Source organism: Lathyrus oleraceus, chromosome 6 (genome assembly GCF_024323335.1).
Source record: "Lathyrus oleraceus cultivar Zhongwan6 chromosome 6, CAAS_Psat_ZW6_1.0, whole genome shotgun sequence".
NCBI lineage: Eukaryota > Viridiplantae > Streptophyta > Magnoliopsida > Fabales > Fabaceae > Lathyrus > Lathyrus oleraceus.
In genome coordinates, this window is record NC_066584.1 from 463,339,940 (window position 1) to 463,412,028 (window position 72,089).

At 38.3% G+C, this 72,089-nt stretch overlaps 1 protein-coding gene and 1 non-coding gene across 2 annotated transcripts; one reads left to right on the forward strand and one right to left on the reverse strand.

Annotated features, from left to right (window-relative positions):
- Positions 1 to 24,693: 24,693 nt before the first annotated feature.
- On the reverse strand, positions 24,694 to 25,567 carry LOC127096632 (uncharacterized). Its single transcript, XM_051035180.1, has one exon. It carries the CDS (start codon positions 25,343 to 25,345, stop codon positions 24,701 to 24,703), a length of 645 nt encoding a protein of 214 aa, XP_050891137.1. The 5' UTR covers positions 25,346 to 25,567; the 3' UTR covers positions 24,694 to 24,700.
- Positions 25,568 to 40,357: 14,790 nt separating this feature from the next.
- TRNAP-AGG (transfer RNA proline (anticodon AGG)) lies at positions 40,358 to 40,429 on the forward strand. Its single transcript has one exon. It is a non-coding gene; the product is annotated as a tRNA-Pro (tRNA).
- Positions 40,430 to 72,089: the final 31,660 nt, after the last annotated feature.

Genomic DNA, 72,089 nt, shown 5'->3' on the forward strand with positions numbered 1-72,089 from the left:
TCCTAAAGAGCGCTAGGATTGACTCGCTTAGGGAAGATGGACCAGCAAGAGGTCAACTTCTCTAGTTTCCCCAGCAGAGTCGCCAGCTGTCGCATTACGCGAAAAACCGGCGGGAAAAAGAAACAGAGCCGCCACCGTGCGTTATTTATCCCAAAGGAGGGAAAGGAAACGCTCGAAGTAAACCTGGAAAGGAATGGTCTCACGACCAGAGATTGCAAGGATCGGGAGTCGGTTATGCGAAGGGAAGGTATTAGCACCCCTACGCATCCGTCGTACTCGACGGGATCCACACTAAAAAAGAATAGAATAAAGGTTGCTAGATAACTGCTCAAAAACTGCACACACACTGGAAGGAAACACAGATGAAAGACGGAAGAAGGTGGACTCGGCAGGATATCGCATCCTGGGCCTACGTAGTTTGTCAGACACAAACATCAGAGTCAACGTAGTTCGGGGAAATGGGAAACGTGCTCGCTAGGATATCGCATCCTATGCATACGTATCTTCTCTAACCAGAGTAAGAATGAGAGCACTCGTAGCTCGGCTAACGCACGCCAAACAAGACGCAAACAGGAAACCGACTGCCAATCGCTGGACTTACGTCAGACTCCAACAAGCAAACACACACAGGAAACCGACTGCCAATCGCTGGACTTTTGTCAGACTCCAACAAGCCAATACACACAGGAAACCGACTGCCAATCGCTGGACTTACGTCAGACTCCAAACAAACAACCCCACACAGGAAACCGATTGCCAATCGTTGGACTTACGTCAGACTCCAGCAAACAACACAAACAAAAAGGTTGAAAAAGCAAAAGGTTGCCCGGAGAGATCAGCTCAATCTCCTGCCTACGTACCTCATCTGGTATGAGGATCAGGGCGACGTAGTTCCCCTTAACAGGGAAAGAACTTCTATCCTAACCAGAGACTGGGGAGATAACAGACTACTAGGGAGACTACGACTCGAGCCTAGAAGTTGTCATGCATACGATCCCTAAGTTGAGGTCTCTAGTCCTAACCTAACTTGCACAGGGAGCAAGCTTGCCTAAACATCAATCAAGCAAACACAAGCACAAGAGAGCAAGCACACACACTATATGCAAACAAGTGGCTCATACAAAGCTAGGCTTTAGTCAAGGGGTCAAATCAACCTCGACAAACAAGCCAACTGGAAAGGGGTGTTTGAGATCTTAACCCTAACATTGAGAGTTAGGGTGAAGTAGATGAAATGGGAGATGAGGGTAAGACCTCATAGCTCTTATCCCTGGCCTGGGAGAGCTTCAATCAATGAAAGTGTGGGAGTCCAGAATGTGGGACTCTATTCCACATGACTGACACAACAAGATTTTGGGCTTTTTATTCAAGTGCATCAACACATGGTGTGAGCAATATGAATGACTCAACTGAATAGCAGGGGGTGGATTGCACATCCCTTCTATCTACCAATTGCCTCTTAAGAGGACTTAACCTGCTTGGCACAAAATTAAACAAACAAAAACATGGCCTCTTAAGGAGGGCTTCAGACAGGTGCCTGCCAATAACAACAGGTCTTCCAGACTACATGAAGAATAGGAATTATACCTAAGTGGTATGCCAACCACAAGCAAAGCAAAGTTCAAATGAACTTAAAGCAACTTAGGTACCTGTGTAAACAACTAACCAAATCAGTACAACATTTAGACAAACAGACAACAGTCAACAACAAACAGACAATCCCAATGTACAACATATAATGCCATAAGGCAAACTCAAGTGAATTATCATCAACCTACAAAACAACCAAATGTTAGCAATCAATAGCAAATATCAACATTCAAATGGTGGAGCAACATCAACCATGGAGATTAGGTGTTTGGTCCTGAAATTCAAAGCTCACATGTAAGTCCAAACCACTAGGTCAAAGCCTAGGGTCAAAGGTGAAGAAAAAATTCAAAACAGGAGCTAATATTCAACACAATGCAACTTCAAACACATAGGGACATGTCCTAAAAAGGACCAAATCAACATCATCAAGCAAAGCCATGTAATAAGCAAGAGAAATCAAAGACAATTTCAAAGCATACATTTGGACATTGAGAATGAAAATTCCAAATCAAAACAGAAATGATTCAAATAATTCTGGAAAAATTTATGAACATTCAACACATCCAATACAATCTTCATACAAAAATCAAAATCAACAGAGGTCATTTGATATGGAAATGAAATTGCACAAGTTGATCATCCAATTGTGTGACACAAATTGTCACACCATGCAAACACATGCATAAAACAGAAATGGTAAATGAGAAAAGTTCACAATCAAGCCTCAAACATCCATTAACATGTTAGGAACAATCATGCAAAATTTCATGGCATTTGGATCAATATCAAGCATTTCACAATGGAAAGAGTGGAGCAATATCACAAATGTACACATGTTCACATATTCTAACACAATCCAAAATCCAGCCATGCACAACTTCAGAATTTATCATCATAAAATAAAGGACATTTCAATGATCAAGTAGCAAAAAACCAGGGATTATTTGGAGCATTTTTCAAATTGTTATGAATTTTTGAAGTTGGATAAAAAAAAATTGAAATGAAAATGCACATGTACATGAAATATGGAGGGAAATGTAAAATGAAGCATTAATTTGAAAATATGTTGCGCCAGGAATCGAAGCCGGTTGCAATTCAAAAGAGGCACGCCAAACACTGAAACACAGTCGTTTCATTAATGACTGGGCGTGCCAGTCATCAGTCAGCGCTTAGGTGGATGCAGTCAAACAGATGCTGGCCAATGGAAAGGCCAGCGAAGCGCTCGCGTGGACGAATAGGACAAAAGCCCTAGGCTAGCGTCAGCACGAACCAGGCGAACGCAAGATGGACACAAAAAGGACGCTACATCGTCTTCCTCGCGAAGACGATGATGAACAGTAACAAAGCTCAAGAAATTTTTCCAGAATTTCTAAAATCATACATCATTTTAAAGCTCTTGCAATGGAGATACAGATCGACTAATATCTAATCCTAATTCATCATGATCCAAGAGAATCGAGCAAAATAAAATTGATGCATCAAACTTTAATTAAGCATATCTCACTCAATAATGCACCAATTCAATTCTAAAAGTATCAGTAAACTCAGCATGGAAAGATCTACATGAACATGTGCATGGATTTGAGAATTATGAAGCTCGAAAAATTAACCTCTTGAAGAGTAGCTTCTTGAAATGCACGATTCAAGGCCTTGAATGAGCCAAATCAACTCCAGAATACTTGTGATGAAGTTTGGTGAAGGAATTGAAGCTTGAAACCGTGTAGATCTAGGTTAACAATCCATTTCCATTTTTGAGTTCTTGAGCTTGCTATGCACAATTTCCACACGAATTCAACAATCCAAAGCTTGATCTGCACTATATCAATACCAGAGAACAAGAATATGGAATAAAATTGCAAGGTTATGTGAAGATTTTCTGAATTATGATTAGGAGAAAATTTTGGAGGGAGAGAGAATTTGGATCTAGAAATGGTCAAAAATCCCCAAATTCTGTTATGATTATGGTATTTATATGCTGTACTAATCCTACTGAAAATGCAATTAGCAATTGGTTAATTAGAGATTAGCAAAATAAGGTGTTTTTACAAAATTTGAAAATTGCATGGTGCATGTAGTAAATGGACGTGAACAGTGCCATGTGCTTGATCAAAGTCACTCAAAATCATTTTTCAAACACATTGGCAATGGTGATTTGTTCCCATGATGCATCAATTTTAAATTTTCAAGTTTCCCTCCAAAATGGACATGAATATGCATATGATCATATGATGAATTTTCATGCAATGTGATGAATGATTTGGAAAGTTCATGTCATGAGAAGAAAAATGCAAAAAGAGCCACTCAAATTGGAGTTATGAGTCAAAAGTTATGCCCTTTTGAAGTTTCATGCACACTTGGCAATGATTTGATTATATCTCCTCAACCATTCATCAGATACTCATGATCTTGGACTTTTTGGAAATGGGAGAGAAAGATCTTCAACTTTCATGTTGGACAAAATTTCATTTGAATCTCCTTTGATGTTGGAAAGTCAAGTTGAAGTTGGTCCAAAAACTTGCCATTTTTGGAAACTTGAAATTACAGGTCACTTTCCATTTTGGGAAACTTTTGATCTGGCTTCAAAATCTTCAAGGTAGATGTTTGACATGTTGACTAAACCTCTTTGGGACGTGAATGAAGTGTCTCAAACCATTTCTCCACCTCCTAGCCCTCAGTTGACTTGCAGTTGACTTTCATGGGCCCCAGATGACCTGAAACTGCACTGATGACTTTTGAGCCTCTAGCACTTGGTCAAGATGCTTCAAAATGAACCTTGGCTCATATAAGCTCTCTAAAACAACCATAGGGCCTTTATCTCAAGAAAAACCTTGCTCCTTTACACTGAGGGATCAGCCTGATGCCAGTCTTGACTGATGAGATGCAATGTACTATGCAATGTTAATGTAATGTCAATGACCTAAAAATAAAATGAATGCCTGAAAGGGGGGGTGCAAATTTGAGGTGCTACATAAGGTAGCAAGTTAAAATTGAAAGAACAGTAGCAAACAAGTTCATTAATTAAATTCAAAGATAATTACCAAAGAGGAAGAACGTTCTTAAGAGTTAGTTATTACTCTTATTTGGATCATAGTTCAAAAAGGTAAATAAACTGAAATAAAAACTAAAATTCAAATAAATCTAAGTAACAACGATCTGTGGGTTGCCTCCGACGCAGAGCTTATTTAAGGTCCTTAACTTGACCATTTTCTTCTTTATTAGGGCGACATATATGACACAAAAAACACATTATCCTTCTTCTTCCTTTTGTTCACTAGGACTTCCATGAACTTGAAGTATTGATAAAGTTGCCTCCATATCTTATTCAATTTGATAGTAGTGAATAAGATATGAATGGAATCTAATGTTTTATCTATTTTTTATTTTCCATCTTCCTTGTTGCTAAAACAATTTTTTAGGACATTATTTTGTTGAAGATTTTGTTCTTGGACTTCTGCATCTAGACAAAAAATTTAATCCAAAACTAGATCATATTCACTTAGCACTCTTGCCCTTTTCCCATATCTAATTTTCACCTCAGGTTCTTAAATTATTAATTTAGTTTTTTCATCTGATGGCATGCATTTTTATTCTTCATGTTTATTTTCAACCCCTCCTTCATCGACTACTTCCTCTTTATCTTTGACTTCTCTATCAACTTCTTAATCCCTAATACTATCTAACGTATTCCCATTAAAGCCTCCATTTGATTGACTTGACAATTATTCAGATAACTGCTTAATGTGTTTTTCAATATTCTTCATGGATGATTCAATGTTCTTGTTGGATGTTTCAATGTCCTTGTTGGATGCTTCAATGTCCTTGTTAAACGCTTCAACTTTTGAGTGTGTTGATTCCAAGTTGCTTTGAGTCAACATGAATTGGTTCATAGTCTCTTATAAAAGAGATACTTACTTGGCAGTGGATCTTGAGAAACGTCTTGGTTGAAATTTTGAATTTGATTGTTACTCAAGTTAAAACTTGAGTGATCATCCTGCCATAAGTTACAGGTGTGGAAGTAAGGGTCTAGCTCTTGATATTTTCTTGTATAATGTGTTTCTTCAACTTATCGTACGCAATAGAAATTGGTATGGGTGCATCTTCCACTAAGTTTTGTTATGAGTATTTTGTATGATGTCAAAACTAGGATACTTTAGCGTATATGTATATTTGATAATATCCTCGTATTCTCTATGTGCATCTTAGCATCAGGGAGCATAAAAGCATTAGGAAACAATTTAAAAAAGGTTTCATGCATTAAAAATGATTTAGAAAGGGTTTCGTACATCAAAAATTGGTTTTTATGGGCAAAATAACCTATGTGCTGACTGCATAGGTCGGCACATGTATTGTGTTTTTAAAACTTGTTTTATGTGCTGACTGCATAGGCTGGCACATATGATTTTCAGGTCGGCACATGTACTGTGTTTTTAAAGCTTATTTTGTGTGTTGAATGCATAGGCTGGCACATACAATTTTCAGGTCGACACATACGTTTTTAAGGTCGGCACATGTGCTGCAGTATTAAAGCATGTTTTATATGCTGATTGCATAGGCTGGAACATGACATTTACAGGTCGGCACATACGTTTTTCACGTCGGCATATGTGTTGCAGCATTAAAGCTTGTAGCTTCTGTTTTATATGCTGACTCTACATGTCTACACATAAGAGGCGCATAACCTTGACAAGTCGATATATGACTTAAACAGGTCGACCTATACGAGTGATTTTTGCATATTTTCATATTTTTCTCAAAATTTCTTGTGTTCCTTATATTTTTTACTTACCCATGCATATATCATACATGCATCATTCTCTAGTAAGGTTTCTAGAGTGAGCAAAACCTACATGAATCCAAGATTTCAAAGCATCCCATCATCTTCAATTCAATACATGCATACACACAATCAAACTACACATAATCATTTTTTTATTAGGTGCTATCTAGATTAGGATTGATAACATCCAATTAGGTTTGTTGTACCGATAATATTGAGTTGCGGTCTTTAAGGGATTCAAATAAGAAAACTGAGGTGGGGTTTTCCTTCAAGATCTTTAGGGTTTGAAGGTTTTGGACAAGAATGTATAATTCGGATCTGATCGAGTGAAAGCCTTGAGACTAGGTGTGTCGGTAAAGGAGTAGCGTGAAACGATGGATCATGTTGACAAATCTTGGGTTCAACAAGTGTGCGCTTGGGATTAACTAAACCGGGTGAAAACCTTGAGACAAGGACGTCGTGCAAGGATGTAGCAATAACATGTGAGTTGAAGCGGCATTGTTGGTTACACGATCATACGTTTGGGATTAATTCAGCTGGGTGAAAGCCTTAGGACAAGGGGTACCTTTCAAGGAAGTAGCAACAACAGGTTAATTGAAGCGGCATGGTTAGTTATTTGATCAAGATTGATCAAGGTTTTTGGAGGTGCTAGAGTCAAGAACAAACCTAGGATTTGTGGGATTTGATTTCTCATCTCTTGTATTGATACATTTGCAAAGTAAGCTTAATTATATTAATATCTCAATTCAAATTCAAATTGAGGGTAGACGTACCCATAATGAGGTCGATTGGGGAATTGCCTAAACAAATTCTTGTGTACTCTCTCTCTCTCTCTCTCTCTCTCTCTCTCTCTCTCTCTCTCTCTCTATATATATATATATATATATATATATATATATATATATATATATATATATATATATATATATATATATATATATATATATATATATATATATATATATATATATATATGTGTGTGTGTGTGTGTGTGTGTGTGTGTTGGTCTTTCGGTTCACAAATTTTTAATTACTTTGATCTCTTGATCAATATTGTTTGGATAATAATTTTTGAAATCTTTGATAAATTATGTTGGTGTAGTAATTATTTACCATTTGGTAATGATTGGTTGTTAAAAACTACAAACACTATCCTAATATACAAACTTTGTTGATTACACGCAAAGTGTTTGATAAATTGTGTCAACTAGTCTTTAGTGTGTTGATGACATTGGAGATAGATAGTTATTATAGTGAAATATTCAGTTTAGTTCTTGAAGTATTGATAAATAAACTTATGAGTTATTATTATACCATTAGTACTCATACGCATATATGAGTTTTTCGATAGAAGGTTCAGTTAGACGATTTTGGATCTGGGAAATATTTTGCACTTGCTTCCGCATCATAAAATTTTCTAAATAAAGTTTTCAAATAAATTTTTAATTCTGGATCTATTCACTCCCCTTTAGATCTAGGCCTATCGTCTAACAAGTGGTATCACAAGCTCCGGTTGTTTCTGATCTTAAGATTTACTTATTGGATACTGGCTACCAAACCTAAAGGGACATATAATAGAGCACATATTTTCACCGGCAAAAATTATGGCTATTGGAAAGCCTGTATGTGTATCCATATCAACTATGTTGATAAGGGTGTATGGGACATCATTTCCAATGGTCCTAATCAAATTACAATGACCAACGGTGAAGACGTCATCGTACCAAAATCGGAAAATCAATGGAATAATAATGATAAGAAGTTGTGATCTCCTGATTGGAAAGCATAAAATATTCTCATATCCGCATTAGGTGTTTATGAGTATTATTGTGTCTCTCATTGTGAAATCGTCAAGGCTATATAGGACGCATTAGAAGTTTCACATGAGGGAACTAATGAAGTCAAACAGCTAGGATCAATACTTTGAACCAAGAGTTTGAACTCTTTCGTATGAAGCATGGTGAAACCATTGCCGATATGCAAAAGAGATTCACACATCTTATTAATAGATTGAATGCTCTAGGTAATCCTATATCAAATGCTATTTCTACTAACAAGGTTTTAAGATGTCTTAACAGGGAATGGCAACCCAAGGTCACCGTGATTAAAGGAGCGAATAATCTTAAAGCACTTGATCTTACTATTTTGTTTGGCAAATTGGAAGAACATGAGCAAGAACTCACTTTCTTGGAGAAACATGAAAAAAAGTATGAAAAGATGATAAAGAAAGAGAAAGGTAAAGACAATGAAGAGGTGAAGAAGTCTATTGCTCTAAAGATTTCTAGTTTCAAGTCCTCAAAGAATAAGCCTAGTGAGTGTGAAGAAAGGGATGACAAGAACTCTGATGATGATGATGTTGGGCTATTTGTCAATAAATACCAAAGGTATATTCGGAAGAACAAAGTCAAGCATTCTGAAGGAAACTTAGCTAAATTTAGAAGGGATTCCAAGTCTTCAAAAGATGATGAGAATAAGAAAGGTAAATTTAGAAGCTCTTGTTATAATTGTGGTTAAATTGGTCATTATGGACCAGAATGTCCCATGATTAAGAAAAACAAAGAAATAGGGCATCACAAGAATTCTAGTAAATCTAGAAGAGGTTATGTAGCTTGTGAGAGTGAAAGTGATTCCTCAGGCGATGAAATCTCCACTTCAAGTGTAGAATCGACATGAACTTGTCTTATGGCAAATGGAAGGAAAAATAAATAAGTAAGTCCTTCTAAACTTGATCTTACTAGTGATTTATCTTATTCTCAATTATAAAATTCCTTTGAAAATCTTCATAGAGAGGCATTAAATGCTTTTAACAAATTAGCTTCACATGAAAAAGTATTTTTACACTCAGAAGCTAAAGTGTTAGATTCTGAAGGAAAGTTGGAAGCTATTAAGAGATCTATGATAGATATTCAAAGTTACAAAAATAAGGATGAAAACCGTCTAGGTTTGGTTGTGAATCTTGTCATAAGTGTAAAAATGAGATAAATGCTCTTCAAGTCAGATTAGACAAAGCCTTACAACTAAAGATTGCTTATGCTATTGATCCGTCTAAGTATGAAAGGTCTTTGAACCATTCATATAAGAAACATAAATTTATTAAAAAGGAGCCTAATAGCAAAGACACGTCTCATCTTAACTTGTCTTGTCTCTTTTGTTGCAATAAAGGTCATATTATTGAAAAATGCAAATTTAGGAAACTTTTAGTTCCTAAAGGAGCCTTTTAACGGTTGCCTAAATGCAACCTTATTTACACTCACCCCCAAGGACCCAATAAAGATTGGGTACCTATCACTTGTTGTTAATTTTATAAGATAAATGTCTTGGATCTATGAAGAGAGTATGGGATCTTGTTTGTAGATACTCAAGACATGTGATGTGTTACATCTCACTATTTCGTTGACTTTGTGGCAAGGAAAAAAGGTTGTGTGACCAAAAGGAGTCAACTTCTAGTGTTCTTTAATTGGTAAAAGTGTATTGATTATTACTAATGTTTTATATCTGAGAAGTGTCGGAAAATGTATTATCTTTAATGATATAGGTTATCTTCGACAAGACATAGTCAAGTTCATCAAATTAGGGATTGATCAACCTAAGATGAGAAAACGTAAGGAGTAGCAAGATGATTATCATAATTAAAAAAAAATTGAAAGTCCAAGTATTAGGATGATCATCAAATCAATAATCTTCTTGGATACATTATTAATCATACTTTCAAGTACTCTGTCAAAGAGAAAAGTGGTAAGATCATTGTTGTCTAAAGGTTGTATGGTACGTTTTGCATTTATTCCAATTTTCGTTCGACAGTTTCTTGTGGAATACATGTGCATCCTCCATCATTTGTATGGTGAGGTAATATCTTTTCAACTTTCTCTTTATAAGGAAGTTCTTTCTTTTGCCTGTTTATTTTCAAAGGTATATGATCTACTTTGTGTATGATATATGTTATGATTGCTCACTTCTGAAATTTTCAAGTGATAACCAATGTGTGTTTCATTTAAAATGATCTAAATATATTCACATGTATGTTATACCGTCTCTAGGTTATACTTACTTGGAAGATTTCAAGTTTATGTCGATGATATTATTTTTGGATCCACTGACATGCAACTTATAGATGAGTTTTCTAAGCTTATGCAGGGTGAGTTTGAGATCAGCCTTATGAGGGAGTTGAATTACTTCCTTGGTATTCAAATCAAACAACTCAATAAAGGGTCATTTGTGTATTAAACTAAATATTTCAATGACTTGCTAAAGAGATTTGACATGGAATATGCAAATTTTATTGACACTTCTATGGCCACACATTGAAACTTGGAAAATAATGAAAATGATAAGGATGTAGATGCCAAGAAATATAGAGTGAATTCTTAATCATTTCAATATAAAGGTAATATCATTCTTTTTTGTCATTTTCCTTTTTTTTGTAAGTAAGCTTTTATCTTTACATGTTGCTTGTGTTTCAAATGGTTGATATTCTTGATGTTTGAGTTAGTTCATAAATATTCACTTCCAAAAATGTCTATTGGTGTATGTCAATTATATGCTTATAATGACTTTGTGCTTTTCTCTCTATATGTTTGAAATATGCTCTTGGTGCATTGGTTTGTTATCTATTTTCTCATGAATTGTGATTGAACATGTTACATCGTTAGCAATATTCTTGATTGTGTGTCATTGTTATGTTTTCATCCCTGTTTTTTGGTTTGTTTGGTGGTACATCACTTGTTGCCTTGCTAGAGAACATGTGTGTGCAGCATTCGGGAGCACCAAAGGCATATGTCACGTAATCATGTTGCTTTTGTAGCATATCAAGAGTTTTGTGTTCATTTTGTATCCTTCATTATTCATGTTTGTGTTTTTGTTTATTGCTTGGCATTTGATGTAGCAATTATGTTCTGTTGTTGCTTTCTATGCTTGTATTTATGTTTAGGCATTCTTATTCAATATGAAAAACATTCTATGTGAGTGTTATCATATTGATTCTCTTATCTTTTTAGTTCGCCTTTGTGTGTTTTATATGCGTTTATGCGTGATTTAAGATACTTCTCATGAATTGCTTCGTTTCTTTTTTATATTGTCAAAGGGGGAGAAGCAAGCAAGATGAAGTTTAGGGATGCATATATTCAAGGGGAGAAGTTATTCATTACTAACGTTTCATCTCAAGTTTTTCCATCATCAAAAAGGGGGAGTATGTGAGTGCATCTTCCGTTAAGTTCCGTTAGAAATGTTTTGTATGATGTCAAAACTATGATACTTTAGCATTTATATTTATTGGACGGTATCCTCATATTATCTATATGCATCTTAGCATTAAGGAGCATAGAAGTATTTGGAAATAATTTAGAAAAGGTTCCATGCATTAAAAATAATTTAGAAAGGGTTTCATACATCAAAAACTGGTTTTTATGGGAAAAACAACCTATGTACTAACTGCATAGTGTCGCAATGCGAAAAACAACCGGCGGAAAAAGACACAGAGCCGCCACCGTGCGTTATTTATCCCAAAGGAGGGAAAGGAAACGCTCGAAGTAAACCTAAGAAAGGGAAATGAATTGTCTTACGACCATAGATTGCTAGGTACGGGAGTCAGTTACGCAAGGGGAAGGTATTAGCACCCCTCACGTCCGCCGTACTCGACGGGATCCACGCTCAAAAGAATAGAAAAAGGTTGCTGAATAAATGCTCAAAGAATGCACACACACTGGAATAACAAAATAGGCGAAAAAAGATGGAGGAAGAGGGCTCGGCAGGATGTCGCATCCTGGGCCTACGTAGTTTGTCAGAAACAAACATCAGAGTCGACGTAGTTCGGGGAAATGGGAAACGTGCTCGCTAGGATATCGCATACTATGCCTACATATCTCATCTGGAATGAGAATCAGAGCTGTCCTAGTTCGGCTAACGCACGCCGAAACAAAACACAACACAAAGACGCTGAGACGTCAAAAGAAACTCAACAAGGAAACGAAATGCCAATAGCTGGGCTTACATCCGACTCCAAACAAAGGCAAACAAGGAAACCGAATGCCAATCGATGGGCTTACATCTGACTCCAAACAAGTAAACAATCGCTAACCAGCGAACACCAAAGGTAGAAAGCAGATTGACAAACTAAAAGGGAGTCTGGAACTCGAGCCTAGAAGTTGTCAAGCAAGACACACGCAAAAAGAAAAAGGGTGTCCGGAGAGATCTCGCACGATCTCTTGCCTACGTACCTCATCTGGTATGAGGATCAGGGCGACGTAGTTCCCCTTAACAGGGGAGAAACTCTCTCCTAACCAGAGACCAGGGAATAACAAACTAAAAGGGAGACTGACTCGAGCCTAATAGTTGTCATGCAATCCACAATAGTCCTAGGTTGAGGTATCTAAACAGAACCTAACTCGCACAGGCAGCAAGTCAAAATGAACCGCAAATCAACATGTATGAAAAGCAAACACACAAACAATCATCACACTCTATATACAAATAAGAGGCTCAGACAAATGGTTGGGCTTTAGTCAAGGGGTCATATCAACCTCGACAAACAAGCCAGAACTGTAGGAGTATGCTGAAGCTCTTAACCGCTAACATTGAGAGTTAGGGTGAGCAGATGAAAGGTAATGAGGATTAGACCTCATAGCTCTTAACCCTGGCTTGGGTGAGCTTAAATCAATGAAAGCGTGGGGGTCCAGAATGAGGGACCCTATTCCACTTGACCGACTCTATACAAGATCTTGGGTACATGTCCAAGAGCATCAGCACATAGTGCGAGCATAATGGACGACTCAACGAATAACAGGGGACTGGCTACTAGTCCCTTCTATCTGTCAATTGCCTCTTCACTTAGGAGGACTTAACAAGTAACATGCCTCGACAAGGAGGTCTTTAGCACAAACATAAACAAACACAGTCATTGCCTCTTAAGGAGGACTTCAGCCAAATGCCTGCCAAAAGAAACGACAGGGCTTCCAGACTACATGGAGCTAGAGAATGGTTACCTAGGTGGTATACCAACCACAACCAAAGCAAATCTCAAGCAACGAGCTAAAAGCGACTAATGTACCTGTACAAAAGTCAAACCAGTCAATATCTTATTCAGACAAATCAAACAGACAGTCAACAATGGTACTTCAATATCCACTATACAAGTCAACATGTGTAAACAACTCAAGTGAGTTCACCACCAAGGGACCTACAACACAATCAAATTTAGTTAACCAATGCAACTTGCATCTCAATTAATGAGATCACATCAACCACTAGAGCTAATTGCTTGAACCTGAAATACAAAGCTCAAAAGGTGAGTACAAACCACTAGTGCAAAGACTAGGGTCAAAGGCAAAGCAAAAAGTCAAAACAGAAGTTGATATTCAACATGACTCACATTCAATCAAATAAGAACATGTCATATCAAGGATCACACTCAAATCATAGGGCAAGGCCATCAATTAATCAAGATAAGGCAAAGGCACACAATGGTGTTCACAATTGGACATCAAAGATAGAAAATCCACATTAAAACAGAAATGAATCCAATGATCATGGAAATTTTTATGTAAGCTTAACACATTAAACACAAGCATCAGGCAAAAAATTGGAATCAGAAGAGATCAAATGACCTAGGAATGAAAATGAACACAAGCAACATCCAAATGTGTGACACAAATTGTCACACCTAAAGTTCATGTGTCCAAAACAGTGTGGGAAAATGCTAAAAATGCCAAACCAATTCTCAAAAATCAGGCAACATGCTAGGATCAAGCATGTTAAATTTCAAGCTAATTGGATCAAGTATGAGCATTTCACAAATCATTTAGCAACACATGTCACATTTGCATCATGTTCAAATAAACAAGCTCAATTAAAATTCCAGCAAGGAAAAAATCAGGAAATTAATATCACAAAATACTAGACATCAATATGAACATGTAGGAAAAAATTGCATTTAATTTGGACAAGTTTGCTATTTTTTATGAATTTTGGAAATTGATGAAATTTTTTGGATTAAATGGAAATAACATGGAAATAAAATGGCAAATGAAATGGAAACAGCATCAACAAGTGTTGAACCCAGGAAACCAATGTCAAAAGAGGCACTTCAAAATAAATTCCCAAACCTAAACCGTGCCAGAATCAAACCTAGGTTCTCAAGGATCCATGAGCGCTCAAAAAAAGAAAATTAGAAACACATGCTATCAGGAATCGAACTCAGGAAACTATGGTCACAAAATGCACTCCAAATAAATTCCAAAACGCATTGCCTGGATTCGAACACAGGACAGGGGCGTCCATGGTGCGCTGGAAGCAAAACGGCATCGTTTTGCAACTTAAAACCCTAGCCTTCTACAGGCGGTGGCGGACGGCTGAAACAACCGTCTTCTCCGGCCAGCCAGGCGGAGCGCCACCGTCACCAAATGCAGAATTTGATGAAACTTATATCGTTGGAAAGATCTCAACGAGTAGATCACGAATCCACAAACATCTAAGCCTAAATCATCATATATTTCACGAATCGAAGGCGAGAAGTTTCATGCACCAAACTTTAAATCCATGTAACTCATTCAATATTCATCCATTTTCAAAAACATTTACATCTGAATTATCAGCATCAAATGATCTATCTAATCATGGCAATGAATTGGAGAAATGTGAGATTCGAATTTTCACCAACCTGAACTTGTAGTGACCAAATCCTTGTGGTTAAGCCTTCTCCAGCTCCAGATCTCCTTCTCCACTCTTGTTATGAAGCTTTGGATATGAATTGACACTTGAATTGATCTGGATCTAGCTGAAATTCAAACTTCCATGTTCATGTTCATGTGTTGAAGGTGCACGAATCTTGATCAATTTCTTCAATCCAAGCCTTGATTCTTCATCAATCACACAAGATAAACCAGAATATGCAATAATATTGATGAGTTATGTGAAGAAAATTCAAGTTTCAATTGAGAGAATTTTTGGAGGGAAGTGAAATTTCTAGATCTAGAATGTGAAAACTGATCCAATTCTGTTATGATTAGCCTTATATACTCCTCCTTAATCATGTTGAAATCAAGTTTAAGCATAACTAATGAAAAATTAACAAAATATGGAGTGTGATGCAAAATTGGTAAGTGCACCTTATGCATGGCAAAATGGACGTGAACAGTGCCATGTGAGTGTGTAAAATCATTTAAAATCAGTTCATGAACACAATTGGATTGGAATTAAGCATGTATGATGCACCAAATTTGAATTAGGCATTTTCCCTCCAAAATACTCAGGCATGGACAAATGATCATGTGATATTATTTCATGCAATGAAATGATGGATTTGGAAAATATAGGTCACGAGAAGAAATTTGCAAAAAGAGTGACTCAAATTGGAGTTTTGTAGCTGAAGTTATGGCACTTTGAAATTCCATGTACACTTTGCAATCATTGGACCATAACTTCTCAACCATTCATCAGATGCTCATGATCTTGGACTTTTAGGAAATGGGAGAGAAAGATATTCAACTTTCATGTTCATCAAAAATTCATTTGAAGCTTCTTTGATGTTGCAAAGTCAAGTTGGATGTGGACCAAAAACTTGCCATTTTTGGAAACTTTCAATTACAGGTCACTTTCCATTTTTACAAACTTTTGATTTGACTTCAAAATCTTCAATGTAGATGTTTGAAATTACAAATGAACCTTATTTGAACATGAATGAGATGTTGAAACTCATTTCCCCACCTCATAGCCCTCAGGTCTTGCACAGTTGACTGTATAGGTCCATAGATGACCTTGACATGCTCTGACCAGCTTGAGCCTCTACCACTTGAGGAAATGACTCAGAAATTAAATCCTAGCTCTTGTAAGCTCCTTATAATGATCATATGATCTCCATCATCCAAAAATACCTCATCTCCTTGAAAAACCCTGGTTGGAAGAATGCAATTGATTAGGGTTGACCAGAGGTCAAAACCCTAATCTAGAGGAACCTGAGCATGAATCATGAAGCCCTTGATGATGACATAGCCATGATGATGGTGACATATCCTTGCACACAAGATAATGCTCAACCTCCTTGAAGAACCAAGAAAACCCTAACTGAATTGCAAACCCTCAGATGGTTGATCATCAATCCATGAAACCCTCAGGCTTGAATCTCTTAACCTCTCTATCTTCTGAAAAAGACTTTGGAGGATGACCTTCTTATTTTCAAATGATATGCAAAAATTCAAATGCCTAATGTCCTAAATATGAAATGCAATATGTCAAACTAGTCCCAAGAAGAGGAGGGCAAATTTTGAGGTGTTACACATAGGTCGACACATGTATTGTGTTTTTAAAACTTATTTTATGTGCTGACTGCATAGGCTGGCACATATGATTTTCAGGCCGGCACATGTACTGTGTTTTTAAAGCTTATTTTATGTGTTGACTGCATAGGCTGGCACATACGATTTTCAGGTCGGCACATGTGCTACAATATTAAAGCCTGTTTTACATGTGATGCAGTATTAAAGCATGTTTTATATAAAGCACCTCTTTGTTAATGTTTTACCTTTGTGTTTATATGTTCATTTCTTGACCACTAATCAAATAGCAAAATATGTTTTATTTAAGTTTATTGTGCAAGGTAGGGCTTGTCATCAAGAGCATCAAGCATTATTCCTTAGCTAGGTTTTCTTCGATTCCTCAGCTAGGTTTTCTTTGATTTCTCAGTAAGGTGTGGACAACCATTGATTATCAAGGGAGCTATATTTCAATTCATTATATCAAAGGCTTTAAAGCACCTCTCAATCTCATATTGAGCAAGAGTACATCAAAGTTTTGTTGCTTACTTCTCAAGGAAAGTCAAAGGTTCGTGTGTTTATTTTCATGCCTTCTTCAACAAGTAACTTCAAACTTTGAGCAAATTAATAAATAAAAATTCAATTACACCTTATTTTGAGTCCATATGATCACCCATGTGCTTTGAAATGCAAGGAAATTCCAAGTACATAAGCTTGCTCCAAGTGGTTTGACCAAAAAGTCAATATTTGAAGTCAAAGTTCCAAGGATCACGACTCCTTCAATTCTTAACATTTTGTATTGCTTCTTTTTTCATATTACTCTTATTAACATTCTTTAAAACTTCTCTTTACATGACAATATCTAATTATGCTTGGAGGATCATCAAAAGTTTGGAGACATTATAGGTCATTTGTGGACTTAGTGAAATTTGACCTATTTTCAAGTGACTTTTCTCTCAACTTTCAAGATTCATAACTTCTTCAACTTTTAACATTTGAGGCTGATTCTTTTTGCATAATGTAATTTGTGATACCCTCTACAAGTTTGCTTCAATGATAAAGGTCTAATTATGCTTGGAAGGCCATGGAATTCATTGAGACATTACATGTCATTTTCAGCCATTGAACACTTGAATTTTTCTAAGTTATATGACCAGTTTTTCTTGCCAACTTCAACATGCCATAACTTTGTGCTCAAGCATCCAAATACAACCTTTCTTGGCACATTGTAATCTTTGTTATGATGTCAACACATTGCAAACAGAATGGGATCAAAAATCTTCCTGAGTAGGATGCCCTATTGGGTTGAACATGGTGACTTAAAACTGAAGAAATTACCATTGCCCAGAATTTGAACTTTACTAATCTCAATTCTAAGCCAAATTAGCATGTTTTTTTGGACCTAAACATGTTTAACCAAGCCTCCAGAAGTTAATTTACCTTTGAAACACATGATTTGGTTGAGTTTTAATGAGTTACAAGTCACATTTTTCTCACATTCGGATCAAATTAGGTTTGCACAAATTCAACATCATTTCACACGTATTTAGATCCAAACACATTTCATATAAATAGAGGAAACTACTGCATTTATTTCCAAGCTTTTGAGAGCCAAGAAATCTTTGTTGCAACTTGAAATTTTCCAGAAAAACTCAACTATCGTGTTTTGAATTCCAGCATATTTCAACCAAATTTCTTGATTCCATTAGCATCTTCGGCATCCTCTAAAGCTTTTGCAACAATTCCCAAGCTCTAAGACCTTCTGAAATGCTCTAACCAGATCGAGATTCATCAACTTCTTATCACCATTTGGACAAGGTAGTTATGAGCATCATTTAAACTCAAACAAGTTACCACAATATAGTCATTCACTCTCTTATGCTTTCCCCTAACTTACCTGGTGTTGATTGATCGTGTTCATCATTTAATTTAATTTTTCGTGGCTTGCTTGCTTCTGAAACTTCTTTGAAATTCCCCTTGCTCAATTTAGATAAATGAATCTGGAGCATAAGGTTGAGTTCGGGATGAGAAGAGGATCACAATGGTGGTGGTCTCGTGTTCTGAATTTACCAAACGATGAAACTCTGGTAAAAGTCCACCGGAGAAGATGACCAGAGTGTTCCAGGTCGTCTGATTATGGCCAGACACGTTGGACAAATGAAATATTTTCATTGGTTCATTTTGAATTGGATCTTATATATTGGTTATGTTGCATTCCATCGTGTGTCCTAACTTGAGGAGTGTTGGATCTGCCACATCAATTAATGAAGTGTGATCCAACGCTCCGTGTTTTTTTTAATTCTTTTTCTTTTATTGTTTTTAATTGTTTTTTCTTTTAAAGTTCATAGTTATTTCATTTTTCATCCAAAAATCCCAAAATAATTTATAAAATTCTCTTTTATTTTTCTTCATCTGATTTTTATTTTTCCATATTTTATTTCATCGATTTTCTATTTTTCATGAATTTTCTTTTTTCTCCTTTGTTTTAATTGGTTAAAAAATATTTTCTGCATTTTTAAATTCTGAAAAATTTATTACAAGCTTCTTATTTTATTTCCAACCTTCCATAATTTTCTTGGCCATTTATTTGGTGTTTTAAAGGACTTTATGAATTTTTCATTTTATTTCTATTTTAAAACTCATTTAAAAATACTTTTTGTGCATTTTCATTTCATTTGACTGCATTTTATATTTGTGTGACCTTTGTGAACTTCTGTTGACCTTGGATCATGATAGTTTGGATCATGAGTCTCATCAAACTCAATGGATCTTGGGTGTTGATGGGGTGGAAACCCTAACCCACCAAAATGGATGGTTGGTTTTGGTGATGACTTGATCAAACCTTTGGTCCAATTTGGGTGTGGCTTCTCTTGTCCCTTTCTTCTTCATCTCTTTCTTTTCCCCTTTTATCAATTGGATAACTTGTGTTCATCTTGTTCATGATGTGTGGATTGGTGCTTGATGGACTTCTATCATTTCAAATCTACCTCCTAATTGATCATGGATCATTTAAGGTACTTTGGATTGATGCATAAGTTTGTCCTAAGTGTCATGAAGTATGGATTTAAGTAATGGACCATCCTCCTAGCCTTTGTGCTTGATCATTCATTCTTTTCTTTTGTGTGACATGAATTTAGGAGAATGATTTATATATCATTTCTCTAGCATGTATTAACACTAACGTTATTATTATCGGCCTCAGATTATGACTTCTACATAAGTCCAATTACGATTGCTTAACATAATACTAAAATTGTCGTGAAAGCAAAGGAATTTTTATAAGTGAGATTATAAGTCTCTTACTCCTCATGGTATTGTGTGAAAATATTGCTCCCTTTTCATTTGTGAGAGCTAGTGACATACTTGTTGATTTTTATCCAAGTTGGAGTCATTCTCATAATGATGTATGGGTTCATGTTTTCATGCTTATGGGTGAATAGTCGAGTGTTCTCCAAAGAATGACCAAGTTATCTTTCATTTTTGATTACTAACATCATTTACTAACATTCTATTGTATTAACATTTACTTCATTGTCATTTACTTTATGCTCTTTATTTTATGCCATTTACTTTATGTTTAGCATCCCATATCATATTATTTGAGATTATGTCATTTGTTCTTTGTCCATTTGGACTTTTCTTTCATTTTCTTGTAAAGAAAATATTAATAAAGAAAAACCCCTAAAAAAATTGATTCTCTTGGTTTATGGACTTGAGGTTACTATCCTTAGCATTGTTATGGAGTTATGGACTTAGAGCTACGACTTTGACCTTTGCTTTGGGAGGTTATGGTTTGAGATCTTGGGATTCATCTGATGCCTTTGACTTTGGACTTCTCTGTGAAGACTTGGTTTGGTTATTTTGGTTTCATCTAATACATGGATTATTATTTTCTTATTTGACTTGCTTGAGACTTAATCCAAAGGAGGAAATTCTTGTTTGACTTGTGTCATAAAGCTTGCTATCTCTTGGTTAAATCTTTCCTCCCTAGCTTTTACTTTATGTTCTAGGATAGTCTCTTCTTCTCCCCCCCCCCCTTTCTTTAATTTTCAAATATTCTCCCTCTTTTTAAAAATCTTATTGTTTTCTAACTTGCACAATTTTCTTAATAAACCTTTACTTTTTGTCAAGTGATTTTCAAAACCTTTTTCCTAATAAATGCTAATCCATCTTAAGCATATTCAGACCAATTTCAAAAGACCAAAAAATGCATAACTCATTTAAATCATTTTGTGTCCTTTGTGAACTTTTCCTTTTAAAACTTTTCTCAAAGTTTAGACATGAGTCATTTCCATAGTTGAGATATAATTCTCCTATTCCCATAGTACTGATGACAGTTTTTTTTCCATCTATGAGAGATAGTGGCATACTTGTTGATCCTTATCTAAGTTGGAGCCCTTCTCATGATGATGCAAAGATCTCATACTTGTGGATGATTAGTTAAATATTCTCCTTAAAATGACAAAATGTATTTCCATTAAAAATGAATCAAAACAAACATCTTTGTTATTTTTACCGCAAACTACGAGGTTTTGATCCTCCATTGCACTTTGTTGGTACGTAGGCATGAGATTTCAAAAGTCTTGGCAAACACAAAACTAAAACAAAATTATTTTCCCATCTCTTCAATCTTTTGCAAACAACACCCTTTTTCAAACTAAAATGTACATATTTTCAAAGAGGCTCTCATGGAGTACCATGGATGTTTAGGGTGTTAATATCTTCCCTTTGCATAACCAAACCCCAGACCCTTATCTCTTATATTAGTTTTGTTTTAAAATTTCTTCGGGTTTTGTTCGTACTTTTTCCCTTTTCCTTTGGAAATAATAAAAGCGAGGTGGCGACTCTTGCTTTATGAGTTAAGTTAATCAATAGATTAATCTCAAAAATTTACCGCTACAACTAGCACATACGATTTTCAGGTCGGCACATACGTTTTTCAGGTCAGCACATGTGCTGCAGTATTAAAGCATGTTTTATGTGATGACTGCATAGGCTGGCACGTGACCTTTACCAATCAGCACATACGTTTTTTCAGGTCGGCATATGTGTTGCAGTATTAAAGTCTGTAGCTTTTGTTTTATGTACTGATTCCACATGTCGACACATAGGAGGTGCATAACCTTGACAGGTCGACACATGACTTCAACAGGTCGGCCTATACGAGTGAATTTTGCATATTTTCAAATTTTTCTCAAAATTTCTTGTGTTCGTTATGTTTTCCACTTACCCATGCATATATATACTTCATACATGCATCATTCTCTTGCAAGGTTTCTAGAGTGAGTAAAACCTTCACGAATACGGGATTTCAAAGCATCTCATCATCTTCAATTCAATTTATGCATACACACAATCAAACTACACATAATCATTTTTTTACTAGGTTCCATCTAGATTAGGATTGATAACGTCCGATTAGGTTTATTGTACCGAGAATATTGGGTTATGATCTTTGAGGGATTCAAATAAGAAAACCGAGGTGGGGTTTTCCTTCAAGATCTTTAGGGTTTGAAGGTTTTGGATAAGATTGTAAAATCCATATCCGATCGAGTGAAAGCCTTGAGACTAGGTGTGTAGGCAAGGGAGTAGCATGGAACAATGGATCGTGTTGACAAATCTTGGGTTCAACAAGTGTGCGCTTGGGATTAATTCATCCGGATGAAAGCCTTGAGACAAGGAGGTCATGCAAGGAAGTAGCAACAACATGATAATTGAATCGACATTATTGGTTACATAATCATGGGCTTTGGATTAATTCATCCGGGTGAAAGCCTTGGGACAATGAGTGCCTTGCAAGGAAGTAGTAACAATAGGTGAATTAAAGTGACATGGTTAGTTAGTTGATCAAAATTAATCAAGGTTTTTGGAGGTGCTAGAGTCAAGAACAAACCTAGGATTTGTGGGATTTTATTTCTCATCTTTTGTATTGATACATTTGTAAAGTAAGTTTTATTATATTAATATCTCAATTCGAATTCGAATTGAGGGAAGACGTATCCATATCGAGACCGATTGGGGAACTACCTAAACAAATCCTTGCATACTCTCTCTATCTCTATCTCGTTTATTTTTCGGTTCACAAATTATTAATTACTTTGATCTCTTGATCAATATTGTTTGGATAATAACTTTTGAAATCTTTGATAAATTGTGTTAGTGTAGTAATCATTTACCATTTGGTAATGATTGGTTGTTAAAAACTACAAACACTACCCTAATATCCAAACTTTGTTGATTACACGCAAAGTGTTTGATAAATTGTGTCAACTAATCTTTAGTGTGTTATTGACATTGGAGATAAATATTTACTATAGTAGAGTATTCAATTTAGTGCTTGAAGTATTGATAAATCAACTTGTGAATTATTATCATACCATTGGTACTCATACGCATATCCGAGTTTTTCAATAGAAGGTTCAGTTAGACGATTTTGGATCCAACAAATATTTTACACTTGCTTCCGCGCCATAAACTTTTCTAAACAAAGTTTTAAAATAAATTTTTAATTTTGGATCTATTCATCCCCTCTAGATCTAGGCCTATCGTCTAATAATTGGCATGACCTCCACCATAGAAACCACATCGTATGGCCATGACCGGGTTAACATTTGCTTGAACTCGAGTTAAGGCAGTCAATTGCTTCAATAACGCTTCAAGTTATGCTAATAAAGCAAGTTCAAAGTCAGTTCCGTTATACATGTGCTCACTTACCACTTATACACAAGCAAAAAGAAAAATATCTTAGTAGCATTGAACTAGATAAAACTAAATAAGAATAGAATAGGAGTAAAGAATAAAACTAAAAATTAAACGCTATACAAAATTAAAAACCATGATTTTAATGGACCGTGATTTTATTGTGTTAAGTTAGGCTAAAGACTTAAAATCAAGTGCCACTGAGAAAGTCTATCCTATTTTATAACTCCATTGATATGTGAGTTTGAATCTCTCTCCTCTTTTTAGAACCCCATTGTATTTTAATGGTGGTCTATGAAAGTCTTTGGACTCCAATTTACGAGGACATGTGTGTCGAGCTTGAAAACATGCATCATTCTCTTAATTTTCTTTAGCGGTTATCATATATTTCAACATGATTATTTTTTACAATAAAAAATTAGGAGGCTCTCATATATATACAACACATATAAAAAGTTTTAATGAGTGTAATTTGGTTAATTTTAGAGCCAAAAGACCTAATTTTACTTCGATTAGAGAAAATTTTCTGAAAAGATTGGATAGAGCTATTAGTAACCCTTCCTAAAAATATTTGTTTCCTAATTGTACAAATACTGATATTTCTCTTTCCACTTCAGATCATTGTGATATTTGGATCAATTTGATGCTCACTAAAACAAATTGTACATTATATTTCAAATTATTAGCCCTTTGGTTAAACCACAAAGGTTTCCCAACCATCATTGCAAATTCTTGACGCCTCTTCCTACTATTTTTTAAAGCATAATATCAACGTGTCCTACTTATCTAGTATAATACTTTCATTTTGTAGGGGTCTAATTAAGTACTTTAAGGGAGCTTATGTTAGTGATTTTTCTTGTGGGTGATCAACCCCCACTTACCGAGCTCTAGGACCATGCCCATGGTTTGAGAATGACAAGGAATTTGTGTCTCTCTTTCTTACTTGTCAATATGAATTCCCTTGTTGTGGTTAATACGATAATCCCTATGGAGAATCACAATCTTCATCCACTCTCCTTTCTTATTCAAGTGTTACCTTTCATGGATCGAGTAAATTGGAGTGTTAGATCAAACATATTTATCGAGAAATTAATCGTTATGCATAATGCTTTGGAAATATTTGTTACAATGTCAAGTTTGGTTTGATAGACTTCCCAAATTTTAATTTTTATTTAATATTGTTATTGTTTGATGATAATTGTGTGTGTGTGTGTGTTTTAATTTTCTTTTCAATAAAAAAAGTTTATTTCATTTCATTTGATTTAGATTCAGATATTTTAGTAAACCGATTAAAATTTATTTATTCTAAGATATAAAATCAATTAATTTGATTTTTTTTAGATCTATAAGATAACTTTTTCTTATAAGCAAAGAGGATGTATTAAAATAGCAAAAACCTACACGATACATGAAACTGATATGGAAGCCCAAACACTAAAGTCAGCTATAACATTGAATTTACAAGTTTCCCCGAACCACTCCCAAACAAGAGACTTAACTAAAGAGAAAACATCCTTCGCCTCTTTAAGACCATCCTTAAAAATAATATGGTTTCTTCTTAACCAAGTTGCCCAAGAAACAGAAACCCAAAAAAGAAGGCACAAGTTCTTTTTTATACGACCTTTCAAGATGATGTTCCAAGCTAACAAATGGTCTAGGAGAGAATCACATTGAGGTACACCTCCCAAACCTAACCAAGCTCTAGTTAGATACCAAACACGCATAGAAATCGGGCATAAAAGGAAAAGGTGGGAATGTGATTCTTCTTGTCTAAGGCAGAAGGGGCATACCAAATCATGAGCACCTATAAAGACACCTCGATGAACTAGAGCATCCTTAGTTTGGAGCTTACTAAAATGCAGTCTCCAACCAAAGATTTGAATCTTACTTGGCACAAGCGATTTCCAAACAAACTTTAGAGCAAAATAACAATCCAACTCCAAGTGATAACCTTCATCCATAACTGGGATGGAAGACAACCTGAAATGTGCGGATTTAACAGAATGGTCCTCAACATCTCGCCTCCAAACAAAAGAATCCATTGAGTTTGGTTTAGGGGCAACCTCAAACAAGGTAAAATACAACTCTTCATAATCGTCACTAAGAGAACCTGCATAAAAAACTAACAAAACAACATCAGAGTTAAGGTTCTAAACCCAACTTCCATTGATCCAAGAACTTGACTCAGCTACAAAATTTATTTGTCCCTACACCGAAGCAAATAGAGACAAAGGACTAGCTTCAGCGGAACCGAACCAATCCAATTATGAATAAAATAATAATAAATAATGTAAAAAAAATTATTCATGATATAATAAATATTACATGGGATTGACAAAAATTTAATGACCGGCCCGATCGAAACGTCCCCCCGTTCCACATCCAGGTGCGTTAGTTTATCTTCAAGGTCTCCCACGATTTTACTAAGGTGTTTGGGGTCTTTGTGTGCTGACCTGATCGAATGATGGCTGGTGTGAAGGTCCGGAGGAAGTTCCAGCGGTATTTGACAGATGTGTCATCATTTGTTCCTAATATCCGGAGGGGCTCTGACCAACGACGCTTCTGTAATGGAGTTCGGTGCTCATGTCATCGTAGTTAGATCGATGGGATTGGGTGGATTATGGACGGTATAATTGCCCAAATTGGGACATTGACTCCTTTTGGAAACAAAGCAATGGTTCCTGGGGCATACTACAGTTAAACAATGGTTGTGTGTTTTAGTGATGTGATGTTTGAGTGGTCATTGGTGGGGGGCTACGATGAAGTAACCCATATGAATCATCTGGGCTATAAATGATTGTGGTTGAAGCGTATAGTTGGTGGTGGGTGGAGTTTGATTCTTGGTTTTGTGGTTGGGTGGGTGGCATGAATGGATTGTGATGTTGGGTGTTTGGTTGTTGGGTGGATGGCATGAATGGGTTGCAAAGTTGGTTGTTTGGTTGTTGGATGTATGTGGTAGGTTAATGTTGTGATGTTGGTTGTTGGGTTTGAGTGGTTTGACATTGGTGTTGGACGAGGACTTGTTGTTGGGCCTACGATGACAAAGCTAGTTGGCATGGATCCATCAAATACTGTGGCTCAGACACAAATTATTGAGTTGTTACCAACCTAAACCATGCCATATATTGTTGAGTTGGTCTTGCATCATGGATGACTGGTTTGTTTAAGATATGTTATCGTCGATTCCTCCATTGATGACACATCTCTTTTGCAAAGTCTCTCCAGTCGGAATAATCCCATTGGGTGTAACACCTCAAAATTTGCCCTCCTCTCTTGGGACTAGTTTAGCATATTGCATTTCATTTTGTAGGACATTAGTCATTTCATATTGCATATCATGTGAAATAAGCAAGTCATCCTCCTGGGTCTTTCTCAGAAGATAGAGAGGTTAAAAAATTCAAGCCTGAGGGTCTCATAAATTGATCACTAATCATCTGAGGTTGTGATTCAATTAGGATTTCTTGGTTCCTCAAGGAGGTGGAGTATTATCTTGGTTGAAATGGTACACCATCATCATCATGGTTCATTATTCCTGATTAGGCTCCTGGGGATTAGGGTTTTGACCTCTGGTCAACCCTAATCAGTTGCATTATGCCAATCAGGGTTTTTCAGGGAGATGAGGTCTTTATTGAGATGGAGATCATCATATGATTTTATGGAGCTTGTATAAGCTAAGGTTTCATGTTGGAGTTATTTCATCAAGTGGTTGAGGCTCAAAATCATCTGTGCATGACCAAGTCATCTGTCAACTACAAAAGTCAACTGCCAAGTCAACTGTGGATTTGGAGGTGGGAAGTGGCTAGAAATACTTCATTCATGTTTAAACAAGTCTCATTTGACATTTCAAACATCAACATTGAAGAATTTAAAGTCAGGTCAAACTTTCCAAAAATAGAAAGTGACCTATAATTCAAACTTGCCAAAAATGGAAAGGTTTTTAACCCAACTTCAACTTCAAATTACATCATCAATAAAGCTTCAAGTGAAATTTTGTTGAACATGAAAGTTGTAGGTCTTTCTCTCCCATTTCCAAAAAGTCCAAAATCAAGGATTTCTCATGTGTGGTTAAGGAGATATGATCAAAACTTGACAAAGTGTGGTTTAAACTTCAAGTGGACATAACTTTCAAACCAAAAGGCCAATTTGAGTGGTTCTTTTTGCACATTGCTCCTTATAACATGTATTTTCCAAGAATGGCATCATTTGGCATGAAAGCTCATTTGCATGGCATTGGCTCATTCATGAAGATTTTGGGAAGAGATTGCATTCAATCATTTTTGTGGAACTTGAGCATACCAATTCATTTCCAACATGTGCATGGAAGGTTTTTAAGTCATTTTGAACCAAGAACATGCACTGTTCACGTGCATGAGGGTGCATGGAGCATGAAATTGATTTTTTGCACTTACACCACAAAGTCCTTAATGACATTTGCATTTGCCCTAATCCTTCCCTAAACATGATTAGCATGGACTATATAGCCTTAAACCATAACTGTTTTTCACAATTACCAATTCTAGATCTAGAATCACAAAAACCTCCAAATTCTTCTCTCACTTTTTCTGAAAAATCCTTCAAACACAAGCACTTTTCCTTGATCCATTCATCATCATGGAGCATATTTGAACACATTTGGACGTGTAAGCAAGAGGAGTCGTGGCTGTTTGAGCTAGGTGCAAAGGTTGAAGCATCCATGGCAGTTGGAGATTCAGTTCGTTTCATGCATTGTTGAGCCTTTATTTCATCATCATTTACTTCAACAAGCATCATAGAGGAGAATTGGAACATCAAGGACCTTGGAAACACGTGATTTCAGTTGCTGCTCATCAAGAGGTAGGTTTTTTGACCTCTTTAATTCTCCAATTCATTAGGCCTATCATGTAGATCTTTTAATGGTGATGAACCTGAGCTTTGAATGGAGTGATTTGGTGTTGAATTGAGTTAGATCCATGCATTTGAAGTTTTGATGATGAACTTTAATTCTTTCAATCCATGCGTTTGATGTTGTTTCTTGATGAAATATTCATGGATTCTTGTTGTTTGATGCATGATGAGTTGAATGATATACTTGATTTTCATTTCTGGATGTTTTGAATTTTTCTGGAAATTTTGGGATGAAGATCTTCATAGTGTTCTTCGTGTTCATAGCATGTCCAGATTACCTGCGAATTTTGCTAGGAAACGCATAGGTTTCCTACGGATTCATCCACGAGTTCATGTGGATTACCTGCGGATTTTTAAATCCATGCAGGCGCGCGCATTAGGGTTTTATAGTGAAACGCTGACGTTTTGGCTTTGGCGCGTTTCTGGATTCAAATTAGCACACGGTTCGAATCCGGCCAGTGTAGTTATTTCAAAATGCTTCACATTATTTCATTTCCCTCCATATATGTCCATGCATGGCTTCACATATCATTTTTTATTTTTTCATCATCTTCCAAAAATCATATCAATTTGAAAATCAATCCAAATTCATTCCAATTTTTTGCATTGTGTTCCTCATTTTGTCTATTATTTTGTGATCATTAATTTCAAAGTTGTGTCTGGCCTGGAAAATTGTTTGTCTAAAGAGTTTGAACATGAATGTATGTTTGACATTGCCTTGCTATATCATTTGTGAAATGCTTGATTCGTATCCAATGAATGTGAAATTTTGCATGCTATAACTAGACATCTTGCTTGACATTTTGGTGTTGATTTGGTATTTTTATCAATTACCATTGCTGTTTTATGAATGTGCTAAGTTAGGTGTGACAATTTGTGTCACACCTTGTGATGTTCAACTTGATTGATGAGTTTGCCATGCCAAATGATATCCAATTGCCTTGATTTTTTGTATGATGCATAGTATGGATATTGTGATTGAGCATGATTTTTGTTGGAATTTTTGGGATCATTTCTGATTTAATTGAGATTTTTCCTTCTGGATGGTCACATTTGAGCTTTAAAATTGCCTTGAACTTCATTTGATCACAAAATGCTTGTGACTTATCCAATGATTCTGAATTTTTGCACACTATTTCTAGACATGTTGATTGTTGTTTTGGCTTTGGTTTGAGGTCTTTACCATAATCCATCTCTGTTTTATGCCTATGCTAAGTTGGTGTGACAATTTGTGTCACACATGTGCTTGTTGTGCTTGTCTTGACTTATGCTATGTGATTTCCATGCCTAATGATGTCCAATGCCTCTAATTTTTTGTGTGATGATCATGTTGTATGTCCTGTTTACTCATGAATGTTTCCAAGATTATTTGAATCATTTTTGATTTAATGTGCATTTATTGCTTCTGATGTCACAATGTGGTCACAATTTGCATACCTTGCCATGTTTGGTTCATGAAATGCTTTTGGTTAATGATATTGATATGGGACCTTTTGAGTTGTGTTCTGGATTGGATAAGGATGATTCATGTTAAATTTCATGTTCTGTTTTGAATGTTTGACCCTATTTTGACCCTAGGCTTTGACCTAGTGGTGTGGACTCACTGTTTGGATTGTGGATTTCAGGTTAAGAAGCACATTGCCATGATTGGAGTTGCTCACTCATTTGAGTTGATTAGTTGATTGATGTTGGCTAATATTAAGTTGTTTTGTAGGTTTTGAGAACAAGTTCCATTGAGCTTGTGCCTTGCACATTGGTGCTTGATGCTTTGTCTATTGCCTGATGACTGTTGTCTGTTTGGTTGATTGCATTGTGTACTGATTGGTTTAGATTTTTTTCAGGTACCTAAGTTGCTTTAAGTTCATTGTGAACTTTGCTTTGCTTGGTTGCTTAACCACTGAGGTATAACTCTCTGACTTCATGTAGTCTGGAAGACCTGTCCTGTTATGTGGGCAGGCACCTGTCTGAAGCCCTCCTTAAGAGGCAATGCTTGTGAATGTTTATTTTTGTGCCAAGCAGGAAAAGACCTCTTAGGAGGCAATTGGCAGATAAAAGAGATGTGTAATCCATCTCCTGCTACTCAGTGTGTCATTCACTTTGCTCACACACTTTGTGTTGATGCATTGTGGATAATAACCCAAGATCTATGTTGTGTCAGTCATCTGTGGAGAAGAGTTCCTACTTTCTGAACTCCCACACCTTCTATTTTGAGTCAAGCTCTCCCAGGCCAGGGATAAGAGCTGTGAGGTCTTATCCTCACTTCCCATTTCATCTGCTTCACCCTAACTCTCAATGTTAGGGTTAAGAGCTAACTACACCCGATTCCAGTTGGCTTGTGTTTTGCAGCCTAACCTTGTATGAGCCCAATTGATTGCATATAGTGTGTGTGGTTGTTTATTGTGCTTGTGTTGTTTGACTGTGCTGTTTAAGATAGCTTTCTCCCTGTGCAAGTTAGATAGAAACCTCAACCTAGGACCATTGTGGATTGCATGATAACTATTAGGCTCGAGTCAGGCTCCCTTCTAGTTTGTCATTTCCCAGTCTCTGGTTAAGTTAGAAGTTCTTTCCCTGTTAAGGGGAACTACGTCGCCCTGATCCTCATACCAGATGAGGTACGTAGGCAGGAGATCGTACGAGATCTCTCCGGGCACCCTTTTCCTTTTTTGTGTGTGTTTGCTTGACAGCTAGCAGGCTCGGGTACCAGACTCCCTGTTAGCTTGTTTGTTCAACTTTTTTGTTGCTTTTGACGACTCAGCGTCCGGTTAACTTCTTATGTTGGAGTCTGACGTAAGTCCAGCGATTGGCAGTTGGTTTCCCGTGTGTGTTTGTTTGTTCGGAGTCTGATGTAAGCCCAGCGATTGGCATTCGGTTTCCATGTTTGCCTATTTGTGTGGAGTCTGACGTAAGTCCAGCGATTGGCAGTCGGTTTCTTGTGTGTGTTTTGTTTCGGCGTGCGTGAGCCGAACTACGGTAGCTCTGATTCTCATTCCAGATGAGATACGTAGGCATATGATGCGATATCCTAGCGAGCCCGTTCCCCTCTTATTCCATCTGTGTTTTATTCCAGTGTGCGTGCATTCTTTTGAGCAGTGTTTAGCAACCTTTCTTCTTTCCTTTTGAGCGTGGATCCCGTCGAGTACGACGGATGCGTAGGGGTGCTAATACCTTCCCTTTGCATAACCGACTCCCGATCCCATCTCTCTCTGGTCGCGAGACCATGTCTTTTCCAGGTTTACTTCGAGCGTTTCCTTTCCCTCTTTTGGGATAAATAACGCACGGTGGCGGCTCTGTTTGTTTTGTTTTTTCCCGCCGGTTGTTTTTCGCGGATGCGACATTGGGCATCAACTCTTTTTTGATGTCAATTCCCTAAACACGTGGGAGGTTCTGGAATCTGTTGTTGCATGCCAAACTGCAATTTGACCCGGTCACTCTGGTGCATTTCCACAGTAGTGAACCAGATAATTGGTGTCTTTGCTGTCCAAACTACATCATCGTCATGGTTCACATCTTGATCAAAACCCAGATATGGCCTTCAGATAAACTGTAAAACAATACAAAACGATTAGATGATAAATAATTTGATAAGTATTTTTAAATTAAAATATAGTTGTGTAGGAGTATTACATCGTCTGGTCCAATGTGGTCCAATAGATTATGATAGACTACTATAGCGTGTTTCAGACACCTATTGTAGTTCATCCCCCTTACTGACCACCTTAGATAAAAAAATTGAAAAATATTATTTACAGTTAATTGTAATATAAAATATAATTAATTAAATGGTAAAGTGTTACACTTACGTTGTTGCAAATGGGAACATGAATGGGTTCTCGTTTATCGGGGTGAGTGACGGCATTCTTGACCAACCCCATGCTTGTAGCAAATACGCACATGAAAAAAACGTACAAGTATTATTTTTTGCATTTTTACACATTGCACTAATATAGATGGGTCAACCCAGTTGGACCCCAACTATATGTGCTTACCTTATTAATGTTGCGTAACAACGGTAAATACATAATATTTACTGAATTACCTGTACTTTCTGGAAATAAAAAATTACCAAATAATATAATCATAATATAACACCGAGCTTTAATTATTTTCTCGTACCCGGTTGATTCTTCGAACAATATTATACTCGCATAATATTGTTTAAGGTATTTTAAATGTATACCTTACCCCCTTGCTTGACTGGATGACTCTTCCTCAGTTTGGTCGTCACACAAAGGGGCACCCAATAATTCATTGCAGATAGAGTTGTCCTAGTTTACTCTACCATTCACGACCTTACCATCTATACGGAGACCCAACAACATGTATACGTCCTCAAGTGTGACGATACACTCACCGATAGGAAGGTGAAATGTGTGGGTCTCGGGTCTCCATCTCTCCAACAAAGCAAGAATGAACTTGTAGTCCATCGAGTACGAGACAATGTGAGGAGATTTCTAAATCCACATCCTCTAATATATGGTTCTATAAAAGGATCGTGTGGTATATATTCATGTACACGACATCGAAAACGCTCTGGGTCCTAATAACACATAAGTAAGAAAAACAATAAGAAGAAGTAATATATAATACAAACATAGATGACAAAGGTATGCGAATTAAATATGGAATAAGTAAAAAGAGAGTGATAACATACAAATGTCGAGATATTCTCTAGCGTTCCTCTATGTTCATCACCCATAGTCAACAGAGACATAATTTGATGTTGCAGAGCTTGAGCGTGGCAGAGAAAGAGTGTGGTAAAGAAAGAGTATAGATGATTAGTGTTGGAGATAATTTGATGTTGTGATTTGAAGCTTATTTATAGATGAGGGAGTCTTACTAGGTTTGCAACCTACGCAACATGTGATTGGTTGCATGCATGGAAAAATGGTGTAGCCATAGCCTTAGGTGCATGCATGTGATATTCATATGCAAGGAAGAGGCGCCCTTGCTCTTGGCGCCTGGATGTGAATATTCACATGCAAGGAAGAGGCGCCCTTGCTCTTGGCGCCTAGGTTGCTTTATGCGCCTAGGGAATGAGCGTCTGTTTGGACTATTAGGGAAGAGATTCTCTTGTGAGATTCCTTGTATGCAGAGATTCCTTGGGCGCATGCATTGTGTGTTCTTGTCACTGCATGCACTCCTTGTGTGTTCTTGTCACTACATGTATGGTCAAGTTTGTGCAGATGAATAGAGTGATCAATGCATTCAACGTTTACTCTATTTAAGTGCATTTGAATAACATATCAATGCATTCAATTCCAGTATAGAAAAGAAAGTTAGAATTAAAAAAAATTCTTTCTCACAACATTACATGATCAGTGCCCATATCGAAGATGAAATATTTGAGCATCAACGATTCGATTTTTATTTTTGCAACACAGAGGTAACTCGATTTACAATAAATTGACGATCAAATTTTTCACATCTGAAACAAAGAATAGAAAAGAAATTGCAGTGCACTCCTGTTGGTCAAATCATCTATAAAAATCCGGTTTGGTTTGCAGAAAACCATATAAAGTTTTATCAGAAGAAGATTCGAGATGACAAAGATGTTCAACATATATTTCTCGGTCACGAACAATCAGGGTACAATGATATAGAGTTGTATATATTACCACAACAACAACAACAAGTGTATCATTTCATTGATCAGTCACAAGTGTTTTGTGAAACTGATGACGAACAAGCTGAGGTGAATGTTACAGATGATAAAGAGGAAGAAGCCGAGATCTTGAATAGTTCAATGGTGAACGCTGATGAGGAAGAGGAGACATTACCATCTAGTCATGTATATTGTCCACCTCAACACATGACAAGGTTGAATTTGGGTTCCGATGAACCTTCATCAGATATATGGTACAATACTTATGTCCAAATACAAGGATCTTTGAAACAAGGAGACACATTTCGCACAAAAGAGGATTGTGTAAAAGCCCTAAAAAAAATTCACATGCCACTATCAACTGATTTCAGAGTTGATAGAACTAATGCATTGAGGTACAAAATTTATTGTTCAAATGAGCACTGCCTTTTGAGGTTGTCAGCTTCGTGCCGAAAGAGGAGCGATTCTTGGGAGATTGGGTCCATGGGTCCAGTTCACACATGCATGCTGAAAAACCCAATGCAAGATCATCAAAAACTAAGCTCTCAGCTAGTATGCGATGAAATATTGTCTGTCATTGGCGATAATCCGTCGTTAAAGGTGAGTACAATAATCTCGCATATTCGGGCCGAGTACCATTACACTCCATCATATAGGAAGACATGGATATCTAGGACAAAGGTTGTTGAAAAAGTGTTTGGCAATTGGGAGGAATCTTACAAACAACTTCCAAAATACCTGTTGGCTCTAAAACAGTATGCTCCAGGTACTATAGTCAACTTGGAAACGTTACCCGCGTATAGACAAGACGGGACGTGTGCTATTGGAAATGAAATATTCCACCATCTCTTCTGGGCGTATCAACCATGTATCATAGGTTTTTATTTTTGTAAACCTATTATACAAATTGATGACACATGGTTGTACGGGAAATACAAAGGAACATTACTGATGGCAGTGGCACAAGATGGCAACAACAACATTTTTCTAATCTCCTTTGCCCTTGTTGAAGGGGAGACTGCTGAGGGATGAAGTTTTTTCCTAAGAAATCTCTGATTGCACGTTGCACCACAACCTAACTTATGTTTGATCTCCGACAGGCACCCTTCAATCATCAGTGCATATAATAACATTGATAATGGTTGGCAAGATCCTCCTTCGACGCATGTCTTATATATTACACATATTACTCAGAATTTCATGCGGGAAATCAAAGACAAGACGTTGCGGAAGAAGGTTGTCAATGCAGTTTACACATTATCAGAACCTTATTTCAAACACTACCACAAAGAAATAAGATTGTCAAACGCAGATGCAGTATGGTGGATCGACAGTATTCCATTGGAGAAGTGGACTAGGGCATGTGACAACGGTCAATGTTGGGGCCACATGACAACAAATATTGTGGAATCAATGAAATTTGTCTTCAAAGGCATTCGTAACCTACCTATAACCGCTTTGGTGCAAACAACATATTTCAAGCTAGGGGCGCTATTTGAGATCAGGCGTTTCAAATGGAGTTCAGTGTTGTAATCTGGGCAGTTGTTCAGTGATGCTTCAATGAAATTCATTAGACATGAAGCTGCCAAAGCAAACACACATGTGGTCACGGTGTTTGACCGCACTAAAGGTTGGTATAGTGTTTCCGAGTCCATGGATCATAATAAGGACATGCCGATGAGATAGTACAAAGTCGAACTAGATAGAGGTTGATGCGATTGCGGAAAGTTCCAAGCCTTTCGTACGCCATGCTCCCATGTCATTGCGGCATGTTCAAAGGTTCGAATGGATTCATCTTACTTGCTATATGACGTTTACAAAGTCACCAGCCTATCAAATATTTATAATATTTAGTTTTTCTATAGTAGCAAAAGAGGATTACTGGACAAAATGTCAAGGGGACATCGTCTGACACAATGAAGTTATGCGAAGGAAGAAAAATAGTCGCCCAGGCACCCACATTCGAATCGAAATGGATACGACGAACAAAGTAGTTAGATTATGTAGTTCATGTCGTCAGCCAGGTCACAATCGTACTAACTGTCTTAGTGTTGGAACGAGCACAACCAGATAAATTCAAATGTACCTCTGTTGCAATATATGAAAAACTAAATTTATTTCATATTATACGTTTGTGAGGAAAATACCATTACATAAACAATAACACAAACAATTAAAACAACTATAATACAAGAACTATGCGATTACAACCATCAAAACAATTTTGAACATGTAATGTATCATCCTATGAACGTCTCGGTCAGTCTTAATATCTACCCATTCACTCACTTCTCCATTTTGGTTGAACATGGACACAAGCCATTGGATTCTTCTAATCCTTTCACCATCTCCAATTTCTCCATCTAACCAACTGTTCAACGTCCGATTAAGACGTTCAAACGAATCTATATTCTAAAGTCGAATCTTTATCGGAGACGCAACAACGAAAAATATTAAATCGGCATTTCGCTTGTGAATGTATTCAGACATGGTTAAAACACAAAAACTTGAAGGAGAGTGGAGTTGAATAAAAGAAAATATGGTAGTAGGGGAAGATTTTGTGTGAAAAATATTGCATCCGAGGCGAACTATTTATACAGATGAGATATAAAATGCATGCGCCAAGAGGCTAGGCGCCTAACATGTCAAGACATGTAGGCACCATAGGCATTAATGCCTCCTCGTGAGGTACAATGCAGGCGCCAAAAGCATTGGCAATGCAGGCGCCAAGGTCTTAGGCGCCTCCTCTTGGTACCAAACGCATGCGCCAGTTCATCTGACACATCTTCTTTTAAATGTAATTATTTTGAATAAAATTTTCAAAAATTTGTTATTTTGAAATTATTTTAGAAAATGTGGGTTATTTTTTTAAAAAAAATTGTGTATATCATATAAGAAAGCCAAATACTTCTGAGTTATTTCAAAACAAAAAATATTCCTGAAAAAAAAGTAAAATAAACAATTATAAAAGAAAAATCTGAAGAGTTTTATTAGTTCTGTTTTGTAACTATTTAAAGATATCGATACAAGATTATGAGTTTAAATTCAAACATCCTATTTATTTACCTGAATTTTAACTACTAAATTACTTTTAAAAAATTGCAGTTTGAATTAAAGATAAAAAAAGATTTTAAATGTATTTTATAAAGGTTAAACCGAAAACACAAATTGCATATTGGCATTACCCTCCACATATTTTCTTTGTTGAGTGAAACAGTGAAACCCTTATCTTGCTTCTTCCGTCTCTTATCATCAACACGGACGGACACATGCATTATTGCAGCAGAACTTTGAATTTGAACATTACATTCAATCAGGTTATTCATCTTCTCCAATTGCATCAGTCAACTTCGTCTTTTCTTGTTTATTCAAAGCTTTTAATTGCTTTTAATTAAATACATGCCCTTTAACTGTTTGTTGAAATGTTTCTTCCAACTGTTTCTATATATATTCTAATATTCTGCTGTATTTATTTACATGTTGGAAGTGGGATTGTACAAATGTGATTTTTGGTGTAGGGCACCGTAAATACTCATGAATTCACTTTCTAAATATATTGAATGTTAGAGTCACACATGGGATAGAAAAATGGTATGAATAGTGGTTATAACTTGTAAGCGTTCTCCGACCTTACCGGTTGAGAGCAATGTAGGACTTCCAAAGTAACACGGCTCAAAACTTTAATTAACACGAGAATTACTGAACAGCCATAAGGAACTTCAATTTATGTTCCTCCTTCACGTAGATTTGGTCGTATTCTGATTTTAAACCAGGCTTAAAAAAAGTTGGGCTTCCTCTAGCTCAATCATAGGTATTAAGAATTTGTATTGTTTGAATGACGTAGCTGATTCAACCATAGTTGGTTCTCTCAATACTGGTATTGTTGTTGTTCCTCTAACTTCCATCAACAAACGTAATTCCTTGAAATTAGCTTTGATCTCCCTCAAACTACCTAGCCAACCATTCCACTTCTAACACAATTGATGTCCTTACCAGTTGAGCCATGAAAAATTCTATTGAAACAGAAAATTTTACCACTGCATATTGACTCCCTTAAATTCCCCTTGGCATTTGCTTCTGTGTCTTTCCCCTACTTCCACATAATACTTGAGGGTTTCTTTAACCACTGAGCTTAATTATCCGACTAGCTTGCCGTCTATGAAGTTATGAGATGCACTCATTGCCAACCAAAATCCTCACCTTCCTTCCATCTGGCATTATATTCAATGAAAGCTATACAAACTTGCACTTCAGCCTCCTATGTGCCTCCATGTTCTCTTTGAGTCCTTTTTCTCATCACATCCAAGAGACCGAAACAAAGCCCATGTTCCCTTTTATCTTACAACTCAGCTCCCCCAATTCTACCCTTGCACTCCTGTCCCTGCGTATTACTTGATTTGCTTCTTTCTGAGTTACTTCCTACACCCCTTCTCTTACCTTGAGCCTTGTTGTTACCTTCTTACGTAGCTGTCCTGGAAGAAGGATAGTTCCCTAACATCACTCTTATCTTTCTTGGTTAGCAGCATTCCACTGTCTCAACATTGTTGGCCTTGCATTGCTTCATCAAAGTGGTTTCTTATGTATAGTTTGATTTCCATATTGCACTTATTTATTTGACACGGAAGAACTATATAATATTCGATGTTGATAAAAAAATGATTTCAGTGTTTTTTTTGCTTCAGTCTTGATCAGAATGAATGAATGATGAGATCCTATTGGATATGGATATCAAAAATAAATCTTGTCATCCACTTGTTTAGTGATGACATATATAGGGAAATAAGAGGTATGTGCTCCAAAGTTTCCCCTAAAATAGTTGTGTCAACTAAGTTATTTACAATCAAAAACTTTTCATATTAGGGCATTTGGTCTAGTGGTATGATTCTCGGAATGCCCTTTTTTTATTGTTTTGAAGTTGTGGAAGTTTGACTTGTTTTCTCGTTTATTTGTTAAATAATAGTTAGGTTTCAGGGACTGCATGTGAATTCTCTCTGATTCATGAATCTATTTCTATTTTATTATTATTATTTCTATTTTATTAAAACAGAATTGCAGAATTATAGCATGAAACCTCATCTATCAATATATCAAGTAATCTATTTTTTGTATTGTGCTAAATGAAATTAGTAATGCAGGTAATCTATTTTTTTGTAGAAAATCTGAAGTGTAAACGGTAAAGATTTTTTTTACGACAACTTAATTCTATTAATTTACCATTTAAATTTATCTTAGCTCATTATTTGATTCCCTATTGCTATAAACTAGTACTTGACATTTATTTCACTATCATCTTTTTTTGCTAGGTCTAAATTGTACGGTACTATTTCATCTTTTATTAGATAAATACGTGTAGTGAACAACTTGATTGCATCATTTAGTTATTCTTTTAACTTCTCATAAAGTAAATATTCGAGTTACCCGCGCAATGTGAGGGTATATATCTAGTAATGTATTAGTAGTCAAACTCTTCCTTTTACAATCACAATTGACAAATAATTTTATTTTATAACAATGCGAAAGAATTGCATTGTTATATGAAATAAAGTGTTGGAAGGTAAAAAGCCAACAATGAAATACTCGGGGTAGCAGGAGTGAGGTCCTTGTCCATGAGGATGCTACAATGGAGAGAGTTGGGGTAGAAAACTAGCACCTATTGTAGATAATATGGTTAAATATCTACTTAGATGGTTATGAATGTTAGATTAATATATATTGATCCTATGTTCCTGATAACAATATATATTGATCTTATGTTCCTGATAACATTGATCATATGTTCATGATAACAAAAGAACAATAAGATCAATAAAACAAAATGCGGAAATAGAATTAGAGGTTTTACCTCCAGCCATTGTTGCAATGTTGTGAGTGCACTACCTTTGATTCTTCCAAGCTCTTGCTCTCTCAATATAGATGTTGTATTTATTTTGTGATGAGAGAAAGCTTTGGAGACCAAAGACTATTTATAGGCTTGATTCTATCATCAAGAATTAAAGCCATTAAAACCCATTACCACCCAATTAAATGGTCATATCAATTTACATTAAAACCAAAATAAATTGTACCCTTTTCAGAACCAAAATCCCAAAACTATGGACCACATTAAAATTGGTTTTTTATTATTAATAATTATTATAATAAAAATAAGAAACTGTTACAAAGAACATATATGGAGTAAGCCTATAGATTCCATATAAGGAGAATAGATTCTATGGATAGCGGTGACATAATGATGTTGAGAAATCCCATGAAATACTACTGACAAAACTATTAAGAAATGCATAGAGGACCATTTTTGCTATATATATATATATATATATATATATATATATATATATATATATATATATATATATATATATATATATATATATATATATATATATATATATATATATGGTTTGTTCTATCTTAGCATTATTTATAACCTTTTGACTCAAGTAGGCAACTTCACCTAGTGGGACAAATCAGATTGTTGTATAATAATGTAAAAATGTTAGATGGATTGACCATTTTCTTTTTAATTTCAATGGTGAACATGTAAAATTGGCAAAATAGCAATCATTCAGGGCATTTGGTCTAGTGGTATGATTCTCGCTTAGGGTGCGAGAGGTCCTGAGTTCAATTCTCGGAATGCCCCTTTTAAAAGAATTAGGAGTTTTAACTTTTGTTGTCACTACAGTTACAGATTTTGACAATCTGATCTCAAATCAAGTATCAAACTTGTTTATAATATATATAATGATTGTGTAACATGAACAGTTGGATTTCAAATCATGACTAAGATTGATTACTGTGTGTGAATGTGTATTTTTTATATTGTAGAGGAAATCAGGGTTTCTGATTGAGCCTCTCATTGTTATAAGCAGAGTTGGTTATTTACATGAAATCTTTCAATACAACTGCAAACCATATGGCATGCATAAACAATTTCAATAGTAAAAAAGTCATATATATCAACTAACTTTGCTTAATTCCAATATAGGCATTTGAACTAGTGGTATAGCATTAGTCTATTATTTGATGAATCATGAAGTGGACAACATATCACAAGTTTCTTTGTTTTTAATGCAGGGTTGCATTGTCTTGCAGGTGAACGACTATGAGAATCGAGGTTAGGTTATTTTCTTGGACAGTCATGTTACCAACTCTATTAGAGTTTGCTAAAGTGAGAATGTTAGGAAATAATAGTTTTTTATCAACTGGATTCTTAACCGAATTATACAAGTGAGAGTCTTATTTATAACAGACTCAGAGTTTGATATTGATCTCAATTCAATAATCTCGATCGCTTTCTAGTTCCACCACAGATGCTTCTTTCTCACATACCTTGAAGCTCTGAAACAAATTTCCCCCTGAAGCTCTGAAACAAAATAAAACATGTAAATAAATCTACCATAACCACGTTACAACTATCAAACTCTACATGGAAAACATTTATCAAACCATATACTTCATCTATAAAACGTTAAATAACTCATATTGCAACATGCTTACAACTCATATTGCATCATTAAACAAACCATATACATCATCGATAAACATCTCATATTACAACATATTACAAAACATTACATACTCGATTTTGTCTGCACCATTTTTCGACGACGCCATTTTCTGGTCTGGGCGATGAACAGTCACCTTCGTTGGGAGTATGAAGAGATAAAGCTTGGAACTTTATGAACAGATTATCATAAATATTGTAATTGATGAAGCAAAATGTTTTGTCTACTTGATGACTTATTCACTTCTTTCTTATACTGACACACGCATATACATAATGTTCTAACGAGACCCACTATCATCACAACACTCTATGGCCTAGTTTTTCCTTCCAATTTTGTCTCATTTTACTCCTAACTTTACTTCCTTCTCCATCTAATTTCATTCATTTGTCTATTTCCTTTATTTCATTTTTCTTTTAAAATACATTATGTATTTTTAAATGCTTTATTACTTCCATCTATTCTATGCATTATTATTCACTTTTTTCCGGCACATCTTTTATTACTCTCCATTTTTTTCTATAACACACACTTTTACTCTTTTTTAGCATTCTAATCTTTTATTTTATTTTTTAATTTTCTACACTTGCATTTTTTACCCTATTTTTTTTGTCTTTTCGTAACAAATACTAGTACCACATCAGTACTCTTACGAACGCACGGGTATCCCACTAGTTTATCATAAAAGAAAGACAAAATTATTTATCCAAAAAAGTTTATTATTTTTAAAAGAGATAATAAGCTCATGGCTATAATTATTTACGTATATTAAAATATTTTAATTAATAATTTTTTTCCATATATAAAATCTTTGAATCAACAATATAATATTTTTTCGCATATAAATGTGATTTTTGTTTTTGCATTTTTTACAAAAACATTGGAGTCAATATTTAACTTGTTCCCGTTATTATTCAATATTTTGATAAATAATTTAATTTTCCCCGTTTCATATAATTTTCATATTAGGAGAAATAAAAATTTATTAAAATTTTAAATAAGTATAATTGTTTTAATTTGGTGTTTAAAGAAATGATAGTTATGATTTGGTCAAAGTTTGTTTTTATAGTTGATCAACATCATAAAAAATACTAATTACAATAAAAATCTTAAATTGAGAAATAAAAATCATATATTAAATAAATAATATAAAATAATATTAATATTTTAATATAAGGTTTTGAAATTTGATACCATTAATTATGTTATAATATATAATATTTATAATTGCAATTGATATATTATATTTTAAAATAATAAAACATCAAATAAAAATAGTAATATTTTTATTTTAATTTAAAATCTTAACTATGTTAAATAAAAAAAATGCATTGAATTGTATAAGTTTTTTTTATTTAAAATCTCACATTCATCATAATAGGCCTATTTTAATTTTAAATCTCACATTCATATTGGAAAAAGAATTAAGTCTTTTTATTTTTCTTGTATCTTGTCATTATGTCTTTAAATTAATTTTTTTATAGATGTAATCAAAATCAACATTAACAAAAATATTAATTACAATGAGTTTACATTATGTGTCGTCTCAGTATTAGTTTGAACAAATAATGTGTTAGTGTAATGGTTGGATTTGTTGGAAATCCCCCAAAATCTATGGAGAATTTCAATCAATCTTGATGAACAAGATTGTTATTACCCACACAATAACAACGAAAAAAAAAGAACAATGGAGAAAGAAAGAGTGTATAGAACGATGAAGGAAAAGAGTAATATAATTCTGCAGAGTTTCTCTCTGCCCACAAACTGTGGAAAACTTTTTATTCACTTTGCAACTGCAAAATACTGTGAAAACAATGTTATGAATGCTTTATTCACTTCTATATGAAAATAAGGGTTACTCCTTCTATTTATATATTTAGGTTAACTTGGACCACAAGCCAAAGTCTAAAACTATAAAAGCCTAAAATAGCTAACACTACTCAACACACTAGGTGGTTCAACACTTCCTTGCTTATGTCGAGCAACCTGCTTCGACACAAGGAATTACAATTCAACACACCACATAATTCATTGTGTCTAAGCTATCTACATTAATCATAGCTCTTAGCCTTCTAAACACTTCGACTTGCACTCCCTTTGTCATGATGTTTGCAATCTGATTCTCAGTTCTGCAGTGTTCCACAATCATCTTCTCATCTGCTACCTGCTCTCGAAGATAATTGAACTTCATCTCGATGTGCTTGCTTCGACCATGTGTATCGGATTCTTCGCCAGATTGATAGCTAACATGCTGTCGATCTTCATGGTAATTGCTCCATGACTCTTTGCTGTTATTTCTTCGACCAGATTCACCATCCATGTTGCTTGGCATGCACAAAGAGAAACAACTATGTATTCTGCTTCGCATGACGATATGCCACTACTGGCTCCTTTCTCGAACTTCAAGCAACTGGTGCACCACCTAGCATAAACACATAACCAGTTGTGGATTTTGGATCCTCAGCATCACTACACCAACTTGAATCGATGTATCCCACTAATTTGCATTTTTTTCCTTCATCAACTGCAGGAAACAAAATGCCATAGTCGAGAGTTCCTTTCAGATACCTTAGTATCCTCTTTGCCGCTGATAGATGTGATACCTTTGGCTTCTGCATGAACCTACTCACCATACCTACACTGTATGCTAAGTCAGCCCTTGTGTGACAAAGGTATCGAAGTGGCCCAATAAGTCTTATATATTGGGTTGGGTAGACATCATCTTCATCTGAATCCTTCAATAGTTATAATCTGGGCTCAGCTGGAGTCGAAGTTGGGTTGTAATCTTGCATCTCAAATCTCTTGAGAATTTCGCCTGCATACCTTCTTTGGTGCATCATCAAACCTCTACCACTCTTGTAGAATTCGTTGCCAAGGAAATATGAAATGTCACCCAGATCTGACATTTCGAATTCCCTGTTGAGATCACCTTTGAAGTCTTCGATCTCCTTCTTGCAACTACCTGTTATCAACATGTCATCAACATAGAGACATAGTATAAGCAATTCACTCTTGCTTCTTCTTACATATACTCCATGTTCAGATTTGCACTTTACAAATTCCTTCTCCTTTAGAAAACCATCTATCTTCTTGTTCCAAGCTCTTGGAGCTTGTTTAAGTCCATACAGGGCTTTATGCAGCCTGTACACTTTTCTTTCTTCGCCTTGTTTCACAAACCTAGCTGGTTGTGCAACATAAACGTCTTCTTCTAAGGGGTCATTAAGGAATGCACATTTCACATCCATCTGACACATCTGCCAATTGTTCATGTTTGCTAGACCAACAACCAACCTGATTGTCTTGATCCTAGCAACAGGTGCAAAAACTTCATCGAAGTCGATTCCTTCTTTCTGAAGAAATCCTTTCGCCACAAGTCTCGCCTTGAGTCGAGTCACTTCTCCTTTGGGATTCAACTTCACCTTGTATACCCACTTCACATCGATTTCCTTCTTATTTGGGGGCAATTCGACAAGTGACCAAGTGTTGTTGACTTCGATTGACTTCAGCTCTTCGTCCATTGCTTTCATCCACTTCGAATCTTTGAATGCCTTAGCTGCATTGATAGGTTCGACATCAGCGTAGAAAGCATTGTGTACCATCTCACCTTCTTCATCGACCACATCATCTGATGTAATCACACATTCTTGTAACCTTGCAGGCATGTCTCTTGTTCTTTGAGGCCTGCTTGTACTTACTTCACCTCTGTCTTCTTCCTGTCGAACTTCTCTTTCGACTTCACTAGCTGGTTCATCACAAAAGATTCTCACTGAATCTTTCTTGACATTCTCAGTCTAATCCCACTCCTTAAGCTCATCTATGATCACGTCCCTGCTGATCACTGTTTTCTTATTCATTGGGTCGAACAACTTGTATCCTTCAGTCGAATGATATCCTATCAGGATCATCTGACTCAACTTGTCATCAAGTTTTCTTCTCAACTGATCTGGCACATGTCTATATGCTATAGATGCAAACACCCTCAAATGACTCAAGCTAGGCTTGACACCAGACCAACATTCTCCTGCCGTGATTCCTTCTAGCTTCTTCGTCAGACACCTGTTCAGGATATATGTCGCAGTCGACACAGCTTCTCCTCATAATTCTGTAGGTATATGCTTGCCTTTCAACGTACTTCTAACCATATTCATAATGGTTCTATTCTTCCTCTCTACGACTCCATTCTGCTGTGAAGTGTAGGGTGGCATCACCTCATGCATAATCCCTTCTTTCACACATAATGCATCGAAGTCTTTCGACACATATGCTCCACCACCATCAGTTCTCAAAATCTTGATCTTTCAACCGCTCTGTCTTTCGACCATAGATTTAAACTTGGCAAATACCTCGATCACTTCACTTTTCTTCTGAATCAGGTAAGACCATAGTTTTCGACTGAAATCATCTATGAATGTAACAAAGTATTTGTTACCTCCAATCAAATCCACCATGAGAGGACCACATACATCAGAGTATATGACTTTAAGAATTGCCTTCGACCTGCTTCCTGCATCCTTACTGAAGCAGTTCTTATGCTGCTTTGTCTGCACACATTCTTCACACAATTCATTTGGAATGTCAATTTCTGGTAATCCTGAAACCATATTTCTTCTCTTCAAATCTCTGATGTCTTTGAAATTAAGATGGCCAAGTCTGTAATGCCATATACATTCATCTATGTTGGTTGCTGTTGCAAGGCACTTATGCTCCATCACATTAAGCTCAATCTTGAAGGTTCTATTTTGAGACATTGGAGCCTTCAAGATCAACCTTCCATTTTAGTCGAGAACTCTCATTATCTTGTCTTTGATCGACACCTTGTAGTTCTTTTCGACCAACTGCCCTATGCTGAGCAAATTACTCTTCATGCCTGGTATGTACAACACATTTGAAATTACTGACCTCTTGCCATCTTTCCTCATAATCAGAACATCACCAACACCTTCAGCTGCTAGAGTGTTATCATTTGCAAATTTCACCATGTTCTTCATTGAGGGCTTTATGTTGACAAACCAATCTTTTCTTCCAGACATGTCTGATGAGAATCCTGAGTTCAAGTACCACTGGTCCTTGAATCTCTCTTCTTCTCTTGTTGTAACCATCAACAATGTCTCTTCTTCTTCATGTTTCGTCAACTTTGCATAAGTTTCTTGATTCTTCTTCTTTTCTGGACAATCACTAGAATAGTGACCATGCCTTTGACAATTGTAACACTTAATGTGACTTTTGTCTGGATTTTGACCACCACCTCTTCCTCTACCCGTAACACCACCTCTTTGGTTGCCTTGGTTCCAAAATTTTCTCTGATTCGACCAGTTTCCTTCTTGTTGATTTCGATCAGTCGAATTGTTGTAACCTCCTCTGCCTTTGTTGACATTCCAGTTACCTTTTCCTTTTCTTTCTTTTACTGATTGAGCCTGCAAAGCCATATCACTTTTCGAATTTCCTGCAGCTCTTTCAGCCATTCTTTGTCCATGAGATTCAAGCGTCCCTTGAAGCTCTTCCTTTGTCAGTTTTGACAGATCTTTAGACTCTTCTATGGCTACTACCACGTGGTCGAACTTTGGAACCAACGACCTCAAGATCTTTCCAACAACAGATCTTGATGTCAACACTTCTCCATATAACTTGATTTGATTCACCAGTTTCGTAACCTTGGTGAACAAATCAGTTATGCTTTCATTGTCTTTCATCTGAAGCAATTCATACGTTCTTTTGTGAGTTTGTAACCTCACCTCTTTCACCTTCTCCGCGCCTCCAAACGATTTCTCCAGAATTTCCCATGCTTCTTTCGCTGACTCTGCATCACTAACCTTTTCAAAGTTATCGACATCAACACATTGATGGATTATAAAGAGAGCTTTATAATATTTCTTCTTCAATTCTTTATGTGCAACCTTTTCTTGATCCGTCGCGGCTTCTACAAGCGTTACTACTCCTTCCTTCACAAGATCCCAAAGATCTTGATAATAGAACATAACCTTTATCTGCTTACGCCAATTCTCCTGATTGTTGTTTGAGAATCAGAAGATTTGCTAGAAAATGTTTGTTTGGATGATTCGTTGCCATGGTGATTTTCTTCCCACGAATCGTTTCAACCGGAGCTCTTGATACCAGATGTTGGAAATCCCCCAAAATCTATGGAGAATTTCAATCAATCTTGATGAACAAGATTGTTATTACCCACACAATAACAATGAAAAGAAATAACAATGGAGAAAGAAAGAGTGTATAGAATGATGAAGGAGAAGAGTAATATAATTCTGCAGAGTTTCTCTCTGCCCACAAACTATGGAAAACTTCTTATTCATTTTGCAACTGTAAAATACTATGAATACAATGTTATGAATGCTCTATTAACTTTTATATGAAAATAAGGGTTACTCTTTCTATTTATAGATTTAGGTTAACTTGGACCTCAAGCCAAAGCCCAAAACTATAAAATCCCAAAATTATAAAAGCCCAAAATAGCTAACACTACTCAACACACTAGGTGGTTCGACACTTCCTTGCTTCTGTCGAGCAACTTGCTTCGACACAAGGAATTACAATTCAACAGGATTTACATTATTGGAGTCTCTATTTTCAAAACATCAAATAAACTTGACAATGACAGAAAAATTATAAAATCAGTCACAGCCGCATGCAAGTACTGATAAGGCAAGTTGCATGGTAAAATTGATAAGGCATGCAAATACCGCGGCTCAGACACAAATTATTGAGTTGTTACCAACCTAAACCATGCCATATATTGTTGAGTTGGTCTTGCACCATGGATGACTGGTTCGTTTAAGATATGTTATCGTCGATTCCTCCATTGATGACACATCTCTTTTGCAAAGTCTCTCCAGTCGGAATAATCCCATTGGGCATCAACTCTTTTTTGATGTCAATTCCCTAAACACGTGGGAGGTTCTAGAATCTGTTGTTGCATGCCAAACTGCAATTTGACCCGGTCACTCTGGTGCATTTCCACAGTAGTGAACCAGATAATTGGTGTCTTTGTTGTCCAAATTGCAGCATCGTCATGGTTCACATCATGATCAAAACCCAGATATGACCTTCAGATAAACTGTAAAACAATACGAAACAATTAGATGATAAATAATTTGATAAGTATTTTTAAATTAAAATATAGTTGTGTAGGAGTATTACATCGTCTGGTCCAATGTGGTCCAATAGATTGTGATAGACTACTATAGCGTGTTTCAGACACCTATTGTAGTTCATCCCCCTTACTGACCACCTTAGATAAAAAAATTGAAAAATATTATTTACATTTAATTGTAATATAAAATATAATTAATTAAATGGCAAAGTGTTACACTTACGTTGTTGCAAATGGAAACATGAATGGTTCTCGTTTATCGGGGTGAGTGACGACATTCTTGATCAACCCCATGCTTGTAGCAAATACGCACATGAAAAAAATGTACAAGTATTATTTTTTGCATTTTTACACATTGCACTATATAGATGGGCCAACCCAGTTGAACCCTAACTATATGTGCTTACCTTATTAATGTTGCATAACAACGGTAAATACATAATATTTACTGAATTACCTGAACTTTCTGGAAATAAAAAATTAACAAATAAAATCATAATATAACACCGAGCTTTAATTATTTTCTCGTATCCGGTTGATTCTTCGGACAATATTATACTCGCATAATATTGTTTAAGGTATTTTAAATGTATACCTTGCCCCCTTGCTTGACTGGATGACTCTTCCTCAGTTTGGTCGTCACACAAAGGGGCACCCAATAATTCATTGCAGATAGAGTTGTCCTAGTTTACTCTACCATTCACGTCCTTACCATCTATACGGAGACCCAACAACATGTATACATCCTCAAGTGTGACGATACACTCACCGATAGGAAGGTGAAATGTGTGGGTCTCGGGTCTCCATCTCTCCAACAAAGCAAGAATGAAGTTGTAGTCCATCGAGTACGAGACTATGTTGAGGAGATTTCTAAATCCACATCCTCTAATATATGGTTCTATCAAAGGATCGTGGGGTATATATTCATGTACACGACATCGAAAATGCTTTGGGTCCTAATAACACATAAGTAAGAAAAACAATAAGAAGAAGTAATATATAATACAAACATAGATGACAAAGGTATACGAATTAAATATGGAATAAGTAAAAAGAGAGTGATAACATACAAATGTCGAGATATTCTCGAGCGTTCCTCTATGTTCATCACCCATAGTCAACAGAGATATAATTTGATGTTGCAGAGCTTGAGTGTGGCAGAGAAAGAGTGTGGTAAAAAAAGAATATAGATGATTAGTGTTGGAGATGATTTGATGTTGTGATTTGAAGCTTATTTATAGATGAGGGAGTCTTACTAGGTTTTCAACCTACGCATCATGTCATTGGTTGCATGCATGGAAAAGTGGTGTAGCCATAGCCTTAGGTGCATGCATGTGATATTCACATGCAAGGAAGAGGCGCCCTTGCTCTTGGCGCCTGGTGTAACACCTCAAAATTTGCCCTCCTCTTCTTGGGACTAGTTTAGCATATTGCATTTCATGTTTTAGGACATTAGGCATTTGCATATTGCATATCATATGGAATAAGAGATCATCCTCTAATATCTTGTTCAGAAGATGGAGGTGGTATATGGTTCAAGCCTGAGGGTCTTATTGAATTGATGATCAACCATCTGAGGGTTTGCAGTGCATTAGGATTTCTTGATCCTTCAAAGGTTGAGCAGTGTCTTGATTGCAAGGGTATATTACCATCATCATGGTTATGTCATCCTCAAGGGCTTCACTGTGCATGCTCAAGTTCCTTGGGATTAGGGTTTTGACCTCTGGTCAACCCTAATCAATGCATTCTTCCAGTCAGGATTTATCAAGGAGATGAGGTATTTTTTGATGATGAAGATCCCATGGTTATGTGGAGAGCTTATATGGGCTAGGGGTTTCATTTCTGAGCCAATTCCTCAAGTGGTTGAGGCTCAAGCTGATCAGAGCATGGCTAGGTCATCTGAGGACCTGTACAGTCAATTGTGCAAGGGCTGAGGGCTAGGAGATGGAGAAATGGTTTGAGACACTTCATTCATGTCCAAAAGAGGTTCATTTGTCATTACAAACACCTATCTTGAAGAATTTAAAGCCAGATCAAAAGTTTCCAAAAATGGAAAGTGATTTGTAATTTCAAGTTTCCAAAAATGGCAAGTTTTTGGACCACATTCAACTTGACTTTCCAACATCAAAGAAGCTTCAAATGAAATTTTGGTCAATATGAAAGTTGAAGATCTTTCTCTCCTATTTCCAAAAAGTCCAAGATCATGAGCATCTGATGAATGGTTGAGGAGTTATGAGCAAATGATCATCAAGTGTGCATGAAACTTCAAAATGCCATAACTTTTGTTTCAAAACTCCAAATGGAGTCACTCTTTTTTCAAAATGCATGTCATGACCAATATTTTCCAAATCTATCATTGCATTGCATGAAATCACATCACATGATCATTGGTGCATGCATGAGTATTTTGGAGGGAAAATGAAGAATTTAAATTGGGTGAATCACATGAGTAAAATTCCACTTCCATTATGTTTATGAGAGGATTTTAAGGGAATGTGAGCATTTGCATGCTGTAACACCCCAAAATTTGCCCTCCTCATTCATGCATTCATTTAGCATTTCATATTGCATTTCATCATGTCAATCAGAATTAGATCCGAAAAAAAAATGGAAAAAAAAAGAAAAAGAAAACGAAAAATAAAATAAAAATAAAATAAAATAAAATAAAATATTTTTTTACAAAAAAAATAAATAAATAAAAATAATAATAAAAAGTAAATAAAATATAATAAAAAATTTTGGACTTGGGTCTCTCTCATTTGAGCCCACAAAACCATGAAATTCAGTCTATAAATACCAAGGCTTCACTTGAGAAAAAGGAAGAGAAGCAAAATACTCTGAGGTTTCCTTGAAACAAAACCCTTGACAAAACCTGGAGAGAAACCTGACAGAGAACTCAGAGTAACCCCCAGGCAGCTCTGAAAAATTCAATCTGACTCACACACTTTCATTGCCTTGCAAACCCAGCCGTGTCATTTGATTTCAACCGGTCTCTCCCATCAGGTTTGCCTCATTCCCATGATTTTATGCTCTTAATTTGGATCATCTGAATGTATGAGGTATGATGGATGAATTTCATTATGTTTTTGCCCACGGGTTTAATTATGCATGAATGGGTGAAACCTATGCCTTGAATGTTTAATCACATGATTTCTGAAATGTATGCCACAAGGTTTGAGGTTTCTGAAACCATACTGTTAGTCATGAAAAAAATGCTTATCGTGTTTCACTAACCCTTTTGTTGAGTTTTTGTGAGGGCTCACAGACTCTTGCAGAGATGGTTTGCGTGGTTTTCCCACTTTATTTGTGGGATACCCCCTGGAGGTTCATTCCGATTACCTGTACTGACTCACTTTTCTTTGATGGCATTAGCTTGGGAGGTCCCTGGGTTTCTTACTCCTTTAATTGCTGTTACTTCGGATCTTCATCCGTGTGGTACTTTTACCTCTTTTCCGCATTTTATCGCTTTCTTAGCTGGAAGACCTCGATAGGAGGCATTTGTTTTCTTTTGTTTATTTACTTCTGAGCCCCTTGTTGGCACATTTACTTTATACATGTTTGTTTTGTATGTGTTCGTATCCCTGCAGGTAGCGCGGTTCCTTCATCAAGGACTGCCTTTTTACCCTTGAGCATCCCAAACCCTAAAACCCAAAGCAACACGTTAACTCCTTCTACTACAGGCGAGTAAGTCTCCAAAGGTCGAGCATCCGGTAGATTGCGTAGTGACGTCGTTCGTCCAAAACCCAACCCGTAACCCGTAGTTAGCCGAACTACGGCTTGCTCTGATTCTCATTCCAGATGAGATACGTAGGCATAAGACGCGATGTCTTAGCGAGCACACATCCCCCAACCCATAGGTCAGCCGAGCTACGAAGACTCTGATTCTCATATTCATATGAGATATGTATGCAGTGGATGCGACATCCGCGCGAGTCATTTCTCTTAACCTTTTTAGTAAATAAACACATTAGGTAAACCCACACCCTTTAGACAAAAAACCACAAAAGTGGATCCCGTAGAGTACTATGGATGTGTAGGGGTGCTAATACCTTCCCTTAGCATAACTGACTCCCGAACCCAAGATTTGGTTGCGAGACCCCGTCTTGTCCTTTCCTTTTTCCAGGTTTACTTCGAGCGTTTCCTTTCCCTCCTTTGGGATAAATAACGCACAGTGGCGACTCTTCTGTCATTTTCTTTCGCCGGTTGTTTTTCGCGCACTGTATTTTTCAGGTTGCGACAGCTGGCGACTCTGTTGGGGAGAAAATTTGTTGACCTCTTGCTGGTCCATCTTCCCTAAGCGAGTCCCTCCTAGCTTGTGTGATTTCTTGTTTATTGGGTGTTCATGCTTTTGTACATTTATTTGCTTACCTGCTTGCATGCATCTGTTGTATCTATTGGATCTGTTTGTTTGTTTGTTGGGATGGGATGTTCTATGAGAGATAAGCCCATTACCCAGGCTTGAGTGTACACACAGGTTTTAGAGTGGATGATCATGAGGCTTGCGTGGCATGTTGCTACGTTAAGTCGTTCGTGAAGAACCACACCCAGACGAGGTTTCTTTTGGATATATTATGTCCTACGGATGTTCCGTAACAACATGGTGTTCCTTTAGAAATCGTCGACTCTGGTGACCATTTCCCGAGAACTCGGTCGAGGCCTCTCCTCCGAGACGTGATTATGTTAGCTCTGGTGGGCGCATTCTCGCTGATCAATCCGAGGACCCCGAGACTGGGAACTTGCTTTAGGATGTCCTGTTGAGGGGAGTCAGTGGAGGTCTTTTATCCCGTAATAATGCCAAACCTTCAGTGGTAAACGTATTATTCGCGACTGAAGGGCTGAAGCTGACGAACTTCTGTTCTTAGAACCTACCAGTGAGGGGTGGGCTAAATTCAGGAAACCTTAACCTTCAACCAACCCGGTTTTCTGGAGCAGAGTTTTGGTCTTGTATTATATTCCTCAGTGAATTTCTCTCCAGGAAGTGCAACCTGACAGATGTTCAAACGGATCCATCAATTCTGATTGACATGCCTTTGCATTGCATAACATCATCTGCATATTTGCATCCAACATCTCATGCTTATTCATTTGCAGGGTATTCCCTTTCAAAACGGGGGTGCCTTAAAACTGAACAAGCAGTGCATCTCATACCATGCATATTAACCCTTGTCTGTTTTGCAGGTGTCACCGCAGTGTCTAATGTTTGTTCCCTGTATCAGGCAGTTATTGGTCCCAAGCGAGTTCACAGATACCCGACAAAGGAAAATCGTCCACGACTAGCGATGGACCAAGTACAGAAAGAGCTGGCTGATATACGTGAAAGGATGGATCAGTTCATGACATTGATGACTGGTATGGCAGCAGGTCAGGAAAAGCTGAGGGAATTGGTTGAGCAACCGAGACACGATCCGGAGGTGGAGATACCAAATGCTGAGGGAAACCCTGGTAACCCTGGGAACGCTGATAACCCTGTGAACACTGGTAACGCGGGTAACGCAAATGCTGATGGAAACCCGGGTAATGTTGGCAACACGGGGAATGTTGGGAATGGTATTGGCGGAAGGTACGATGTGAATCAAGGAATTCGGATTAACGGGCGCCCCGTTACTGAAGATTATCAGTGTGATCAATTTTCTTTGTACGACGAGGCCCTCGAGACCACTCGCCGTATGGATGAGCTTGCTGAGAAGCTCAAATCTTTGGAGTCTCAAAATTCCTTAGGCTTTGATGTCACAAATCTTGGTCTGGTTCAGGGAGTAAGGATTCCTCACAAGTTCAAACCCCCTACTTTTGAGAAATACAACAGGGCTTCTTGCCCACACACTCATCTCCAATCTTATTTGGGAAGGTTGGGAGCTCACACGGAAGATGAAAAGTTGTGGATGTACTATTTTGAAGACAGTCTAACTGGAGCTTCTCGTGAATGGTATTCTCATTTGTCTCGTACTACCATCAAGAGCTGGAAAGACTTGGCAGAGGCTTTTGTCAAGCAATATCAATACAACTTGGACATGGCTCCAAATCGGACCTTGTTGCAAGGTATGTCCCAGACTGCCAAGGAGACCTTTAGAGAATATGCTCAGCGTTGGAGACAAATTGCTGCGTCCGTCCAACCCCCTATGTCTGAAAGGGAGATGGCGGACATGTTCATGAACACTCTTCAAGGCAATTATATTGAGAGATTGGTTGCTTGCCCGTCAATCAGCTTTGCAGAGATAGTAATTGCTGGAGAAAGAATCGAGAGTCTGTTGAAGATGGGCCGAATTCAAGACAATAGTGCTTCCAACTCATCAGGTCCCAAGAGACCGTTTGCTGGTAACGGTCAGCGAAGAAAAGAAGGCGAGGCAAGCGTTGTGTATGCCGGTAGAGGCAGGAGTAAAGGACGCCTTAATTATTATCAAGATCAAGTGGCCGCAGTCACTATTCCAACACCTGTTCCTCAACCGCAATATCATCCGCAACAACAACCCAGGTACAACAATCAACAACAAGGAGGTAATCCGGGTCAGCAGAGACACTATCAACAACGTCCAAGGCAGACGGACCGGGTCATCGAGCCAATCCCAATGCCTTATTCAGTATTACTTCCCAAGCTGATTGACATGAATCTAGTTACATTGAGAACTCTGGCCCCACCAATCGATCCCAATAATTTGCCTAGAGGTTATGATGTCAACGCCAGATGTGCTTTTCACTCCAACGCACCTGGCCATACTACAGATAATTGCAAGGGTCTCCAGTTAAAGGTACAAGATTTGAGAGATGCCCAGGCTATCAATTTTGCCCTGGTGCCTAATGTTATCCAGAACCCGATGCCGGCTCACGGCGGGCAGAGGATTAATGTTGTTGATAGTGGGGAAACTTTGAATTTGATTTCTGATGTGACTAAGGTGAAGACTTCGCTATCGGTGGTTAAAGACCGACTTCTGAAAGGACAGATTTTCCCGGGCTGTGGGGAAGAATGCAGAAATTGTCAAGCTGCCGAAAACGGATGTGACAGTTTGAGAAGGGGTATTCAGCAGCTGATAGATGAAGGTTGTCTTCAGTTCGATCAGGCCCGTCCGGTGAAGAATGGTGTATCGACGGTGACGTTTTATTTCACTCCTGAAGAAATATATGTTCCCGAGAGACTCGCTCCGACAACAATATATTTCCCAGAAAGTACAGAACCAGCAGCGGTGAACATCGAAAGTTCAGCACCAGTTGCAATTTACTCTGACAGCCCTCAACCGACTTTGGTTGGTCCAATCACCATCACGGTACCAGGACCTGTTCCGTATGAGAAAGACAGTGCTATCTCGTGGCACTATGGGGCTGATATCTACTGCCAGGGGCAGAAAGTTAACGAAGAAGACATTGACATTGGTAGCTCCGCTGTAGACAATGTTGGAGGGGTTGGTGGCTTCACTCGCAGTGGACGCCTATTTGCACCATCAACATTACACGCGAATACTGAAGCCGAGGCAGCTGCCAAGGCTAAAGGGAAACAGATGGCCACCGAAGAGGTTACTACTGAGGAAGATCCTCCTAAGGCCGCATTCGAGAAGGAAGTGGATGAGTTTATGAGGATTATCAAGAAAAGTGACTACAAGGTAGTCGACCAGCTAAATCAGACACCCTCAAAGATCTCCATTCTCTCACTATTGCTGTGCTCTGAGGCGCACAGAGCAGCCTTGTTGAAAGTACTGAATATGGCCTATGTTCCACCGGAGATAACTGTTAACCAGCTGGAGTCGGTAGTTTCCAATGTAAACGCTAGCCGGGGGCTAGGTTTCACCGATAATGACCTGACACCTGAGGGCAGGAATCACAACAAAGCCTTGCATATCACAATGGAGTGCAAAGGGGTGGTGCTTTCCCATGTTTTGGTTAATACAGGCTCTTCTCTGAATGTTCTTCCAAAGAAAGCCTTAATGAAGTTGGATTGCGATGGCATCATCCTGAGGCCAAGTAACTTAGTTGTGAGGGCTTTTGATGGCTCTAAGAGAGTTGTCTTTGGCGAAGTTGAGTTGCCAGTTAAGATTGGACCGCAGGTGTTCAAGAGCACCTTTTATGTGATGGATATCCAGCCTGCCTACAGCTGTCTGCTAGGTCGGCCTTGGATTCATGCTGCCGGTGCTGTTACTTCTACCCTCCACCAGAAGCTCAAATATGAACTAGAAGGTCAGATCGTCATTGTATGTGGTGAAGAGGATATTTTTGTTAGCCACCTGTCTACATTTAAGTATGTAGAGATGGATGGCGAGATGCATGAGATGCTGTGTCAGGGCTTCGAAACTACAAACATCAATGAGGTCGCGCCCGAAGCTGTCTTTTCACCTGAGTTTGAGAAGGTCGGGACTTCTATCTCTTCATACAAGCAAGTTGTCGAAGTGGTTAAAGCTGGTAATGCCCAAGGCTGGGGCAAATTTGTGGAGCCAGTCATCAAAGAAGACAAGTTTGGATTGGGGTATGCTCCGGGATCTCAGAAGAATGAAACCGGTACTCTCTCCAGCGGGGGTTTGGTTTCCCCCCACATCGTCAATGCTGCAGATGAAGACAAGGCTGACAGCGACTGTGACTTAGATAGCTGGATTCGCCCGTGTGTCCCGGGAGAAAAGCTCGACAATTGGTCGTCTGAAAAAACCGTCCGGGTTACTCTGCTGAAAGAGTGATTTTTATTGTTTTCCTTTATTACATGCATAATAAAGTCTTACACTTTGCCCAAGGTGTAACGGCTCATTTGTAGGGCCATCCATTTAGTTACATTTCGCAATTATTTTTATCATCAATAAAGGACGGCTTTTGCAAACAATTTTATGCTCTCTTTCTTTCAGTTTTTTTTTACTTTTACAAAAAAATGGCAATGTTTCTTTTTTCGTTTTTTCTTTCTTTCCAAAAAAAAAATCTCTCATTCTAAGGTAAAGCATGATCCTCCATCATGCAGAGCTGACCACCCGGATCTCACTACTAACGACACTGCTATGGCCTAGTATGACTTTGACAATCCTATCTATTAAGCCGAAGAAGGGGTTGAGGAAGATTGTGAATTGCCTGAAGGGTTAGCCAGATTGTTGAAACAGGAGGACCGAGCTATTACACCTTATCAGGAGGTGGTTGAGACCATCAACGTTGGTACCGAAGACGACAAGAAAGAGATCAAGATCGGGGCAAGTCTACAGGCCGAGAGGAAAGACCGTTGATCATGTACTTGACTGTGTTAGAAAGGTCAATGGGTTTTGTGCTCGGTCAGCATGACGAGTCAGGTCGAAAAGAGCATGCAATATACTACCTTAGCAAAAGTTTACCGACTGTGAACAAAGATACTCATTGCTCGAGAAAACTTGTCGCGCTTTGGCATGGGCTGCTCGCCGACTAAGACAGTATATGTTGACTCACACGACTCTATTGATATCAAAAATGGATCCAGTCAAGTATATTTTTGAAAAGCCATCACTTACCGGAAAGGTTACTAGGTGACAAATGATACTGACAGAGTATGACATCCAATACACTTCACAAAAAGCCATCAAGGGAAGTGTCTTGTCAGACTATCTTGCAGAGCAACCGATTGATGATTACCAACCTATGAGATTTGACTTTCCTGATGAGGACATCATGTTTCTCAAATTGAAAGATTGAGAGGAACCACTCCCGGAGGAGGGGCCTGACCCTGAATCCAAATGGGTTATGATGTTTGATGGGGCGGTCCACGTCAATGGTCGCGGAGTTTGTATAGTGTTGATCACACCGGAAGGGGGTTCATATGCCATTTGGTGCCAGAATAACTTTTCCCTGCACCAACAATGAAGCCGAATACGAAGCTTGTATCCTAAGACTTGAGGAAGCCGTCAATATACAGATTAAAACCCTGGATGTATACCGGGATTCAACTTTGGTCATCAATCAAACCAACGGGAAATGGTGCTATGCTGGAACTACGTACCCAGAAATGACGTATCTCGGTCAGAGACGAATGAAGAAAGCATTTGGTCAGAAAGTGCGCCCTCGGGGGTATCAAGTCGGTGAATTGGTACTCAAAATATTTCTTCCTCCCAACACAGATCACAGGGGCAAATGGACACCGAACTATGAGGGTCCGTACGTGGTTAAAAGGATTTTCTATGGCGGAGTTTTGATGCTAACAACCATGGATGGCGAAGGATTCCCGTCCCCTATTAACTCAGACGCAGTTAAAAAAAAATACTTCGCATAAAATAGATCCGCTGGACGATAAAAAGAATAGTCCAGGCAAAAAAAGGGCATCCCGACGAACCAAAAAAAAAAAGAATAAAGAGGTTCGGGCAAAAATTAGGGATATAAAAAAAGAGTACACCCGGTGAGTCGAAAACCCAAAAGGGCGGCTCAGGCAAAAATGGGTATCCCGGTGGATTGAAAACCCGAAAAGGGGGCGATCCAGGCAAAAGTTAGGGAATAAGCGAATGACTGTGATTTGAGTTCATCAGTGTTATATCACCGTTTCATTCAATCCGGCAATCTTCGAAGGTTAAAGATCGACTAATCATCCACTTCAGAAAGCAAGATGAGCAGAGCGTCTTGAGGACATACGAGCCATAGCAGAGTCGAAACTCGGTGGGACCCCGTATCCCCCATTGCCATTAGGATAGTTCTCTTTTTATAGCGATCACCTCTTTTCAGGGATCAGCTTCCTGATACCCTCGCCTATTCCTGGCACAAATTTTCTCCCCATTAAGAGTCGAATAATTCAGTTAAAGAGCCTCTTTATTTTTCATTTATCAGTTTGTTTGCAAAAATGTCCAAATTTTTGATAAAACATATTGCATATGAACATAATGGTGGCTTTTGCAGATGATTTGCACAGGAAAACATTTAAAATTGCTTTGAATGTGCTTAATCCTGAACGGTGAATTCAAACCGAGTAATTCCCCCGAGGCATACGTGTATTTTTGGTTGTAGGTCACAGGAACCGGATGCCAAGTCATGAATCCTCATCCCCAAGCGGTTGATAAAGTCTCTCCTCAGCAGAGCATGTTCCCCAACAGAGTTGACAGTATCCAGACTGTCTATCCCCAGCAGAGTTAACAGTATCCAGACTGTCTATCCCCAGTAGAGTTGACAGTATCCAGACTATATATCCCCAGCGGAGTTGACAGTGTCAGACTGTATCTTCCTAGCAACAGCGGAGTGGTTGCATACCCAACGGACAAGAGGGTGGTGTTCCCAGTGTTCATCTCATCCCCAGCAGATTATTTCTAACATATTTGTTCTAATCCCCAGCTTGAGGACGATTAGCAAGTTCATATCCCCAGCAAAGGCCGTTTCCTACGACATTTCCCCAAGAAGTGTTTTCCCCACAGACTCTCCTCACAGAGCCTCGCCGAACAAAGTTTCCATAGTTGATACTCCCCCCGCAAGGTCAACTTTTCAAGCAGCCAATTTATTTTTGGTGGCTCATTGGTCCCGGCAGACGGATCATTCCCCACAGAGTATTCAAGGATTGATACAGCGATCTGTTCCCTACCGGAGTTTGCTTCCCCAAGCAGATTTCTTTTTACACCATGCATAACATTTGCATTTGCATGCATATCATATAAAGCATACACATAAGCTGATAAACAGGTTCTTCCAAGCAGACTGAAGAATTACTTTACAACCAAGGTCATGAGATCCAGCCAGAGGATCAAGCGTGAGTGATCCAGCCTGAGGGTCGTTTTGAAGATTCAGCCTGAGAATCGTTTTCCAGTGATCCAGCCTGAGGGTCATTTTGAAGATTCAGCCTGAGAATCGTTTTCCAGTGATCCAGCCTGAGGGTCATTTTGAAGATTCAGCCTGAGAATCGTGTTTCAGTGATCCAGCCTGAGGGTCCATTTCGAAGATTCAGCCTGAGAATCGTTTTCCAGTGATCCAGCCTGAGGGTCATTTCAAAGATTTAGCCTGAGAATCGTGTTCCAGTGATCCAGCCTGAGGGTCATTTCGAAGATTCAGCCTGAGAATCGTGTTCCAGTAAGCCAGCCTAAGGCTCAATTTGAAGATTCCCCAGTGAAGTCGCCTACAAGCTTTATTTCCCCAGTAAGCCCAAGTCTAATTGAGGAGTCGCTACAACATGTTCTAGCCCGAAGAATATGTACGAAGCCCAAAAGTGGAATATTCTCGAAGCTGCATATCTAATATGAAGGTTGGGTGTAGATTTCAAAAGAGGGTCAACCAGCGCATGCCTCAGATGCGGGATCCTAATGATGGGAATTTATCATCAAAACAATCCAGATCTAGCCAGAAGATCGAAATAGATTCAGCCAGAGAATCGAAACAAAGGAGATCTAGCCAGAAGATCGAAGAAGATCTAGCCAGAAGATCGAAGTCAGGTCTAGCCCGAAGACCGAAAATAGATTCAGCCAGAGAATCGAAACAATTCAGATCTAGCCAGAAGATCAAAGTAGATTCAGCCAGAGAATCAAAGGAAATAGATTCAGCCAGAGAATCGAAACGAAGGAGATCTAGCCAGAAGATCGAAGAAGATCTAGCCAGAAGATCAAAATCGTATCCAGCCCGAGGATCAAAATTAATATCCAGCCAGAGGATCGAAACTCCAGATTAAGCCAGAGGATCGGAAGAAAAATAAACAGCACGGTGTATTTCCGCGTTTTTGTGGTGTTCTCGGAGCGCAAATTTTCGGTCTATCTTTGGTATTCAATCACAGCTCACCCCGTTTGTCTGATAAGCTGTTCGCTTTCATCCTACTCGGTTTAGCTGATGATTGAATAGGGGCAGCTGTAACACCCCAAAATTTGCCCTCCTCATTCATGCATTCATTTAGCATTTCATATTGCATTTCATCATGTCAATCAGAATTAGATCCGGAAAAAAAAATGGAAAAAAAAAATGAAAAATAAAACGAAAAAAGAAAAAAAAGGAAAAAAAAAGAAAAACATAATTTTTTACAAAAAAAATAAATAAATAAAAATAATAATAAAAAAATAAATAAAATATAATAAAAAATTTTGGACTTGGGTCTCTCTCATTTGAGCCCACAAAACCATGAAATTCAGTCTATAAATACCAAGGCTTCACTTGAGAAAAAGGAAGAGAAGCAAAATACTCTGAGGTTTCCTTGAAACAAAACCCTTGACAAAACCTGGAGAGAAACCTGACAGAGAACTCAGAGTAACCCCCAGGCAGCTCTGAAGAATTCAATCTGACTCACACACTTTCATTGCCTTGCAAACCCAGCCGTGCCATTTGATTTCAACCGGTCTCTCCCATCAGGTTTGCCTCATTCCCATGATTTTATGCTCTTAATTTGGATCATCTGAATGTATGAGGTATGATGGATGAATTTCATTATGTTTTTGCCCACGGGTTTAATTATGCATGAATGGGTGAAACCTATGCCTTGAATGTTTAATCACATGATTTCTGAAATGTATGCCACAAAGTTTGAGGTTTCTGAAACCATACTGTTATTCATGAAAAAAATGCTTATCGTGTTTCACTAACCCTTTTGTTGAGTTTTTGTGAGGGCTCACAGACTCTTGCAGAGATGGTTTGCGTGGTTTTCCCACTTTATTTGTAGGATACCCCCTGGAGGTTCATTCCGATTACTTGTATTGACTCACTTTTCTTTGATGGCATTAGCTTGGGAGGTCCCTGGGTTTCTTACTCCTTTAATTGCTGTTACTTTGGATCTTCATCCGTGTGGTACTTTTACCTCTTTTCCGCATTTTATCGCTTTCTTAGCTGGAAGACCTCGATAGGAGGCATTTGTTTTATTTTGTTTATTTACTTCTGAGCCCCTTGTTGGCACATTTACTTTATACATGTTTGTTTTGTATGTGTTCGTATCCCTGCAGGTAGCGCGATTCCTTCATCAAGGACTGCCTTTTTGCCCTTGAGCATCCCAAACCCTAAAACCCAAAGCAACATGTTAACTCCTTCTACTACAGGCGAGTAAGTCTCCAAAGGTCGAGCATCCGGTAGATTGCGTAGTGACGTCGTTCGTCCAAAACCCAACCCTTAACCCGTAGTTAGCCGAACTACGGCTTGCTCTGATTCTCATTCCAGATGAGATACGTAGGCATAAGACGCGATGTCTTAGCGAGCACACATCCCCCAACCCATAGGTCAGCCAAGCTACGAAGACTCTGATTCTCATATCCAGATGAGATACGTATGCAGTGGATGCGACATCCGCACGAGTCATTTCTCTTAACCTTTTTAGTAAATAAACACATTAGGTAAACCCACACCCTTTAGACAAAAAACCATAAAAGTGGATCCCGTAGAGTACTATGGATGCGTAGGGGTGCTAATACCTTCCCTTAGCATAACCGACTCCCGAACCCAAGATTTGGTTGCGAGACCCCGTCTTGTCCTTTCCTTTTTCCAGGTTTACTTCGAGCGTTTCCTTTCCCTCCTTTGGGATAAATAACGCACGGTGGCGACTCTTCTGTCATTTTCTTTCGCCGGTTGTTTTTTCGCGCACTGTATTTTTCAGGTTGCGACACATGCTACTATTCACGTGGTGCATGGCCATGGTACATCATTATTCATTTTTTACATTTCATTCCATAATTCACTAATCCAAATTAATCAAGCTTAATTGGGATTAGCATTGTCATTAACACACCATATAAATAACAAATCATACCAGAATTTGCCATAATCACAATTCTAGATCTAGAATCCATTTTTCCCTCCAAATTTCTCTCTCATTGGAATTCAAATTTTCTCCACACAAACACATAATTTCTTCATAGATCCATCATCATCATGGAGTTTTGAGCCAGATCCATATATTTTTCGTGGCAATTGAGTAAGGTTTGGAGTTTTACAAGTGCATGAACACTTCAATGGAAAGTTGAAATTAAGCAAGATCCAGATCAATTCAAGTGTCAATTCATATCCAAAGCTTCATAACAAGAGTGGAGATGGAGATTTGGAGGCTTAGGAAGCTTGTATACACTGTTTTTCATCACTGCCATTCCAGGTTGGTGAAAATTCGAAGCTCTTAATTTGCCAATTCATGTACATGAACTTATAGATCTTTGAATGCTGATGATTTTGATATAAATTTCGTTGAATTTGGATGGATAATGATGAAGTTATAGTGATTTAAAGTTTAGATCTAGGAAACTTATTTGCTTCGATCCAGAAAATGTATTAGGAATTAGGCTTAGATTTTAGGATATCTGTGATCCTCGTGAAAAGATCTTTCCAGCCATATAAAATTTGTCAAATTCTGCATTTTTTTCTGGTGGCTCCGCCGTGTACACGGCCGGAGAAGACGGTGGAAACCACCGTCTGCCACCGTATGTCACTGTAGCTAAGGTTTGCAGCCATACGACGTCGTTTTGATGCCTAGCACTGCCTTGAACCATGCGTTCCCCAGTTCGAACCTGAGCGCTTGCGTTCTTATTATTTTCCATTTGTTTTCCTTTTGAGTGCGCTGGTATTCTCATGAACCTGAGTTCGAACCACACGCTGTGCAATTTTTATTTGATTTTCATTCCAGCGCCTTGAGCCTCCAAAACCTGAGTTCAATACTTGGTGGATACATGTTTCTAATTTCCATTTGAACACCATTCCATATTATTTCATGATAATTCTTTTTATTTTCATCAAATTGAAAAATTCATAACAAATAGCATGATTATCCAAATTGAGTGCAATTTTTTCCCACATGATTGTATGGATGTCTAGCATTTTTTGATACTAATTTCATGATTTGTGCCTTGCTGGAATTTGGATTGTGCTGGCTTATTTAAACATGATGCAAAATATGACATGTTGGATTCATTTGCTTGTGAAATGCTCATACATTGTCCAATTGCCATGAAATTTGATATGCTGATTCCTAACATGTTGCATGATTTTTGAGGCTTGGTTGTGTATTTTTATCATTTTCCATCTCTGTTTTAGACACATGATTGTATGGTGTGACAATTTGTGTCACACATTTTGGTGATGCTTTTGTTCATTTTTATTCACATGCCAATTGAGCTCCTCTGATTCTAGATTTTTGCATGATGCTTGTGTTTAACATGTTGATATCACATAAAAAAATTCATGATCATGGGATGTGTTTATGATTTAATGTGCATTTTCTCATTTGTATGTCCAATTATGATGCATTGTGATTGCCTTTGCCCTATCTTGTTCATTAGATGGCTTTGCTTATTGATTTGGATTTGGTCCTTTTTAGGACATGTTCTTACTTGATTAAATGTGATTTATGTTGAATATTGGCTGCTGTTTTGACTTTTTGCTTTGCTTTTGACCCTAGTCTTGGTACTAGTGGTTTGTACTCACCTTTTGAGCTTTGCATTTCAGGTTCAAGCTTCTAGTCCTAATGGTTGATGTTGATCTCATGACTTGAGATGCAAATTACTTTGTATACTAACCTGTGTTGTATTGTAGGATCATTGGTGATGAACTCACTTGAGTTGTTGGCACATAGGACTTGTATTGTGCACATATTGGTTGTAACACTGTTGTGTCTGTTTGATTTGTCTGAATGTGAATATTGACTGGTTTGACTTTCTGACAGGTACATTAGTCGCTTTAGCTCATTGCTTGAGCTTTGCTTTGCTTGTGGTTGGCATACCACCTAGGTAACCTCTCTAACTCCATGTAGTCTGGAAGCCCTATCGTTTTCTTTTGGCAGGCATTTGGATGAAGTCCTCCTTAAGAAGCAATGACTGTGATTGTTTATATTTGTGCCATGTACTTCAAGTCCTCCTAAGTGAAGAGGCAATTGGCAGATAGAAGGGACTAGCAGTCGGTCCCCTGCTAATCGTTTGAGTCGTTCATTATGCTCGCACTACGTGCTGAGGCTCTTGAACCTAACCCAAAATCCTTGTATATAGAGTCAGTCAGGTGGAATAGGGTCCCTCATTCTGGACCCCCACACCTTCTTTGATTCAAGCTCACCCAGGCCCGGGTTAAGAGCTATGAGGTCTAACCCTCATTACCTTTCATCTGCTCACCCTGACGGTCAATGTCAGTGGTTAAGAGCCTCAGACACCCCTTACAGTGTTGGCTTGTTTGTCGAGGTTGATATGACCCCTTGACTAAAGCCCAGCCTTGTGTGAGCCGCTTGTTTGCATATATCGTGTGATGATTGCTTGTGTGTTTGCTTTTCATACCTGTTGATTTGCTGTTTATTTGACTTGCTTCCTGTGCGAGTTAGGTTTTGTTTAGATACCTCAACCTAGGGCCATTGTGGATTGCATGACAACTATTAGGCTCGAGTCAGTCTCCCTTTTAGTTTGTTATTCCCAGGTCTCTGGTTAGGAGATAGTTTCTCCCCTGTTCAGGGGAACTACGTTGCCCTGATCCTCATACCAGATGAGGTATGTAGGCAGGAGATCGTGCGAGATCTCTCCGGGCACCCTTTTCTTTTTTGCGTGTGTTTTGCTTGACAGCTAGTAGGCTCGAGTACCAGACTCCTTATTAGCCTGTTTGTTTAACCTTTTTGTGTGTGTTAGGAGTTGGATGTAAGACCAGCGATTGGCATTCCGTTTCCTATTTGTTGTGTGCTTGGAGTCTGATGTAAGTCCAGCCATTGGCATTCGGTTTCTCGTTGGTTTGTTTTGTTCGGAGTTGGACGTAAGACCAGCTATTGGCAGTCCGTTTCCTTGTTGAGTTTCTTTTGACGTCTCAGCGTCTTCGTGTTGTGTTTTGTTTCAGCGTGCGTTAGCCGAACTACGGTAGCTTTGATTCTCATTCCAGATGAGATACGTAGGCATAGGATGCGATATCCTAGCGAGCCCGTTCCCCATTTCGCCAAACTACGTCGACTCTGATGTTTGTCTCTGACAGACTACGTAGGCCCAGGATGCGATATCCTGCCGAGTCCCCTTCCTCCATCTTCTTCCATCTGTGTTTTATTCCAGTGTGTGTGCATTCTTTTGAGCATTTATTTAGCAACCTTATTCTATTCTTTTGAGCGTGGATCCCGTCGAGTACGACGGACGTGAGGGGTGCTAATACCTTCCCCTTGCGTAACCGACTCCCGATCCTAGCAATCTCTGGTCGTGAGACCATTCCTTTCCCTCTTTCAGGTTTACTTCGAGCGTTTCCTTTCCCTCCTTTGGGATAAATAACGCACGGTGGCGGCTCTGTGTCTTTTTCCGCCGGTTGTTTTTCGCGTATGCGACAGCTGGCGACTCTGCTGGGGACATGAAGAGAAGTTGACCTCTTGCTGTTCCATCTTCCCTAAGTGAGTCGATCCTAACGCTCTTTAGGATAGTTTTGGTTGCTTTTGCTGCTCTATTTATTTCATTCATGATTATTATACTGTGATTGTATATATTTGCATATATGTTTGCATGCATCATATTATCATTGTGCTGGATTCTGTACAGGTTTGGTTCCTCTGATTTGGGGTGGGTGTTCTGAGTGGGGCTAAAACCCAGGCCCGAGTATACACCTAGGATTAGCGTGGTCTCATATTTCCTCTCATGTTAGGTCAACATGTTTTTGGCGACGTGACATACCATAAGCCGGACGAGGTTCTTTTGAGAGAGCTCTTCCTTTGTGGAGTATCCACTTTGGTTGAGTCACCTCATTTGAGCTGTTGACTTCAGTGACCGTTCTTTCCCGGATCTTTGGTTTAGACGATCTTATGAGAGCTGCAGCGGCACACCCGAAAGGGCAAACCCGTTGAGTATCTTGTCCAATTATCGAGACCATTATCCGCCTTAGGATGACCTTATTAGAATTCACCTGTGAGGGGAGGGTTGATTCTTACAGATGCATGTTCTGATGGTGACTAATGGTTCAGTTCTTGATCTGGGTCCTATTTATAAGTCGGATTTATGGATTTATTTCTGAGACGCAGAAGTTCTGTCCGTGGTATTTATCAGTGGGGATCCGTTTATTTCAGGATTCCCTGGGTTGGTACAGATGATCATGTTGCTATCAGATCAGGGGTTCTCCAGTGATGATGGTGGTATATCCTCAGGTTCCGTTTATTTCGGAACTCTCAAGTTGGATTTATGGTTACTCCATACCTCAGATGGTTGTGATCAGTTTCGAGATCGTAACTCAGTGCAGTGGATGTTCAGATGACTTAGAGGATGGCACAGTGCATTGCATTCATGCATCAGCATCATTCCCATTTTGCATTTATCTGTATCTAACTCATGTTTATCCATATGCAGGGGACATTCTTGATTGAAATCCTGGTTGAGAGACTTCTTTGTTCCAGATATGAGGATTGGCTTGAAAGATGATGCCGTCTACAGTTTCTTTGACCCAGAGATTGGTGGGCTGAGAGATATGATAGCACTGATTACACCTGACCGTGTGGGGATGTTCCGTGAGGCTTATGGGGGTATTCTGAAGGTGGTTTTCAGGCTCACAGATGATGATAGGAGCGCCATCCATACTCTTCTCCAGTTTTATGACCCGGGCTTGAGATGCTTTGTTTTCCTGGATTACTTGTTAGGGCCTTTGATGGAAGACTATGCAAGTATCCTGGGTCTTCAGATCAAAGATCAGATTCCATTCTATGTCGCTAAGGGGGAACCTGATGTTGCTGAGATCTCTCGTGCTCTTTATTTGAGCCCAGAAGTGACTAAGGGGGGTTTGAAGGAGAAGGGAAAGTTGCCCGATTTTCATCTGAGTTTCTTGGAGGCCAAGGCCAAGGAGCATGCTGTTTTGGGTAATCGGAGGGCCGTTTGTGCTTTGCTTGCCGTAAGCATTTATGGAATCATCCTATTCCCTAATCAGAAGAACTTTGTAGATATTAATGCCATCAGGTTGTTCGCTCAGAGGAATCCTATTCCTACCCTGGTTGGGGATGTTTATTACTCGGTCCATAATCGGAACGAGAAGCGGCGAGGGGGATTGATCAGGTGTTGTGCTCAACTGTTGTACAAATGGTTCATGGGGTATTTGCCTTCCAGAGGTGCATTTGTCTTTATTGATCCTACTGTCAGGTGGTCAATCAGGTTGATGGGTTTGCGAGCCAGGGACATAGCTTGGACTCACAATGGTATGGCTGGACGAGATTTCATTTACAGTTGTGGGAGTCTTCCCAATGTGCCTCTTATAGGAGTTCAAGGTTGCATTAATTACAACCCAGTGCTTCTTAGGAGACAAATGGGATTTGCTGTGGAGGGTCCTCCCCCTGGGCGCGAGGTTCAGGAGTCTTTTTACTTCCCAATTGAAGGTAATCAGCCAAAGTTGAGGCAAGTTTCTGATGAATGGCGCAACATTCAAAGGAAGGGAAAGGTTCCTTTTGGTAGGGTTAATAGTAGGTCTTTTCCTCCGTTTGATGATTGGCTTAGGAAGAGGATTAAGCTCACGCATCTACCATTTCCTAGGGGTGATCCTTGGTGTCCATTGATTGAGGGGCCATGTTCTTCTGTCAGCATGGAAGAGTTCCTTGAGATGAAGAAGGCCAGAGATCAGCTGCAAGCAGAGAAGACTGAGCTGGAGATGAGTGTTGCTAGGATCCAAATGGCTAATCAGGAAATCAAAGGGAAAATAGAAGACCAGGATAAGAGACATGCTCTTGTGGTGAAGCGTTTTGAGATAGACACCGCTTATTATGGCAAGATCAGCCAGGCTTTAGAGTCATCCACGAGGGAGCATGACATCACCAAGGAGAAGTTGGCTAGAGCTTTGAGGGTATTGAAGACGAGAAGAGGAGACAAATCCTTGTGAAGACTCAGAGGGAAGCTAGATCCAAAGTCCTTACCACAGAATGGGAAGCGGAGAAAGCGAAGATTATGGCTGAGAGAGATCATTATCTTGCTGAGAGGGATCATTATTTTCGACAGATGAAGTTTCACCAGAAGAAGGTGGGAAGACTGCAGCAGGAGAACACTGAGCTCAGGTTCGCTGTGAAGTTTACCGAGATGGTTGATGATGCAGAGCCGTCTGTGGGACCTTCTTCAGTGTAGACTTTTGTTATCATATGTTGAATTACCGTCAGGCATCTTGACGAAATTCACTTGCTTGTATTTTCTTTCTGATTCTGGAGAATTGTAATTTGATTTGTATCAGCCTGATGTATGACTCTTGCACGTGTTGTGCGCTTTTGATATACAGTGGTTATTGTCATTCATTGTTGATCTTCAAGCTTTATTTGCTTTTCTATGCGCACTCACATAGCACACACATAGTCGGGTGATATTTTTGCTAAATCATAACTCTCTGATCTGTATGGTGAAACCAGATGATTGATGTCATAATGTGGTTGTCGAATTATTATTTGTCTCGATGAAACCAGGATCGAAAGACAGAGTGTTCCTCATGTGGAAAGACATTGCATTCATGCATGAATCATAATAACTTGTCTTCTATTTTGCAGGTGTCAGTTTCTAACGTGTGTGATTGTTTCAGGAATCATTGCTCGCGCACGTAGAATCATTCCCTTGCACGTAGCACGTCCGCACAGATACCCTACCAGGCGCAACAAATCCAAACTGATGGATACATCAAACGCAGATATTCTCGAGCTGAAAGAGAAGATGGGAGAGCTGATCAATGTTATGCAAGGGTTCGCCTTGGGACAGAAGGCATTGGTTGAGAAGGTAGAGAAGCTTGAGCGGGCTTCTGCTGCTAACAGTGGTAATAATCTGGAGGGGTTCTCCAATAACGGTCTTGGTGGTTCTAGGGATGGTGGTGATCCCCGAAAGAAGACGACTACTGCTGGTGTGGTAATCAACAACGGTGGTGCGTTTGGTTTTGCTGCAGGCGGTGGGCCCGGTCCTGTAGTCAATAATGTGAAAGATAATCTGTTTCCTCCTTTCTTTGGGGTCGAGGAGGATAGAGAAGAAGATCAGTTCTCCGTGCTGAATGAGCAATTTGGTCAATATGGTGTTCAACCACCAAACAAAGAAATTCAAGTGCTGGCCGAGAAAATCAGAGCTTTGGAAAGCTATGCTACTCCGGGGGTTGTCAACATGTCAAACATGGGGCTAGTTGAGGGGATTGTGATCCCACAGAAGTTTAAAGCGCCTGCGTTTGATAAATATAATGGGAGTTCTTGCCCGGAAACTCATCTCCAGGCTTTTGTCCGAAAGATTTCTGCTTATACAATGGACCAGAAGCTTTGGATGTACTTCTTCCAGGACAGTCTGTCTGGTGGGTCTCTGGAATGGTATACCAAATTGAGGTCGTCGGATATCAAGAGCTAGCAGGATCTCGGGGATACGCTCTTTAAACAGTACCAATTTAATGCTGATATGGCTCCTAGCCGTACCTAGTTGCAGGGTATGTCTCAGAAGCCTAATGAGGGGTTTAAAGAATACGCGCAGAGATGGAGGGAGTTGGCTGCCCGAGTCCGACCTCCGTTGGTAGATCGGGAGATGTCTAATTTGTTTATGGGTACCCTTCAGGGGACGTTTGCAGAAAGGATGGTGGGATGCCCGGTTACCAACTTTGCTGATATAGTGGTGGCTGGGGAAAGAATAGAAAGCTGGTTGAAGTTGGGGAAGATACAGGGTAACGCTTCATTGTCTGGATCGAAGAAGCCCTTTGGTAATGGCCAGCGAAAGAAGGAGGGTGACACAAGTGTTGTGTATGCCCAGAGAGGACAAAGTAGGGATCGTTACTACCAGCACACTGCTGCGATAACAATTCCTGCTGATAATCATCAACAACAGCAAGCGCAACAGCAACGACAGCCGTTTCAACAGAGACCGCAGAGGGTCGGGTATCAAGTAAGAGCGCGAATGACTGATCGTCAATTTGATAGGCCACCTGTGACATAATCATTCTTGCTGAAGAAGTTAAAAGATTTGGGGTTGGTTCAGCTAAGAACATTGGCTCCGTTGAGACCTGATCAGATGCCTGTCAACTATGATGAGAACGCCAAATGCGAATTCCACTCTGGTGCCCCTGGACACAATGTGGAGAATTGTAAAGCTTTTAAGCATGTTGTCCAGGACCTAGTGGATTCTAAGGCTATCAATTTTGCACCATCTCCGAATGTTAATGTTAATCCCATGTCGGCGCATGGTCAGATGGGGGTGAATGCAATTTCTAAGGATAGGAGGACGATTGGGCTGATGAATGTAGACCAGTTGAAGACTCCATTGACTGAGGTCAAGAGACGACTGTTGAAGAATGGGGTCTTTTCGGGTTGTGATGGTTGTTGTGCCGCTTGCACCGTGGCTCCTAATGGATGTGTATTATTGAGGGAGGTTGTCCAGAGGATGATGGATGAGGGAAGCCTCAGGTTTGAGAGAGTTGGTTTGGAGAAGGAGGATGTCTCCACCATAACCATATATTTTGATCCGATCGACTTGTCAGCACTGGCAGATGCGGCTCCGGTTACCATTACGGTACCTGGGCCAATTCCTTATGACAACGATGATGCCGTGCCGTGGGATTATGGTGGAGAAGTGTACTGTAATGGGGAGAAGCAGGAAGATCAGGCTGCAAGTGAAACCACCGTTTCAAAGGTGGATAATGTCGGACCCAGTGGTTTCACTCGCAGCGGAAGGTTGTTCGCACCCGATACGTAGAGAGGGGGAGAGGGAGAAAAAGAAAAGAAAGATAAGGCCGAGGCTTTAGCCAGGGCAAGAGGGAAGCAGGTGGTAAGCGAGGGTACTCCTGTGGTGACACCGGCGCCTGTGGGGTCGGAAAAAGAACTTGATGATGAAGCTGAAGAATTTCTGAGGATCATCAAGAAGTCAGAGTATAAGCTTGTTGACCATCTGCAGCAAACGCCGTCTAAGATCTCAATTCTGTCATTGTTGTTAAGCTCCGAGGGGCAT

Bases quoted from the DNA above. Each gene is read 5' to 3' on its own strand.
- LOC127096632 (XM_051035180.1), bottom strand. From the start codon at position 25,345: ATGGATTCTTTTGTTTGGAGGCGAGATGTTGAGGACCATTCTGTTAAA.